Source organism: Moschus berezovskii, chromosome 18 (assembly GCF_049115385.1).
Source record: "Moschus berezovskii isolate FMDL1 chromosome 18, NW_MosBer_1.0, whole genome shotgun sequence".
Classification (NCBI taxonomy): domain Eukaryota; kingdom Metazoa; phylum Chordata; class Mammalia; order Artiodactyla; family Moschidae; genus Moschus; species Moschus berezovskii.
The window spans coordinates 29,171,290-29,243,378 of record NC_142477.1 but is presented as its reverse complement, the minus strand read 5'-3'; the positions used below and the strand labels follow the sequence as shown (position 1 = coordinate 29,243,378).

At 37.2% G+C, this 72,089-nt stretch overlaps 1 pseudogene; it reads right to left on the bottom strand.

Annotated features, from left to right (window-relative positions):
• Window positions 1–14,446: 14,446 nt before the first annotated feature.
• On the bottom strand, window positions 14,447–67,492 carry LOC129553108 (KATNB1-like protein 1; annotated as a pseudogene).
• Between the last annotated feature and the right edge of the window lie 4,597 nt (window positions 67,493–72,089).

Genomic DNA, 72,089 nt, shown 5'->3' with positions numbered 1-72,089 from the left:
GCTCTGCAACAAGAAGCTACAACAATGAGAAGCTTTTGCACCACAACTAGAGAGTAGCCCCTGATTGCTGCAACTAGAGAAAAAAAAATGCCCATGCAGCAAAGATGACACAGCACAGCCAAAAAAAAATAAAGAATGCTAACTGAATTAGGGAGAAGAAAAGATGAACATCATGAGAACTGTCCTCTTAGAATTGACTTTTCTGTTTTCCAAGGAGTTTAGATCTTTGTGTTTTATTTTTGTCTGTCTCCAGGTATTCTCTGATTTCTTATTTGATTTCTTCAGTGACCCATTGGCCAGGTAGGTAGTTTAAAATATCAAGGAGCAGCACAAATGGGCTCCTCTGGTTTGTAAATAACTTGGGCAAATGGAGTAATTGAGGCAGGTACTTTGGGGGGCCTTGTTAATGTATCCTTACCAATACTGATTCATGAAGGCTATCATTTGTCATTATACCAATGGTATAATTAGCTACATTAGCAAAGATTGGGAATTTTAGAGCCTCGAGTAAAACTGGCTTGTTATTTGGTCAAAATCACAGCTTTCTCTTTTTATCAAGCTAATATTTGTTGAGTTTACAATATTTCCTTTTCTGAGGCTAATACTAGCAAGTTTTATAAATTATCATTTGGTTTATGTACATGTTTGCCTCCTTGAGTTCAAGAACAAGTGGTGACCAGCTTTTCCACTAGCTTGTCAAGAGTATAAAATTATTGACACTCATATAAATATTGAAGATATAAAGGAACAGAAAAGAATACACAATGAAAATGATTGGAAAGATGACTTTATTACAGGAGGAATAGAAATCATAAAAGATAACCACAAGAACATAATATAAATTTAAACTTTCAACTGTGTCTGAAATCTATAAAGTTTCAATCAGATCTACTATTGGCAAGACTCAAGTACTTTGTGTGACACCAGGACAAAGGCAAAACAATCCTTCAAAATTGGAATACTAGGCCTGGCTGCTGATGTAATAGGGAACAATGATTAAACTATCAGTCAAACAGATTTTTTAAACATGTTGCATGTCATAGCCAGAGATCTCAAATCCAGGACAAAACCTGGTGTTAGTTACAGCAGAGATGAATTGGGTGGTCTCTTAGTACACAGATGATCACAGAATCAGCATAGGTGGAAACAAATTCAAGGATGCCTCTCTTCATAATAGTTCATGAAGATTCCAAATTAATAAAAGCAATGTTATAAATTCATGATCCATGTCCCTGCAAAGTGTTTTATGCTCTTTTCCAAGTTATTTACCATGTTTCAAAGCAAAATCATTTAATATGAACTCCATTCTCTAACTATGCCTAATTATCTTTATTTTTAAACAATTGAATTTGTGATCATTTTTTCCAGATGCAAGCACCTCCAAAATAAAAAAAGTAAATAAAAATTATAATAAAAATAAATTATCATATGGGGAAATATACCTTTGGATTAAGAGAGTCGGGACTGTCGTTCATTCCTTTAAGGGCAGCATTTGTTGTAGATATATCAGCAATGATTCTTATTTGCTTCAAGAGTAAAGTTGAAAATGCCCCAGCATTTTAATAATATCTATAGTGTCCGACTTTATTTTTTGGGGTTCCAAAATCACTGCGGAGGCTGATTGCAGCCATTAAATTAAAAGATGCTTACTCCTTGGAAGGAAAGTTATGACCAGCCTAGATAGTATATTAAAAAGCAGAGACATTACTTTGCCAACAAAGGTCCATCTAGTCAAGGCTATGGTTTTTCCCGTGGTCATGTATGGATGTGAGAGTTGGACTGTGAAGAAAGATGATCGCTGAAGAATTGATGCTTTTGAACTGTGGTGTTGGAGAAGACTCTTGAGTCCCTTGGACTGCAAGGAGATCCAACCAGTCCATTCTAAAGGAGATCAATCCTGGGTGTTCATTGGAAGGACTGATGCTAAAGCTAAAACTCCGATACTTTGGCCACCTCATGTGAAGAGTTGACTCACTGTAAAAGACTCTGATGCTGGGAGGGATTGGGGGCAGGAGACAACAAAGGGGACGACAAAGAATGAGATGGCTGGATGGCATCACCGACTTGATGGAGGTGAGTTTGAGTGAACTCCGGGAGTTGGTGATAGACTGGGAGGCCTGGTGTGCTGTGATTCATGCAGTTGGAAAGAGTCGGACACAACTGAGTGACTGAACTGAACTATAGTGACAGGTAGAAATACTGAATTTAATAATTTTTTAAACAAGGGCCACTTAGAAATTTGTTTCCACTAGAATCAAAGAAGCCATATTGTTTCCACAATATGGGAAAACAATGGTCTACTCCAAAAGCATGTGCATGATCAGTATAAACAGAATCAGTTTTGTCTTTGTCTAAAGTACACATTCACATAAGAGTACCTAATTTAACCTGTTGGGCTAAAGTAGCTATGTGTAGAGATGTTGTCCCAACAACAGCAAAAGAATTTCTTGTAGTGACCTCTGCACAGTATTTGTCATTGTTACTTTTCAAATAAAAACTATAAGTGAACCATGAGAAGTCAGTGTTGCCAGTGGAATTTCATGCATATCATTATAAACAGTCAGGATATGGACCCTCAGGATTAAGCAGTCCTGAGGGACTTTGTTGGTAAAAGAAGGAAGAGAGATAGCAAGTAAAAATTATTATACTTAAAAGAGTTATGTAAGGGACAATTAAAAAAAAGAACACAGGAGGAGGCGTCTGGCAGAGAAATGCTGAGTGTGATGAGAATTCAGGAGAACTTCTACTGCATGAGACACAAAAATGGTTAAAGGGGATCCCACAATAATTTTCTCTTCAATCTTAACCAAAAGAGTTAAGGTTGCAATGTCCCTAAGCAAGGTGGTTATCTCCACATCACAGGGTCCAGGTGTTGGCTATAATACCCTAATGGATCAATGGTAGTCCTTGTGATTTAGCATGAGTACCCCAAGGGCATTGCCTGTCTTTTTATACACCAAAAGAAAAAAAAGAAGGAAATTTAATAACTGGAATGCCCAAGGGTAGGTAAGTTCATCAAACTCTCCTTTCAGGTCTTGAAGGCTATGTGGTCTAGCTCGCCCCATTAAACTGAATTATAGTTGCTATTGTTGGGGAACATATAAAGACATTGGGCCACAAGAGAAAAAGTTGGGATCCACTTTCAGCAACAACCCATTAGATTGAAAAAAACCTCAGAGTGAATACATAGCTTTGAATTTTGAGAAACAGGGCACCATGAAATCGAGGTGTAACTCTTTTTCTAACATCAGATGTCCTAAATATCAAAGCTGGATTTGAGCAAACTGAAAAAAATAATTTTTTTTCACCTTCTGTCCCTTTAAGGCTAAAAGCTGTAGCAGAGGGATGCTGTGTTCCTATGAGGAGTCTGGAGAAAGACAGCAAAGAAACAAATCATCCACATTTTGTGATAGAGTAAAACTCTAGGGAAACTTTATATCACCCAGATCAGCCTTTCAGGATTTGCAAGAAATAAGGTTTCTCAGTAAAACCCTGAGGCATTACTTTTAGGTGAGTAGGTTTTCTTCCCAAGTGAAAGTAAAAAGATATTCTTTCATCAACTGGACTACCAAGGAATGCACTGCATACATCAATTACAGTAAAGAATTTATTTCCAGTGGGAATGGATGCTAGAACATAAAAAGGTTAAGGATATCAAGGTGTTGAGGGATAGGGACACTGCTTATTGCTCAGAGATCCTAGATAAATTTCAACACTAGGCCTTTAGATCTTCTTACCAGTAAAATGGGAGTGTTACAGGGACTAGTACAGGGATAGTAAGGCCTTAGGATTTGTGATCTTCTATTAGAAACTTTATGCCTTGAAGGGCTTCTTTACAAAAATAAGTATTATTTTTTGAAAGAGATTTTGATGGCTCTCTATGCATTTGGTCATGATAAAGGATAGAAACAGGAAGAAAACAACAGAAGCAGAAGAGATGAAGCAAGAGGCAATAAGAACACATGGAAGAACAAAAAAGGTCTTAATGACCCAGATAACCATGATGGTGTGATCACTCACCTAGACCCTGTCATCCCGGAGTGTGAAGTCAAGTGGGCCTTAGGAAGCATTACTACTATGAACAAAGCTAGTGGAGTTGAGGACATTTCAACTGAGCTATTTAAAATCCTAAAAGATGATGCTGTGAAAGTGCTTCACTCAATATGTCGGGATAGTTGGAAAACTCAGCAGTGCCCACAGAACTGGAAAAAGTCAGTAATTCCTTATAATCCCCAAAAAAGGGCAATGCCAAAGAAAGTTCAAACTGTTGTACAATTGCTCTCATTTCACATGCTAGCAAGGTTATGCTCAAAATCCTTTAAGCCAGGCTTCAGCAGTACATGAACTGAGAGCATCCAGATATACAAGCTGGATTTTGAAGAGGCCGAAGACCCAGAAATCAAATTGCCAACATACACTAGATCTTGGAGAAAACAAGGGGGTTTTATAATTAAAAAAAAAAAAATCTACTTCTGCTTCATTGACTCATCTAAAGCCTTTGACTGTGTGAATCACAACAAACTGGAAAACTTTGAAAGAGATGGGAGTACCAGACCAACTTACCTGTCTCCTGAGAAACTTGCATATGTGTCAAGAAGCAACAGTTAGAACCAGACACGGAACAAGTGAGTGGTTCAAAATTGAGAAAGGAGTATGGCAAGGCTGCATATTATCACCCTGTTTATTTGACTTATATACAGAGTGAAAGTGAAAGTCGCTCAGTCCTGTCTGACTCTTTGCGGCTATTCAGAAGGCCTTTGCTGAAGCTGAAGCTCTGATACTTTGGCCACCTGATGCAAGGAGCCAACTCATTGGAAAAGACCCTGATGCTTGGAAATATTGATGGCAAAAGGAGAAGAGGGTGGAGGAGGATAAGGTGGTCAGAATCATTGACTCGATGAACATGAATTTGAACAAACTTCAGGAGATAGTGGAGGACAGAGGAACCTGGCACACTGCAGTCCATGGAGTCACAGAGTTAGACATGAATTAGCAAAAGAGTCATACATGACTTAGCAACTGAACAGCAGCAGCATCAACCCTCAGAGACAAGACAGATAAAAGGTGTTAAAGTGTCATTTAATTCATCTGGTCATTTACTTAGATGGCAACTATCAAATTCTAAAATTATTTTCCCCTTTTGGGAGGCAGAAATCCAGTCATGATACTCCTCTAAGTCATAGTCTAATAAATGGGAATGGACAGAGGAACTGAAGAATGTATACCTCCTAAGGGCCTAAACAAAAGGAATCATAGCTTCAGAGAAAGGAACCTTTTGAAGTTCATTCTGGATCCTCACTATTTGAACTTAGTACCCTAAGGCAGAGAACTCCCAGATGTTAAAGCTGGATTTAGAAAAGGCAGAGGAACCAGAGATCAAATTGCCAATTGTTGGATTATGAAAAAGCAAGAGAATTCCAGAAAAAAAAAAAATCTAGTTCTGCTTCAACGACCATGCTAAATGTGGTTGTGTGGATCACAACAAACTGGAAAATTCTTAAAGAGATGGGAGTACCAGAATATCTGACCTGCCTTCTGAGAAACTGGTATGCAGGTCAAGAGAACAGTTAGAACTGGGCATGAAACAATGGACTGGGAAAGGAGTATGCCAAGGCTTATTTAATTTATGTGCAGAGTACATCATGCAAAATACCAGACTGGATGAATCACAAGCTGGAATCAAGATTGCCAGGAGAGATATCAGAAACTTCAGATATGCAGATGACACCATTCTTAGGGGAGAAAGAGAAGAGGAACAAAAGAGCATAAAAAAGCTGCTCGCACTCCTGGGCATACACACCGAGGAAACCAGAATTGAAAGAGACACATGTACTCCAATGTTTATTGCAGCACTGTTTATAATAGCCAGGACATGGAAGCAACCTAGATGTCCATCTGCAGACGAATGGATAAGAAAGCTTTGGTACATATACACAATGGAGTATTATTCAGCCATTAAAAAGAATACATTTGAATCAGTTCTAATGAGGTGGATGAAACTGGAGCCTATTATACAGAGTGAAGTAAGCCAGAAAGAAGAACACCAATACAGCATACTAACGCATATATATAGAATTTAGAAAGATGCAAATGATAACCCTGTATACGAGACAGCAAAAGAGACACAGATGTATAGATCAGTCTTTGGGACTCTGTGGGAGAGGGTGAGGGTGGGATGATTTGGGAGAATGTCATTGAAACACGTATGTTGTCATATGTGAAATGAATCACTAGTTCAGGGTCAATGCATGTTATAGGATGCTCGGGGCTGGCATGCGGGGATGACCCAGAGGGAGGACAAAGGGAGGAGGGAGGTGGGAGGGGGGTTCAGGAGGGGGAACTTATGTAAACCCGGGGCGAATTCATTTCAATGTATGGCAAAACCAACCAATATAATATTGTAAAATAATTTGCCTCCAATAAAAAATAAATTAATTACAAAAAAAAATGAAAATTGGGCATCTGGTCCCAACACTTCATGGCAAATAGATGGGGAAACAATGGAAACAGTGATAGACTATTTTCTTGGGCTCCAAAACCAGTGCAGATTGTGACTGCAGCTATGAAATGAAAAGACACTTGCTCCTTGGAAGAAAATTATGACCAACCTAGACAACATATAAAAAGCAGAGACTATTTTGATGACAAAGATCCATCTCATCAATGCTATGGTTTTTCCAGTAGCCTTGTTATGAATGTGAGAGTTGGACTGTAAAGAAGGCTGAGCACTGAAGAATTGATGCTTTTGGACTGTGGTGTTGGAGAAGACTCTTCAAAGTCCCTTGACAGCAAGGAGATAAAACCAGTCAATCATAAAGGAAATCAACTCTGGATATTAACTGGAAGGACTGATGCTGAAACTAAAACTCCAATCTTTTGGCCACCAGATGTGAAGAGCTGACTCACTGGAAAAGACCCATATGCTGGGAAAAATTGAGGGCAGAAGAGGTCGACTGACCGAGATGGTTGGATGGCATCACTGACTCAATGGACATGAGTTTGAGTAAACTCCAGGAGATGGTGAAGGACGGGGAAGCCTGGTATGCTGCAACCCATGGGCCTGCAAAGAGTCAGACATGACTGAGTGACTGAACAGCAACTCTGAGGCAGGGACTTTTTATAGCAGTGGGTTTGAGCGCCAATACTGTGTCTATGGTGTCATTTAGGACTAGAAAAAAAAATCATCCCTAATCTGGAAAACTGTTTCTCCAAGTTGATTAAGAGGAAGGATTGGGAAGTGCCCCTTAGTTCCTCAGATCCCCATTACTAAGAATTGGAATGTTGGAAAGGCTGGTTTGAATGTTGAAGATTCTAAAGCACTTAAATTTATAATAGTCTCTTTTCGAATGTCCTGGCTGTTTTCATTAATAGCAGAAATTAAGAGAGTTTTGGTTTTAGGAGCATTCATTTCTTAGAGTTGGGATGATAGGGAATGAGGAATTTGGTCAGATATTAAAGGTGGTCAGATTTTGAGAGAGAGAATTCTCTCTAAACTAATTTAGTGGAATTTTTGCCCCTATTGGAGTCTATGAGAACAGACACAGAAGCCCAAGGTTGAAACTAGTTGTGAAAAGTCTCAGAAGAGCCTGACTAAAGATTGGTCAAACAGGGCAATCTCTCACCCTGACAATCATTCATGCCTAGGAGGAAAATGTCTCATTATAATAATGTTTGACATGATTTCAGGAAATTTGTTTCCTCACAGTCTTAATGCTCCAGTCAATGAACAGCCCCCAAAGACTCATTAATAGTGGCAGAAATGTCTACACATTTATCTGACATTTACTTTAGATCAAGAGCTCATTTGGATCTTTCTAAGTTAACTGAACTGAACTGAAGTGGTGTACTAACAGAGACCGTTGTCAGATTTCTTTAAGAAAATAGGTTTAGACTCATTCACAATTGTCTCCTTTTTTTTCATTATTTTTGGAAGCAAACTAAATATAATATACTTGAATTTTCAGTTCTATGGTGAAATCAATGGATTGAGGGAAGAAGTTGACTTTTTCATGAAGCAAAGCCTTCTTTTATTCTCCAGTGTGAACCTAATGAGAGAAATGCTTTCTCCGCAGTACAGTGAACTGAAGGTCATCATCAATTCTGTTTACTCCTGTTGCAAGTGACTTCATTGCTTGTAAATAATTCATGATACTATGTTATAAATAACATTTTATGTAGAAGAAAACCATGCCTGGGTTTACTAAGTGTTTCTTTAATCTGCAGAAATATATCAACTCAAATAGCTTCCACCTCTGTATACAGCCTTAGCATAGTCGTGTAAAAATTGATTTCTGAAACTTTACTTTTGAAACCCTGAGGTGTCTGATTGTTTATATACAGAAAACTTGTAGCAAAAGGTAAACTGGCATCCACCAGCTTATTATTTTTAAGAGTTCCCTAAAGAAGCAATGTAATGCATCAAATGTTTATCTGAATTAATTGAACACTCAAGGGATTATTAAATGATGTGTTATCGGTTAAATTTCATAAAGTAAAAATTAATGCAGAGGTAAATCCACCCCTACCCCTAAATCTTGGTATTTTTTTCTTTTTCAAAACAGTAAATGAAAAGATTTGGGGGAAAAAAAAGAGCCTTTTTCCTTCTATTAAAGTTTTCAAAATCTTTCTAACATCTACACAGTATAATTGTTCACTATTGAAATAATATATGCCTTTACTAGACAAATAGGGCTTCCCTGGTAGCTCAGATGGTAAAGAATCAGCCAGCAATGCGGGAGATGCAGATTCCATCCATGCATCTGGAAAAATCCCCTGAAGAAGGCAATGGCAATACCCACTCCAGTATTCTTGCCTGGAGAATTCCATGGACAGAGGAGCCTGTCCATAGGGTACAGAACATGGGGTTGCAAAGAGTCAGATAGGACTGAGCAACTAACACACACAGTAAACAAATATAACTACCTGATTTATAAATAATGACATACAATAACAAATATTTCTCTAATTTGAAAACTAATTGGAAAAATTCTTCTAAAATATTGTACAGTTTTACTTGACAGCATTCACTTCACTATTTCTTTCATTAAACCTTACTTAAAAGTGAGTAAAGTTCATGATGATTCAGTTATCTAGTAAAATAAAAATACATTTGAGCAAATAATTGCATTTAACTGTACATGAATAATACATCATGTGCTTAATTGCATTGATATTTTACAGCTTAGATGTGCAAATATATTCATATCTCACAATTTGATAAAATATTTGACATTTCAAATATATACCTGTCAAAAAACCAAGATGCATTATTTTTTACACATTTCTGTATGGTCAGGGATTTCTGAGAAAAGAAAATAGGCAACCAGAATTAAGTAATATTGAATGGGAAACAGTGCTTGAAAATCAGAGGTTGTATATTTTCCCAGAATCATTTGATCACATTCCAGGGACAATAGAGCCAGAATCATTTGTTCTCTTTCTTTTTTTTTTTTAAATTTATTTTATTGGAGGCAAATTACCTTACATTAATATATTGGTTGGTTTTGCCATACATTGACACGAATCTGCCCCGGGTGTACAAGTGTTCCCTTTCTTGAACCCCTCTCCCACCTCCCTCTTCCCCATATCCTCCCTCCAGTTCATCCCTGTGCACCAGCCCCAAGCATCCTGTATCATGCGTCGAACCTGGACTGTTGATTCATTTCACATATGATAATATACATGCTATAATGCCGTTCTCCCCAATCATCCCACATTCACCCTCTCCCACAGAGTCCCAAAGACTGTTCTATATACGTATGTCTCTTTTACAGTCTCGTATACAGGGTGAACTGAACTGATACAGGGTTCAGGTTACCATCTTTCTAAATTCCATATATATGCGTTAGTATACTGTATTGATGTTTCTCTCTCTGACTTACTTCACTCTGTATAATAGGCTCCAATTTCATCCACCTCATTAAAACTGATTCAAATGAATTCTTTTTGATGGCTGAAAAATACTCCATTGTGTATATGTACCAAAGCTTTCCTATCCATTCATCTGCAGATGGACATCTAGGTTGCTTCCATGTCCTGGCTATTATAAACAGTGCTGCTATGAACATTGGAGTACATGTGTCTCTTTCAATTCTGGTTTCCTCGGTGTGTATGCCCAGGAGTGCGATTGCTGGATCATATGGCAGTTCTATTTCCAGTATTTTGAGGAATCTCCACACTGTTCTCCATAGTGGCTGTACTAGTTTGCATTCCCACCAACAGTGTAAGTGGGTCCCCTTCTCTCCACACCCTCTCCAGCATTTATTGCATGTAGACTTTTGGATAGCAGCCATTCTGACTGGTGTGAAATGGTATCTCATTGTGGTTTTGATTTGCATTTCTCTGATGATGAGGGATGTTGAGCATTTTTTCATGTGTTTGTTAGCCATCTCTATGTCTTCTTTGGAGAAATGTCTGTTTAGTTCTTTGGCCCATTTTTTGATTGGGTCACTTATTTTTCTGGAATTGAGCTACAGGAGCTGCTTGTACATTTTGGAGATTAATCTTTTATCAGTTGCTTCATTTGCTATTATTTTCTCCCATTCTGAAGGCTGTCTTTTCACCTTACTTATAGTTTCCTTTGCTGTGCAGAAGCTTTTGATTTTAATTAGGTCCCATTTGTTTATTTTTGCTTTTATTTCCAATATTCTGGGAGGTGGGTCATGGAGGATCCTGCTGTGATTTATGTCGGAGAGTGTTTTGCCTACGTTCTCCTCTAGGAGTTTTATAGTTTCTGGTCTTACATTTAACTCTCTAATCCATTTTGAGTTTATTTTGGTGTATGGTGTTAGGAAGTGTTCTAGTTTCATTCTTTTACAAGTGGCTGACCAGTTTTCCCAGCACCACTTGTTGAAGAGACTGTCTTTTCTCCATTTTATATTCTTGCCTACTTTGTTGAAGATAAGGTGTCCATAGGTGTGTGGATTTATCTCTGGGCTTTCTATTTTGTTCCATTGATCTATATTTCTGTCTTTATGCCAGTACCATACTGTCTTGATGACTGTGGCTTTGTAGTAGAGCCTGAAGTCCGGCAGGTTAATTCCTCCAGTTCCATTCTTCCTCAAGATTGCTTTGGCTATTCGAGGTTTTTTGCATTTCCATACAAATTGTGAGATTTGTTCTAGTTCTGTGAAAAATATCGTTGGTAGCTTAATAGGGATTGCATTGAATGTATAAATTACTTTGGGTAGTATACTCATTTTCACAATATTTATTCTTCCAATTCACGAACACAGTATATTTCTCCATCTATTAGTGTCCTCTTTGATTACTTTCACTAGTGTTTTATAGTTTTTGATGTACAAGTCTTTTGTTTCCTTAGGTAGATATATTCCTAAGTATTTAATTCTTTTAGTTGCAACAGTGAATGGAATAGTTTCCTTAATTTCTCTTTCTATTTTCTCATTATTAGTGTATAGGAATGCAAGGGATTTCTGTGTGTTGATTTTATATCCTGCAACTTTACTATATTCATTGATTAGCTCCAGTAGTTTTCTGGTAGAGTCTTTAGGGTTTTCTCTTTCAAAGAGTAATGTAACCTTTCTTTTATCCCCTATAGTCAAATGCTCCCACCAAAGAGCCGTGAAGTCACTCTACTTCTTTTTCAATAGCTTCTATACAAGAGGCCCCAAGATTCATAATTTCAGGTTTCTTTAGTGGTACAGAATTTTCTTTCCGTGTTCATTTTAGTGTTGGTTGACCTTGCCCCAACTTTCCAATATGGAATATCACTCTATTTACTTATTGCATTTCATTCACTAGAATTTTGTAATTTTGTACACATTTTGCTATAGTTAAATTTTGGAAGTGCCAATGTAAATACTATTTTGTTTTAATTGGAAATATAACTTATTCATGCTGGTATAGAGGAAAGTGATTAACTGAATTTTGTATAATAACCATACATCTTACAACCTCACTATAATGCTTTATTAGTTCAAAGAAGTAAGTAAATGAAGAGATATTCCATGTACATGGATAGGGAGACTTAAAATTATCAGGATATCACTTCTTTCCAACTTGTTCTATAGATTTAGCAACCCGAACCAAAATCCTAAGTTATCTTGTGGTTAGTGATGACTGATTCTAAAATTTATGTGGAGAGGCAAAAGACCCAAAATAATCAACATAATGTTGAAGGAGGAGAACAATTGGAGGACTGACACTGCCCAACATCTAGACTTACTGTAATGCTATAGTAATTAAGACTCGGTGGCAGCATTATTTACAATTGCCAAGACATGAAATCACCCTAAGTGTCCTAGTGTCCAGCAAAAGATAAATGGATAAAAAAGATACACACACACACATGCACACACTTATACAATTGAATACTACTCAGCCATAAAGAAGAAAACTTGCCATTTGTATCAACAAAGATGGACTTGGAGGGTATTATGAAATATGCCAGAGGAAGAGAAATCATGCATGATATTATTTACATATGGAATCCAAAAACAACAACAAACTAGTGACTGGAAGCAAAAAATAAGCAGATTTATAGATATGGGGGCAACATAGGGCTAAGAGACTAAGAGGTACAAACTATTATGAATAAAATAATCTAGAAGGATATAGCCAGCATCTTGTAGTTTAGTTGCTAAGTCCTGTCCTGTGCTTTTACGATCCCAAAGACTTTAGCCCACAGGTTCCTCTGTCCATGAGATTTCCTAGGCAAGAATACAGGAGTGGGTTACCTTTTCTTTCTCCAGGGGATCTTCTTAACCCAAGGATCAAACCTATGTCTCCTGCATTGGCAGGCTGATTCTTTACCACTGAGCCATCAGGGAAGCCCAACCAACATTTTATAATAACCAGTAATGGAGTTGCTGCTACTATTCAGTTGCCAAGTTGTCCAACTATCTAAGACCTAAAGAACTATAGCACACAAGCCTTTGCTATTCTTCACTATCTCCTGGAGTTTGCTCAAACTCGTATCCATTGAGTTGGTGATGCCATCCAGGCATCTCATCCTCTGTTGCCCCCGTCTCCTCTTACCCTCCATCTTTCCCAGCACCAAGGTCTTTTTTCAATGAGTTGGCTCTTTGCATCAGGAGGTCAAATTATTGGAGCTTCAGTTTTAGCACCACTCCTTCCAGTGAGTCTTCAGGGTTGATTTCTTTTATGATTCACTGTTTTTTTTTTTCTCCCTGCAGTCCAAGGGTCTCTGAAGAGCTTTCTCTATCACCACAGTTTGAAAGCATCAATTCTTCAGTGCTCTAATTTCTTTATGGTCCAACTCTTACATCCATACATGACTACTGGAAAAACCAGGGCTTTGACTATGTGAACCTTTGTCGGCAAAGTGTTTTGTCATAGCTTTCCTTCCAAGCTGCAAGTGTCTTTTAATTTCATGGCTGCAGTCACTATCTGCAGTGATTTTGGAGCCCAAGAATATAAAGTCTGTCATTGTTTCCACTTTTTCCCCGTCTATTAGCCATGAAGTAATGGGACCAAATGCCATGATCTTTGTTTTTTGAGCGTTTCATTTTAAGCCAGCTTTTTCAATTTTCTCTTTCACCTTCATCAAGAGGCTCTTCAGTTCCTCTTTGCTTTTTGCCCTTAGATTGGTATCATCTGCATATCCGACATTGCTGATATTTCTCCCAGTAATCTTGATTCCATCTTGTGAGTCATTCAGCACAGCATTTTGCATGATGTACTCTGCATGTAAGTTAAATAACCAGGTGGACAGTACACAGCCTTGACATATTTCTTTCTCAACGTTGAACCAGTCCATTGTTCCATGTCTGGTTCTAATGGACTATAGCCAACCAGGCTTCTCTGTCCATGGAATTCTCCAAGCAAGACAGTTGGAGTGAGTAGTCGTTCCCTTCTCTGGGGGATCTTCTTGACCCAGGGGTCAAACCTGGGTCTCCTGCATCGCAGGCAGATTATTAACTGTCTGAACCACAGGGGATGCAACTGAGCACAGTGTTATTGGCAATACTGAATGCTTACCAATAATTAGGCATTTATAGCCCACAACAAATGAAGTAAACTTTTAAAATATTACTGTATGTGTATTCTTCTCAATCATTTAATTTATATTTGATGATTTTGGTGGTGTTGTAGTTCAGTTCCTAAGTTATGTCCAACTCTTTGTGACCCCATGAACTGTGGCAGGCCAGGCTCCTCTGCCTCCACTGTCACCCAGAAGCTTTTGGTGGTTTGGTTACATTACACAAAAATTAACAACTTCTTGAACTTCACCGACTCTGTGGACATGAGTTTGAGTGAACTCCGGGAGTTCGTGATGGACAGGGAGGCCTGGCGTGCTGTGATTCATGGGGTTGCGGAGAGTCAGACACGACTGAGGGACTGAACTGAACTTTTCCAGGTTGCTGTGTGCATGTGCAAATGTAAATTTTATGAAAATTTGAATAAAACTCCCAGCTTAGAAATAAACATAATAACACCATTGAAACTCTATCTATAATTGATGTGATCAGTAGCCTCTTAAAGTTCCCTGCCGCTCCCCTCCCCTGCCCCGGGAAAGAAGAGATGCCTTCATGGTCTTCTGTGTGGGTTCCCCGAGGCAGCCGTGACTGCCCCACCGACCAAGGCTTAAACCGCAGGCAGACGGGAGTCCGCGGCCTCGGTTCCTCCCTGGGCCGCCCTCTGCCGTCCGCTTGGGGGCGCCGTCTTCCCTCGGCATCTCTGTCTGTCTCCAGTTGTCCTTTTGCATCAGGACGTAGGACCTGTTGATAAGGACCTTCCCTGACAACCTCTTAGTAACTCGATTTCCTCGGTGAAGACCCGACTCCCAGTCAGGTCTCGCCCAAAGGTGCGGGGGGTCAGGACCCCCACATCTGAGTTCCAGACGAGCCCACGACAGCGTCCATTGATGTGGACAGTATCAATCAGTTACCATTGATGTGATCTTAGGGAATTGGCCTATTTCACTTCTGTGTATATGAAATGAGGATAGTCTTACAGTATGAACAGTCATACATAAACACTTAGTAACTTGCCTTCCTAAAATTAAACAATGAGTAGTATCATAATTATCACATAAATACATGCAACATTTAAAAAGAGAATTTTGCATTCACACACACTATATATATATATTACATACATGTTATCATAGACAAATATATGCATATTTGGCATTTATGCCAAATAAACATGGCATAGTATTTGTTATGCATGACAAAGATGTTATGCATAATGCTATTTTATTTTTTTAATAATTATTAATCAATATTTTCTAGATTTGAAGAGTTGTAGTTTAGCTTTTATTACATACTGTCAGATATTTAAAATTATTATCAATATTTATGGACATTTTATAGAATTGGCTTTGTGTAGTCTGACAACTTTTATTAAAACTTGAAACAGTATATATTTGCTTTCCTGCAAAATTATAGCAACATATTTTTAAGATGTAATCATGGGTATAATGATTATATTTGGAATTGTATCATAGTCCTCAATTAACTATTGGCTTTCTCTTCAAGAAAATAACAGGCTAGAACTTCTTTGCCTGTTTGGAGTATGTGTATTAAATATTTATCATTTAATATGTTTCAGGTGGAATTATATTTTCATATATTATTCATTCTGTCTTTCATTTCTCTGTAATTACTGAATTTTTGAATAGTCTTATTTTTAATCTGAGTGGAATAAAATATTTAATCACTAAGGTATTTTATTCTGCAACAGGTATCTACAAGAACTTATAATTTACCTTTTATCAATGATTTAAACCACATTATTTTCAGAAAAGTTTTCCTTTAAGTGTGTTATTATGTCTTTTATCTGATACTTATGATCATTTTTTTCTATTTTTAAGCATTACCTATTTTCCCTCAAATGTGTGTACTATTATAATGTATTATATTGTATTATAATGTATTATATTTTATCATAATGTAATTGTGAACACTTGAGAAATTGTATTTCTCTTTCTATGCTTATTTTATTTACATATTTAAAATAAAATTTAAAATATCTTTTAAGATTTTTTTCATACTACTTTGAATACTTGGACAGAATAAATTAAATTTTCATGATAATATGATAAAATGATAAATCAATACACTTTCAGGGCTTTCTTGTGGCACAGATGGTAAAGAGTCCACCTGCCATGCAGGGACTTGGGTTCCTTGGAGAAGGAAATGACAACCCAGTCCAGTATTCTTGCCTGGAGAATTACATGGACAGAGGAGCCTGGTGGGCTACAGTTCACTGGGGTGGCAAAGAGTCGGATATGACTAAGTGACTAACACAATAATTTTTATATGCTTCCAAAAGGAACCTACAAGTTTAGTCTGCTATATATAATTTGGATGAATGTTTGTTCTCTGCATAATTTCTGTAAAAATAGATTAATTCTCTTACTTCAAAATCCAATGATAAAACAAAACCCTACAAAATGTTTTCAAACACTAGTCTCCATATTGAGTTACTTTTTATACATTTGATCATTTATTGTCCTTGTTGATCTGAAACGTGATATAGTCAAATTGTTGCAAGTAATTGACTTATTATATATAACAGTTGATGCCTTCGAACTGTGGTGCTGAAGACTCCTATAAGTCTCTTGGACAGCAAGGATATCAAACCAGTCAAGCTTAAGGGAAAACAACCTTAAATACTGGTTGGAAGGACTGATGTTGAGGCTGAAGCTCCAGTAATTTGGTCATCTGATGCGAACAGCCGACTCATTGGAAAAGTCCCTGATGCTGGGAAAGATTGAGGGTAGGAGGAGAAGACGGTGTCAGAGGATGAGATGGCTGGATGGCATCACCAATGCAATAGGTATGAACTTGGGCAAACTTCAGGAGATGGTGAGGGACAGGGAGGTCTGGCATGCTGCAGTTCATGGGGGTCACAAAGAGTCAGATACAACTGGGTGACTGAACAACAAACAGTGTAACAGATACACAGTCTAAAGTTGTTAAATACACACAAATAAAAATAATCTTCATTTTAAATTAAGATTACTTTGATTTGTTTATATTTTTAATTGATATGTTAAACAGTACCATTACTTTACCATTAGTACCAGTGTTGCTGATTCCAAATGTCTATAACCTACTATCTTTAGGATTTTCTGTTACAAAGCAGAATATATAGTATTCATTGAAAGACCACACCTGGTAATGAAAAGAAATACTTAGAAGCATAGACTCATTACAGGGCTGTTCCCTCAAAAGCAATGAGAAATAGTAGGTAAGATAAAAGGTATACACAAAGCTTAATTTTTTTTCCTTGTTTTAGTGCATTAATGCTGATCCTCAAATAATTTTTCAGATCTCATTACAGAGTATTAGTGAAGGTTCCTAGAAAAATAGTGTAATTGGAAAAACATTTGAGTGAACTTCTGACATTTAAAAATATTCTAATTTACTATAGGATGTCGAAAAACCTTGGATCTAGTCATATTTTGCCCTAATTATCTCTTAGAAGAGAAGTTCAGCTGTGAGTTTTTCCTCTGACATATTCTATTCTGTTTCTTAATTGTAGGCTGGCCCACACTAGGATAAAAGTGATTAACAAAGCTAGTATATGTCATAGGAACTAGAGAATGGAGATACTTTGGTTGTAGAATTGTGGGATATAGGAACAGAATCAAAGAAAAGAAGATTTTCCTAAGTTAAGCATGGGCAGCACAAGACACTCACTGATGTTTTATTCAGACAAAATTGCTTTTTAGTTTCTCAAGAATTCAGGTTCACAGCTGCTTACATCTCCCTGTGGTGAAAATCCATGGAGGTTACATTATCTGTCCATTGCAAAATCAAACTCTTCTGTCCCTTTTCTTTTAAAATAATAAACTGGAGAATTTTTGGTGAAGAGATGATTCAGAAATTAAAAAAAAAAACAACCTGTAATCTGCCTTCTTGCTTTTATTTCATAATTGGTTGCAAAAAGTCACATCAAAATAAAAGTTCTTAAAACACTGCAGCTTCCCCAATGAAAAAAATCACCCTGCTTAATTAACTATTGGTAAGAAATTATATGGAATCCCTACACTGATGAATTATAATGGTAGGCAAGGGCTGTCAAGTTCTGACTGTTTAAATTTAAAAAGTCACCACACACTTTGGTTGGAAAATCTTTGACAAATTTAATGATATAATTTTATACATGCTCATTTAAGTTAGCATCTATATTATCTATATACAATTGTAAATTCTACTCAACTAACATTTATGAGGATAAATGATAATATCATCCTTATGCTACAATTTAAAATCTGATATACTGTAACAAGTTTATAGTCTTCTATGTTAATTTTTATATATTAATTTTTAATTTCTTTTATGAAACTTTAAATTCAGATTTATTGAGCTTATATTTTGAATTATGGTTATTTCAGAAAAATATTACAATGATAGTAAGAACAGTTTTTTAAAATAATTATAATTTATTTTTACTTTACAATATTGTATTGGTTTTGCCATACATTGACTTGAATCCACCATGAATGTACATGTGTTCCCCATCCTGAACTCCCCTCCCACCTCCCTTCCCATATCATCCCTCTGGGTCATTCCAGTACACCAGCCCCGAGCACCCCGTATCATGCATCGAACCTGGACTGGCGATTCATTTCACATGATATTTTATGTATTTCAATGCCATTCTCCCAAATCATCCCACCCTCACCCTCTCCCACAGAGTCCAAAAGACTGTTCTATACATCTGTGTCTCTTTTGCAGTCTCGTATACAGGGTCAATGTTACCTTCTTTCTAAATTCCATATATATGTATTAGTATACTCTATTGGTGTTTTTCTTTCTGGCTCACTTCACTCTGTGTAATAGGCTCCAGTTTCATCCACCTCATTAGCACTGATTCAAATGTATTCTTTTTAATTGCTGAGTAATAGTCCATTATGTATATGTACCAAAGCTTTCTTATCCATTCATCTGCTGATGAACAACTAGGTTGCTTCCATGTCCTGGCTATTATAAACAGTGATGCTATGAACCCTGGGGTACATATGTCTCTTTCAATTCTGGTTTCCTCGGTGTGTATACCCAGCAGTGGGATTGCTCAGTCTTATGGCAGTTCTCTTTCCAGTTTTTTAAGGAATCTCCACACTGTTCTCCATAGTGGCTGTACTAGTTTACATTCCCACCAACAGTGTAAGAAAGTTCCCTTTTCTCCTCACCCTCTCCAGCATTTATTGCTTGTAGACTTTTGGATAGCAGCCATTCTGACTGGTGTGAAGTGGTACTTCATTATGGTTTTGATTTGCCTTTCTCTGATAATGAGTGATGTTGAGCATCTTTTCATGTGTTTGTTAGCCATCTGTATGTCTTCTTTGGAGAAATGTCTGTTTAGTTTTTTGGCCCATTTTTTGATTGGGTCATTTATTTTTCTGGAATTGAGCTGCAGGTGTTGCTTGTATATTTTTGAGATTAATTCTTTGTCAGTTGCTTTGTTTGCTATTACTTTCTCCCATTCTGAAGGCTGTCTTTTCACCTTGTTTATAGTTTCCTTTGTTGTGCAGAAACTTTTAATTTTAATTAGGTCCCATTTTTTTTATTTTTTATTTTATTTCCATTATTCTGGGAGGTGGGTCATAGAGTATCCTGATGTGGTTTATGTCGGAGAGTGTTTTGCCTATGTTTTCCTTTAGGAGTTTAATAGTTTCTGGTCTTACATTTAGATCTTTAATCCATTTTGAGTTTACTTTTGTGTATGGTGTTAGGAAGTGTTCTAGTTTCATTCTTTTACAAGTGGTTGACCAGTTTTCCCAACACCACTTGTTAAAGAGATTGTCTTTTCTCCATTGTATATTCTTGCCTCCTTTGTCAAAGATAAGGTGTCCATAGGTGCGTGGATTTATCTCTGGGCTTTCTATTTTACAATGATAGCAAGAACTTTTTAAATTTAAAAGATTGCTTAAAAAGATATTGCCAACTTACAGGTAATTTTTTTATTCCAAATTTTGTATCAAATACATATAGGCTAAACTAAAGAACTGATAAGGTAGAAAATCATGCCCCACAAAATTTCTGAAGAGATTATATTTTTCATATTATGCTTGCATTACTGAAAAACTACCTTTATTACTGATTTAGCTCTTTGTTCTAACTATAACAAATATATATATTTTAGCACAAGTATATTTTGGTTGAAATGTGATTCAATTTACTGACTCAGTTATAGTTGGATATTATGGGAAACACTATAAGAAAGTATTTGCAAATTAATAAAAAAATATCTTTGGTCACAGGTACTGTATTTGTTATATTTTAATAATTTTTAAAAATTTATTCAAAACTGTGTTCTAATATAATTTAAATAAGTATTAGAGTTATTTAATAGTGATTTAAATTTAGTTTTTCCTATGTATCTAAATTTTGTTTTAATTACTTTAATTTTTTTAATTTTATAAATAAATTTCAGGTGGGTCATATCAATTCTGTTTCACAAACTATAAAATGCATTCTTCAGCTGAAAAGAAGAATTATATTTCCACTTAGTTCTGTTTTCCATTTGTCTATTTTTATAGTCAATAATGTGGTCGAATTTTGGTTATCATGGATGCTGTTTCATTTGTTCTACAGGAACTATACTCTTTGTACCATATGAATACTTCTTTATGTTAGACATAATTGTAACTTGACAACATTTTATCCACTACAAAGTATAACATATATTTTTAAATATGCTCCTCTTCATACCAGAAGGTAATCTTGTGAGATGAAGATAGCCAATATTGATATCTCTATTCTACAGGTGAGGAAATTGTTTCAGAAATGCAAAATTGTTTCAATTATTCATGTGCTGAGAAAAGTAGTGATCAATCCAAGTTTTATGTTCAAGGCTCTTTTTCCAAGTAGAGAATCATACAAAACAGAAAGGACTCAGAGTTTTATTTAATGATACATTTTTATAACTAGCAATTTTTATGTCCCTAAGTTTCCCAATAAACGGTCATGATTTCACATCATTGAACATAAAACGAAGGGGTGGTGTAGAGGAAGGAAAGACAAAAACAACATGAAATAATCTAACTTAATGCCAGATTCTCATCCTTCAAAAGTCATTAAACGTATGAAAAGACAGTGTTATAATCATTCCAAATAAACACACTGCTTTTGCTTTTCACTTTATTTTTCTTATTTACTTTCATGATTCACTTTGTCTTCTGAAATACTTCTAAAATATACACAAAGGAGAGTTTTAATAGTTATCAATTCTTGAAGAGAGTTGACATCAGTACCTTTTTCCATCTAATCATCCAATATTATAGGAGGGTTAGGCAGATATAATTTTGTTATTTGGTTGCTCAGTCATGTCTGACTTTTGCGACCCCAGGGACTGCAGCACTCAAGGCTTCCCTGTCCACAATATCCCAGAGCTTATTCAAACTCACGTCCATTGAGTCAGTGATACGATCCAACCATCTCATCCTCTGTCATCCTCTTCTTCTCTTGCCTTCAATCTTTCCCAGCATCAGGGTCTTTTCTAATGAGTTGACTCTTTGCATCAAAAGAGCCAAAGTATTGGAGTATCAGCTTCAGCATCAGCCCTTCCAATGAATATTCAGGACTGATTTCCTTTATGATTTACTGGTTTGATCTCCTTGCTGTCCAAAGGACTCTCCAGCATCTTCTCCAACACCACAGTTCGAAAACAATTCTTCAGCACTCAGCCTTCTTCATGGTCCAACTTTCACACCCATATCTGACTACTGAAAAATCCATACCTTTGACTGTGGACCTTTGTTTGCAAAGTATTGTCTCTGCTTTATCACACACTATCTAGGCTGGTCACAGCTTTTCTTCCAAGGAGCAAATATCTTTTAATTTCATGGCTGCAGTCACCATCTGCAGTCATTTTGGAGCACCCAAAAATAAATCTGTCACTGTTTCCATTGTTTTCATGTCTATTTGCCATGAAGTGATGGGCCCAGATGTCATGATCTTATTTTTACCATGAATCATAAAGAAGGATAGGGGCTAATTTTTTTTATCATATTTTAAATAATTATTTAATATAATCAAAAATTCAGTAAGTATGCTAATTTCCAATTTACATCACAGAAATTGCAATATGTTTGAATCATCATCCAAAAACAACCCTTTCACTTTCTTTGCTTGAAAGGTGTCTGTAGTTTTAGTGTATATGTCCTTTTATTTTTTTGGCTTCTTTCTATCTTTTTCCCTCTTTTAACTTCCCTATATGTATTTTGCTAGAGAAAACTTTGGAGATTTACAGCTGTGTTGAGTGAATCCTCCTGGCATAGCTGTAGTTATAAATTAAAGATCATATCAAAACTCTTGAACAAATTCAAGTTGTATTTCTTTCTTGAGGGAAGTGTCAAGAAAGCACCATATATAACTTCTATTATAATATGTAATATCAGGTCTTTTTGTGTTTAGAGCATTTGAATATAATAGTTGATAGGTTTCATTTGCTTTCTGGGTATGTGTGTGTTGAGAGCTATTATCAGTCATAAGGATGCTATTGTATTCTATATTCTTTGTGTATGTAGAATAACTGTAATTTCATGCTTTTTTTCACTCATGTATAACTTGACATTACTTCTCTTAAAATTTATCAAGGAGGGAGAAGTCAACAGAGCTTTTCTAGCATCTCATTGGTAAAATCTCCTTTTTCTTTTAATTTAAGAATTGTTTTAAATATGATTTCTTTCTTCCTAAAATCTGCTTTCTCTGCACCTATGTTCTTGCCTGGAGAATCCCAGGGATGGGGGAGCCTGGTGGGCTTCCGTCTATGGGGTCAAACAGAGTCGGACACGACTGAAGTGACTTAGCAGCAGCAGCAGCATGCTGCTCCCATATTTTTATCCTGACACTTTCTTTTTACCTTTCTTCTCACAAAGAGAGTGGAAAAGAGTGAAATATACATGTATAGAGATTAAATTAATGTTTAATTAATGTTAATGTATAAATGAGTGAAAAAATCTAAATTACAGTTATTCTACATACAAAAAGAATATAGAACACAATAATATGCTCATGACTAATAATAGCCCTAGAAAATATGAAAAAGGAAATTAAGAAATGTAGGCTAGAGGGAGAAGTCAAATCCATACTTCTAGTTGGAGTCATCAAGAATGAGATAACAGGGGAAATCATGATAACAAGTGTTTAATAAATTTGTCCAGAATTAAGCAGAGACGCCTTTTACAAAATAAGTATACTATTTTGACAGGTAGAAGAAAGGAAGGGAAGGAGGAAGGGAGGGGAAGATGGTAAATAAAGAAAAAAGTTGAGAAAAAATTTGGGAGTGCAAACTTCATACCTTTTCAAAGTATAGGAATGTAGAGTTGATCAGAGGAAGAAACCAAACCAAAGGTAAGCCTATACCCCGAAGGTAAGGCCTTCCCTGGTGACTCAGTGGCTAAGAATCTGCCTGCCAATGCAGGAGACTTGCATTCAGTCCCTCAGTTGGGAAAATCCCCTGGAAAAAGAAATGGCAACCCACTCCAGTATTCTTACCTGGGAAATCCTATAGGCAGAGGAGCCTGGCGGGCTACAGTCCATGGGGTCCCAAAAGAGTAGGACATGACTTAGCAACTAAACAACAAGCCAGCAGGTAGTTTGGAGACTGTCAGACTGCTACTATATAAGGAGAAATGAGCAAGTACTGGTTATGAGCTGTTAAGGGAAGAGAATGACTTTGGACAAGGTTGATCTTTGAAACTGAGCCAGAATCTGAATAAGCTGACACGCAGTTGGAGGCAATCTGCTGATCATACCCCCACATTGATATGGACAGCTAAATCCTTCGTTAAAGGAAATGTGGAAAGTTCATATCCTGATCTACTGTACTGCTTCATTAGACTTGCTATCTGGAGATCAAGTATTCAGTGGTATCAATGCTCTTATTGCACTATTGAAATGCCTGTAAAGATCTCTGCTTTTTAACTGAATTCAGATACAGCATAAAACAAGACACAAACTGAGAAAAGAGCAATATCTATTTTTAATAAACTGTACTAAAGGATTTTTATATATCAAAAAGAAAAAGATTAATAGTCTGGGAGGGGGGAGGAAAGTAACAAAGGACTTGGTTTCCAAAAAACATGTATAAAGGTCTAAATCCTGTTGAAATATGACCAGTTACACTTAAAAGAAGAGAAATACATATTTTCCTTCAATGGGAAGGCAGTCATTGGCAATCAGTTTTGTGAAGTACAAAATATCTATAATATTCACAGTGTGGACAAGTATGTGAACAGTTCTCTTGCACATTACTGAATTATATGGAAAATTGGGTAAAACATTCTTCCAGGACATTCAGGAATATCCATCAAAATGAAAAATGAACTATATGTTTTCCCCAGCTTTTTTATGTATTTATGTTAGAAATATACTTGATTTTGGGGAAAAAATATCCGTTATGGACAATTGAAAACCAGTGTCTACCAATATAGACTTTGTTTATGACACTTTCAAATAGTTAAATAAGGTACAAATATTAGAAGAAAGATGGGTATATGTACTAAAAGGAAATTTATTAACAGGACTAACATCCTTTCCAAAACAGTCCATCTCATTAAAAAGAGCAAGGTATATAAGTGCATATTCATAGGCTCAGTTCAGTTCAGTTCAGTCATGCAGTCATGTCCGACTTTTTGCGACCCCATGAATCACAGCACGCCAGGCCTCCCTGTCCATCACCAACTCCCAGAGTTCACTCAAACTCATGTCCATCGAGTAGGTGATGCCATCCAGCCATCTCATCCTCTGTCGTGCCCTTCTCCTCCTGCCCCCAGTCCCTCCCAGCATTAGAGCCTTTTCCAGTGAGTCAACTCGTCGCATTAGGTGGCCAAAGTATTGGGGTTTCAGCTTTAGCATTAGTCCTTCCAATGAACACCCAGGACTGATCTCCTTTAGAATGGACTAGTTTGATCTCCTTGCAGTCCAAGGGACCCTCAAGAGTCTTCTCCAGCACCACAGTTCAAAAGCATCAATTCTTCAGTGCTCAGCTTTCTTCACAGTCCACCTCTCACATCCATACAAGACTACTGGAAAAACCATAACCTTGACTAGACGGACCTTTGGCAAAGTAATGTCTCTGCTTTTTAATATGCTATCTAGGTTGGTCATAACTTTCCTTCCAAGGAGTAAGCGTCTTTTAATTTCATGGCTGCGATCAGCATCCGCAGTGATTTTGGAGCCCCGAAAATAAAGTCTGACACTGTTTCCACTGTTTGTCCATCTATTTCCCATGAAGTGATGGGACCAGATGCCATGATCTTTGTTTTCTGAATGTTGAGCTTAAGCCAACTTTTCACTCTCCTCTTTCACGTTCATCAAGAGGCTCTTTAGTTCCTCTCCACTTTCTGCCGTAAGTGTGGTATTGACTTCCCTGGTGGTTCAGCCTGTAAAACGTCTGCCTATATTGTGGGAGACCTGGGTTCAAACCCTAGGTCGGGAAGATCTCCTGGAGAAGGAAATGGCAACCCACTCCAGTATTCTTGCTTCCCCCCCAGAAAAAAGTGGCTCAAAGAATTTCATAGGCTAGTTGTGTTAAATGTATGCATATCTTCACAAACAAGCCTAAATTAGAAACCAACAGTCACACACTATGTGAAAATTTGAATTACTTCTATTGTTAATATATAAAGCTATTTCTTAAAACAAGTCCCCTTTCTGTTAATGGCCTAAAACTTCATCATAGTAGAAGAGCACAATTGCTCCTTTTAAAAAACATAGTATTTTTGCTGTTATTTATTTTATATCATCTTTATATGTGTGCATTGTTGTTTAGTCGCTAAATCATGTCTGACTCTTGTGATCCCAAGGACTATAGCCCGCCAGGCTTCTTTGTCCAAGGGATTTCCCAAGAAAGAATACCGGAATGGGTTGCCATTTCCTTCTGCAGGAAAATTTCCCGACCCCAGGGGATTGATTCAATACCTCTGCATCTTCTAGTTGTCAGGTGGATTCTTTACCACTGAGCCACCTGGGAATCCCCTTTATATGTGTACCTTAACATATTTTGCCAAATTCTCAACTTCCTTGTGGTTGTCAGTTTCAGCCATGACTCACAATGCTCCCCAGCTCCTGGTATTCATACTCTGATGACTCTGCTTCCCATGTGCGACTGGGCCTATTGACTTGCTTATGACAAAAAATATTTGGCAAAAGTGATGAAGATTATTTCCAAGATTAGTTTTTAAAAGTGTGTGCATTTCATTTTGTTTGGATTTTCTATCTATTTCTCTGTTCCACCTGGCAAGAAACTTGGAAACTTTCAGGTGACAGCCCACAAGAAGCTGAATTCTGTCAATGGCCTTTCGAGTGGTTAGTGAGGGTATATAGGAAGTGTCCTCTCCTCCTCCCCAGCAAGTAAATCAAGTCAGTCAAACCTAAAGGAAATCAACTCTGAATATTCATTGGAAGGAATGATGCTGAAGCTGAAGCCCCAATACTTTGGCTACCTGATGTGAAGATCCAACTCAATGAAAAAGACCCTGATGCTGGGAAAGATTGAAGGCAGGAGAAGGGGCTGACAGAGGTCAAGATGGTTGGATGGCATCACCAAATCAATGGACATGAGTTTGAGCAAGCTCCAGGAAATAGAGAAAGACAAGGAAGTATTGCAGTCCCTGAGGTCACAAAGAGTTGGACACGACTTAGCCACTGAACAATGAGCAACCTTCCCTAGTTGAGTTTTCATGTAAGATTAAATAATCTAGAAGGACAATTGAAAAGTTTTGAGAGACATTGTAGTTGAGGACCTAACTAAGCTGTAGCCAGATTTCTGAATCATTGACACTGCAATGTAATAAATATGTATTGTTTCAGATCATTAAATTTTGGTGAATATGTTATGTAGCAATAGATAATAAGGACACATGTCAAAAGTCAATATTTGGCCAAAGACAAATATCATTGTGATAAAATATACTCCTGGACAATATGAATAAATTTAAACATTGAATAGAATATAAAAAATAATATTTTACATAGTATTTTATACAGATTCTATAATATTATATAGAATCCTGTATAATTTTAATAGGATACATTAGATAAATGGTTTTCAAAGGGTGAATGGTAGATCAGTGACATCAGAATTGAGGAAAATTTAGAAATGCACATCTCAGGCTCGATGTCAGACCTAACAAACTGGAAATTCTTGTTGTAGAGACCAGTAATCTATTTTACCAAGTGTTCTACATAATTCTGATATAAAACTCACCAAAGTTTAAGTGGATTAAAAAAGCAAAAGTTCAATTATTGAATGGTTAGAAAGGGGTGAGGGGCTAAGAAGGGGGCCTGTAAGATGAGCTTGTTCTTAAAAACTAGGTTGATAACAGAGTCACCATTTTCTGATGGCCAGATATCAACATGCATTTTCAAGGTTTATTTAGGTTATAGGTTATTTCACCACAAACCATTACCGAACTTAGTGGCTTTAAAAAATTCAAGACTTTACTCTATCTCATAAGCTTTTCAGTTGACTAGGTAGTTTTTCCAATGGTCTTGCCTTGGTTCACTCATGCTTCTACATCTAGTTAGTAACTACTGTGTTGCAAAGTCCAAGATGATCTCAAATGCATGGTGCAAGAACAACTAGAGGACTGAATCTAACTCTGTCTGCCCATGATCTCTCTACATCATATAGTCTGGTTTGACTATCTTTAGATGGACTCTGGCTTAAAAGACAGCAATAAGCACCCAGGGGCCTTCCAGACTTGGCCTGAAACTGTCATAGGTTCACTTTCATTACATTTTATTAGGATAGGAACCAAAAATGCCACCCAAATTCTAGGGAAAAAGAAAATATAGAGTTCCTTTCCAGATGAGAGGAAAAGCATGCACATACAAGGAGGAGAGAAATTGTTGGTTGACCATCTTAAAAGAAAAACTTTCCCAGAATTTATTGTAACCAGAGAATAAATGTCTCAAGTCATCATTTAAATGTTTCAGGCCAGAAATTATACATAACCCTTCTCTAATATTCTTTTTTAGAATTATTCAAATGGTACCACATAATTTCAAATAATAGAGTGCATTTGTGTACCCTGCAGAATGATTAAATTGGTGAATGCTAACAATGTCTACTCCAAAAAAGATTCACTTTCATATGAATTTCAGTATTGGTGATGTTAATAATATAACCATAAAGCCATTTTGTGTTCCTTTCTATGTTTCCTATGTTGTAAATAACCACGACAATGACTAATGTATTCTTTACCTTTTAAATCTGAAGATTCAGTTGCAGGAAATGATTCCTGTGATTGCTGAGAGAAGGGTGGCCCACTGCTTTTAAATGTATTTCCTAAAATTTTTCAGAGGCATATTTAAAATTATTACTTTTACTTTTCTAACACTTTTTGCATATAATTTCTAATTTTTAAAATTCCTTGAATGAAATATGTCCTAAAACATTAGTTCTTAAAACAGAATTGCAGAAAATAAAATCATCTCTCATTTTTGTCTTCATTTTACTTTGATTTTATGTTTACCAAAAATGATATCTCTGATGAATTTAAAAGGTAGGTAAATCATGGAGTTCAGTTCAGTTCAGTCACTCAGTCATATCCGACTCTTTGTGACCCGATAGACTGCAGCATGCCAGGCCTCCTTGTCCATCACTGAACTCCCAGAGTTTACTCAAACACATGTCCATTGAGTTGGTGATGCCATTCAACCATCTCATCTTCTGTCATCCACTTCTCCTCTCAAATGAGTCAGTTCTTCGCATTAGGTGGCCAAAGTATTGGAGTTTCAGCTTCAGCATCAATCCTTCCAATGAATATTCAGAACTGATTTCCTTTAGGATTAACTGGTTGGATCTTCTTGCTGTCCAAGGGAGTCTCAAGAGTCTTTTCCAGAACTACAGTTCAAAAGCATTAGTTCTTCAGTACTCAGCTTTCTTTACTGTCCAACACTCACATCCATAATGACTACTGGAAAAAACATAATTTGACTAGATAGATCTTTGTTGGCAAAGTAATGTCTCTGCTTTTTAATAAACAGTCTAGTTTGGTCATAACTTTTCTTCCAAGGAGTGTCTTTTAATTTCATCATTAGGAAAGCTATTGTGAAATAGATTCTTCCATTAGATACTTACACTCTCAAAGCATCATTTTGGTTGCTTCTTGCTCAGATTTCAGCAAATAAAATACTTTCTTTGAAACCTACTATTAGAATATTCTTCCAAGTTATCATAATTTAACAAGACTTATTTAATTATTAATAGATTTTTAACATGTATTAGCTACTATATCATCCTGTTTGAAATTTTGAATAAATCTCTGACAAAAAATCAGAAATTTTTAGATATCTTGTGTTTTATCTTTGAGACACAAGTCTTTATCTTTGAAGACTAATAAAAATGCCATTATAATTTTTCTGCTTCTAGTGATTAATACTTAAATATTACACTGTATTTTAAATTTTGTCAGAAAGCCAACTAAGGAAAAGCCACTGTAAAACTGTAACTCTTAAATCATTCATAAATTCACTGTGTTTGTCTAGTGTCAATGACAACTACATGTCACTTCCCACTTGATGATTTTTTCACTCCATAAATAGCTCTTGAATTAAATTAAACATTTTCTATGCACAACCCAGAAACTCCTCAGCAAGTAATTAAGCAGAAACCGATATGAATTTAACATGAATTGTTAGTTCAGTTCAGTCGCTCAGTCATGTCCAACTCTTTGCAATCCCATGGACTACAGCATTCCAGACTTCCCTGTCCATCATTAATTGTTAAACTAAATGTAAAAAAAGTCTTGAAATAGAAAGTCTAGAAATAGATCCACATCAATATATTCACTTGATTTTTGACAAAGCAGCCAAGGCAATAAAATGGAGAAAAAACAACTTTCTCAACAAAAGTGCTTAAACATTGGAGATACACATGTGAATAAATACAGTATTTAAGCAAAGATCATTCTCTCCACAGAAATAATAGTAATTCAAAAAGATTTATGCTAGCACACCCTGTGGCTATCAGGACTGCCTTATTCAGTGCCCCTGACCCCACGGCAGGACACTGTTGATCCCCACCCCCACCAGAGATCCTTGGACACCCATAGGCAAGTCTGGCTCAGTCTCTTGTGGGGTCACTGCTTCTTTCTCCTGCGTCCTGATGTGCACAATGTTTTGTTGGCACCCTCCAAGAGTTTGTTTACCCAGTCTTCTGCAATTTTTGTAATCAAATCCCACTAGGCATACATTGGAGAAGGAAATGGCAACCCACTCCAATTTTTGCCTGGAGAATCACAGGGACAGAGGAGCCTGGTGGGCTGCCATCTATGGGGTCGCACAGAGTTGGGCATGACTGACTGTAGCGACTTAGCAGCAGCAGCCTTCAAAATCAAAGTCCCTGGGAGTTCTCAGTTCCTTTGCCAGATCCCCAGGTTGGGGAATACATTGTGGGCCCCAAAACTTTTACAACAGTGTGATAACTTTTTTTATATAATTGTTCTTCAGTTTGTTGGTCATCTGCTTGGTGACTCTATGGTGGGGTTAATGGTGACCTCCTTCAAGATGATTTATGCTACATGCAGCACTCCCAGGTCTGTTGCCACCAGAGCCCCAGTCCCTGTGGCAGGCCACTGCTGATCCATGCCTCCACAGGAGACACTCAAACACTCAGAGGTAGGTCTGGTTCAGTTTCTGCGTGGTCTCTGGGAACTGGTACGTACAAGGTTTTGCTTGAGCCCTCTGAGCATCTCTGGCAGTTATGGGGGTTAAAATGCAATTTTGCCCCTCCTACCATCTTGTTGGGTCTTCTGGTTTGCTCTTGGATGTGAGGTATCTTTTTTTGGTGGGATCCAACTTTCTCTTATCAATGTTTGTTCAGCAGTAAGTTGCAATTTTGGAGTTCTCACAGGAGAGGATGAACACACATCCTTCTTCTCCGCCATCTTTTGTCAGGGTCATTGGTTGTAACCAATATATCACTCTTGTTAGAAATACCAAAAATGAGGAGGATATATGTGTGTGGGTGTGGAAGGTATGTGGAGATCTCCCTACATTAAGGTCAATATATGCCTAACTCTAAAACAACTTCAAAAAATAAATTCCATTAAAATAAGAGTACTGTTTGTTTATGAATGTTCAACTGATGTACATATAGAAGTAACATTTTTTGATAGTAGTTTTTGTGCATGGGAGAATACATTTAAAAAATAATATTTCCATAATGAATATTATGAAAGAAACTTGTATCTAGAAAACATAGCTTGCACAATTTTCAAAAATCTTTATAAACATCAACTATTAAACTGATTCAATCTATAGAAGTCATTTCAAGAACCCTTTTCACCTAAATTTTGGTTTTCATTGACTACAATTGGGAAAGATTAAAAGAAAAAGGAGAGGAAAGGGGCAGAGAATGAAATGGTTAGACAGCATCACTGACTCAAAAAAAGGCATGAATTTGAGCAAACTCCTGGAGTAGTGGAGGACAGAGGAGCTTGGTATGCTGCAGTCCATGGGGTTGCAAAGAATTTGACATGACTCAGTCATTGAACAACAACAACTAGACTAAACTAAATAACAAGACTAATGTTAAAGGATATCACCTTTTTAAAGTCTTTAGAAGTCTATTATTTTCAAGTTTGACTAATAGCATTTATTTATAATATATATCCAAGAAATAAATCATAGAGGAGCATGCATACACATGAATACGAGGGTGTATATTGTGCAGAACATAATTTCCCTTGTCACTATATTTGTCAGTATGGCAAAAACTAAATAGAGATGATACTTAGAATGAATGAAGTCATCTTACTATCTACATATTTACATAAGACTAATGTAAAACAGTTGCACTTGCTTTACCCCTATCTTTGTACAATCTTGACTATTTAGGTAAACACACAAAGATAAATAAAAGCATAAACATTTTTTGAAAAAGTTCAACAATGATAAAATAGAAGAAATAATGTATTTTGTCTGAAGATAAAGTTCAAATGTGTAAGTTAAAATTCTTTTTAAAATTTAAACAAGTTATTTGGAAACAATTAGTAAATTGCAATTATCCTCAAAAATATATGGGGCAATTATTTAAAAAGCACACTAAAGTATATATGCATGAAAATGTATTATTTCCATTTTTGTGGATACATGGGTTTCTGGGAATGTAAGGATTACTAAGATTTTGTGTCACTTTTTCTTTTCCTCTGATAAAAATAAACTTTCTCTGAAAATATCTTGTTCAGTGCTCATTTTGCCTTCACTCTCTATTATATCAAAATTCTTTTTTTTTCCTTATTTGTAGTTCCTTCAAAAACAAACATAGTTATATGCTTTTAGAAGAAGGGGGGCTTCTTAAGATAGACATATGTTGTAAAGCACATTAAGTTTACCCATTAGTTTACTTCTGGAAGAAATACACTGAAAGAAGATTAAATAAAAGCCCTGAGGAACTGGAAATGGAAGTCAAAAATAGAACCTGCAACTAGAAATTTAAAGTTTTAGAGAAGTTTAATCATAAAGCAGCACTGTAAAGATGTTTGTGCAGATTACAGTAAAGAAAACCACAAAAAAGAAACTTAAGGGCTTTTTTTTTTTTTTTTTAACCTCTTGTTCTAGAGTCATTACTCAAAGTATGCAAACAAGTGCAATCAATTGAACTACTAATAGAAGAGTCAGATATTTTTGGAAGCAATACTGGTAGATGTTGGAGAGCAAAAATGATCTATGAAAATATTTTTTTAACACAACAGCAAAACATGTTGATGGACAGATGGGTTAAAAGTTTGGTTATGAACTAATTTTTGGTCTTAATATGTCTGCATGCATAATTAAAATTAATGAAAACTGTCTATAAGTGTCTTAAACATAACTATATGTAAAATGGAGAATTTGGATTTTCATATTTCTGAGTCCTTAATTTTGTAAAGAATAGACGAAATATTCTACAATTATACTTTCATAAATTAACCTACTTATTATCATGCTTTCTAGGTGATAAATACCAATAATATATTTTAAGTAATACATTTGTATTAAACTGTTTAAACATCATATGTGTAAGATTTCAAGAGACAATGATATAATTAAATAAGTTGCTTCAGTCATGTCTGACTCCTTACAAATCTATGGATTGTAGCCTGTAATCCATTTAACAGACAGCTAACATCCAAGGCAAGTTACTATAGCATTACACAGAAACATACTACTCAAACTACATGCAGAAAAAAAAAATGATAGCTAGATTGATAACCATGAAAACTATATTACCTTGAGGGCTCATTAATTTACAACAATCTCTTTAATTTATAATAAAGGGATTAGCTCTTTAAATTGACAACAGCAATGGATCACAGAAAAAACAAGAGAAATACAGAAAAATATCTATTTCTGCTTCACAGACTATGCTAAAACCTCTGACTGTGTGGATCACAACAACTGAAAAATTCTTCAACAGTTGGGAATACCAGACCACTGTACCTGTCTGGTGAGAAGCCTGTAAGCAGGTTAAGAAGCAGCAGTTAGAACCAGACATGGAACACTGACTGATTCAAAATTTGGGAAGGAATACATCAAGACTGTATATTGTCATCCTGCTTATTTAACTTATATGCAAAGTACATGATGCGAAACGCTGGACTGGATGAATCCTAAGAGAAACTAAAGAGCCTCTTAATGAAGGTGAAAGAGGAGAGTGAAAAATCAGCTTAAAACTCACTATTCAAAAACCTAAGATTATGGCATCCAGTCCCATCACTTCATGGCAAATAGATGGGTAAAAGATGGAAACAGTGAGAGCCTTTATTTTCTTGGGCTCCAAAATCACTGCAAATGGTGACTGCAGGCATGAAATTAAAGGACACTTGCTTCTTGGATGAAAAGTTGTGAGAAACCTAGATAGCATATTAAAAAGCAGAGACATCAGTTTGGCGACAAAGGTCCATATTGTCAGAGCTATGGTTTTTCCAATAGTCTTGTATAGAGGTGAGAGTTGGACAATTAAGAATGCTGAGAGCCAAAGTATTGATGTTCTCGAGCTGGAGAAGACTCTTGAGAGACACTTGCACAGCAAGGAGATCAAACCAGTGAATCCTAAAGGAAATCAACCCTGAATATTCATTGGAAATACTGGTGCTAAAGTTGAAGCTCCTGGGCTTCCCTGGTGGCTCAGAGGTTAAAGCTTCTGCCCCCAATGCGGGAGACCCGGGTTCGATCCCTGGGTCGGGAAGATCCCCTGGAGAAGGAAATGGTAACCCACTCCAGTATTCTTACCTGGAGAATCCCATGGATGGAGAAGCCTGGTAGGCTACAGTCCACAGGGTCGCATAGAGTCGGACACGACTGAGCGATGGAATGGATGGAATGGAATGGAAAGTTGAAGCTCCAGTACTTTGGCCAACTGATGAGAAGAGTTGACTCATTGGAAAAGACCCTGATGCTGGGAAAGATTGAGGATTGGAGGAGAAAGGGGCAAAAGTGGATGAGTTGGTTGGATGTCATCATCTACTCGAATCACATGAGTCTGAGCAAATTCTGGGAGATAGTGAAGGACAGGGAAGCCTAGTGCTGCAGTCCAGGTGGTCAGAAAGAAGCGGACGTGACTTAGCAACTGAACAACAAACAAATTAGCTTTATTCTGAGAAATTAGATCTTTAATTTATAATAAAATGTTCTTTGCTTCCAATGTCCAGATGAGTAGCTTGAAATATAAAATACCTACTGAGGTACATATATATTAATATATATATTATATAAATTCATATACATATATATACACATATGTATGTACACAATACATACATATATATATATATGTATATATATAAGAATTATATTCTTGTGTCTGGTACATGATAAGAAGAAAAATGTAACGTGTACAGATATTCTGCTATATGCATGCTAAAATTCCATTCAATTTCAATCTGTTTCTCTCTGTAGCTATGTATTATAATCCAACTGAGATAATCAATCTGTTTCTCTCTTTTGCTTATAGTACAATCCAACTGAGCAAGATATCACTGTGTGATCTTTATTACTTTAATATTTCCTCTATACATTTATAATTCATGGATCAATTTTTACAAAGGAAAATTGATTTTAATGTTGCTATTAGATTTTTCCTTTTACTATGTAATGGCTTTTTCTATATACCCCAACTCCCTCCACCACTTTGTTAATGGATAATTGATCTATCAGACTATCAGATTAATAGATGATGTGATGTGAAATAAAAGACCAAAAGGAAATAATTACAATAAGAACTACAATTTTAAATTACTTATCGCTTTATAGTTCTGCCCAATTTTTTATTTTTAATTTTGTTTATAAACCATTGTCAGTTCAATTCAGTTCAATCACTCAGTTGGGTCTGATTCTTTGCAACTCCATGGACTGCAGCACATCAGGCTTTCCTGTTCATCACCATCTCCCAGGGCTTACTCAAACTCATGTCCATAGAGTATTGATGCCATCCAACCACCTCATCCCCTGTTGTCCCCTCCTCCTGCCTTCAACCTTTCCTAGCATCAGGATCCTTCCCAATGAGTCAGTTATTCACATCAGGTGTCCAAAGTATTGGAGTTTCAGCTTCAGCATCAGTCCTTCCAATGAATATTCAGGACTGATTTCCTTTAGGATTGACTGGTTGAATCTTCTTGCTGTATTAGGGACTCTCAACAGTCTTCTCCAACACCACAGTTCAAAAGCATCAATTCTTCAGCACTCATCTTTCTTTACAGTCCAACTCACACATCCATAGATGACTACTGGAAAAACCATAGCTTTGACAATGTGGACCTTTGTTGGCAAAGTAATGCTCTGCTTTATAATATGCTGTCTAGGTTGGTCACAGCTTTTCTTCCAAAGAACAAGCATCTTTTAATTTCATGGCTGCAATCACCATCTGCAGTGATTTGGGAGCCCCCCAAAATAAAGTCTGTCACTGTTTCCATTGTTTCCCCATCTATTTGCCACGAAGTGATGGGACTGGATGCCATGATCTTAGTTATCTGAATGTTGAGTTATAAGTCAACTTTTTCACTCTCCTCTTTCACTTTCATGAAGAGACTCTTCAGTTCTTCACTTTCTGCCATAAGGGTGGTGTCATCTGTGTATCTGAGGTTATTGATATTTCTCCTGGAAATCTTGATTCCATGTTGCATTTCATCCAGCCTAGCATTTCACATGATATATCCTGCATATAAGTTTAATAAGCAGGGTAACAATATACAGCTTTGATGTACTCCTTTATCAATTTGGAACCAGTGGGTTGTTCCATGTCCAGAGAGGTGACTGCATGGCACTGGAGTGGTGACTGCGCAGCACTGAACGACTTTGAGTAGATTCATTATAGGACAAATCAGTCACTTGCTGTTTGGAGGCAGGACTGAGGTTGAAAGATGGCAGAGTAGAAATACATGTGCTCATCTTCTCCTGCAAGAACTCCAAATTTACAACCCACTGCTGAACAACCGTCAATAAGAGAATGTTGGATTGTACCACAAAAAGATATCCTACCTCCAAGGTCAAAGGAGAAGTCCCAGCAAGACGGTTGGAAGGGCAAAATCACATTGAGAATCAAACTCCATACCCACAAGAGATGATTGGAGGGCTCAAACAAAACCTTGTGCACACCAAGAGACCCCACACAGACTGAGCCAGACCTGCCTTTGAGTGCTTGAGTGTCTCCTGTGAAGGTATGGGTCAGCAGTGGCCTGCCACAGGGACAGGGACCCTGGGTGCAGCACACCTGGGTATGGCATAAGCCCTCTTGGAGGAGGTCACCATTAACCCCACCATAGAGCTGTCAGAACTTACCCAGGACTGGTGAAACAGACTCTTGGAGTGCACAAACAAAACCTTGTGGACACCAGGACCCAAGTGAAAGGAACAGTGATCCCAAAAGAGACTGACCCAGACTTGCCATGAGTGTCGAGGAGTCTCTGGTGGAAGCATGGGTTAGTGGTGGCCTGTTGCAGGGTCAGGGGCACTAGGATATTTGGTGGATAGGTTAGTCTAAACTAAAAAGTAAATAGACCTAAATGTGGGCACACAATTGTTCACTGTTCATATAAATAATGTAAATCCTAATGCTTCTGCTGCTAAGTCCCTTCAGTCGTGTCTGACTCTATATGACCCTATAGACTGCAGCCCACCAGGCTCCTCTGTCCCTGGGATTCTCCGGGCAAGAATACTAGAGTGGCTTGCCATGTTCCTCTCCAAAGCATGAAAATGAAAAGTGAAAGTGGGGTCTAGCCCACCAGGCTCCTCCATCCATGGGATTTTCCAGGCAAGAGCACTGGAGTGGGGTGCCATTGCCTTCTCCAGGTAAAGAGAAGACTACTACTCCTCTTAGTAGTGTATTATTTTAGGGTTTCTTTGGCAGCTCAGATGGTAAAGAATCTGCCTACAATGCAGGAGACCTGGGTTCCAACCCTGGGTTGGGAAGATCCCCTGGAGGAGGACATGGGAATCCACTCCAGTGTCCTTGCCTGGAGAATCTCCATGGACAGAGGACCCTGGTGGGCTACAGTCAATGGGGTAATAAAAAGTTGGACACAACTGAGTGACTAAGCACACAGCACATATGTTTGTATATGTAAATTCGTACATATGTAAAATTGTTGTTTTATTTAAATATGCCTCAAAATCTGAGAACAATAATAAGGGCACTGTTGTACTCCTTGGCAATTCTTCAGTTAATAACTGCTGACTGAACTAGCTTTAGTTATATAAATATAAATTCTAATTCCTGTACACCATTAAAAAATAACCAACTTATAAATAAACTATAGTTGATCGGTACCTATAAGAAAACAATATCAAATATATATATATACTATTTAAAAATCTTCAATATTGAAGATTTTACTTTCTGACTCAAACTTTTTTTCTTAGACAAGATTATTTAAGGATGGAATTTACAAATGTTGTGCTAAGAAAATGCCTTATATATTGTATGTGCTGAATGAATAAAGCTGAAGTACATTGATTCTAAATTTCTGTGGGATATCCATCCCATAATTAAAAAAGAAATATCTTTCAAGCTTAACGTATTTTCTATTCTGATGGAAATCTATTTCCTTTTATTTTTTTTCATTTTAAACTTTCTTCAGAATAAAAATGTTGCCTTTAGTACATAAAACAATGTTGAAGAAATATTTTATTTTAATTTAAAATTTTTTTATATAATTACTTAGAATATTCCTTAAAGTCATGTTTCTTCATTGTAAACTAACACCCCTAAGTTTTATATCATCGTTGTCCTATAGAAAAATCAGATTGCCTATTTCATTATTATTTTTTATCAAAATCTCAAATGGACAAAGTCAAATTATGTTTTTATGTCTTACAAAAATTTTGACAGTATCCCTTCCATCAGTGTAGGATGTCCATGATATAATTATGCAATCCTTATTTTAGTCATACAAGACCATGTGCTGTGCTGAGCTTAGCTGCTCAGTCATGTCAGACTCTTTGTGACCCCAGGGACTGTAACCTGCAAGGTTCTTCTATCTATGGGGATTCTCCAGGCAAGAATATCGGAATGGGTTGCCATGCTCTCCTCCAGGGGATCTTTCCAACCCAGGTCTCCCACGTTGCAGTCGGATTCTTTAACATCCAGCCACCAGGGAAGCCCAAGAATACTGGAGTGCGTAGCTTATCCCTTCTCTGGGGAACTTCCCAACCCAGGAATGGAACCAGAGTCTTCTGCATTGAAGACAGAGTCTTAACCAGCTGAGCTACCAGGGAAGCCCACATAAGACCGTAATACTAGAATTCTCTGAACTGCTTTACACAGGACCTTAGTCCTTGCAATCAAACACTCTGGAGAAAATACAAGTATGACAAATCATAGAAGATACAGACACTAAATATAAGTGAGACAATGATCAGAAAATATTTTGTTGCCAATATAGCATCGCCCATTCAATGGACATGAAGATGAGCAAAATCCAGGAGACAGTGAAGGATGTAGAAGTCTGGAGTGCTGCAGTCCATGGGGTCACAAAGAGTCAGATACGACTAAGCGACTGAACAACAATAACAGATATTACTTAGCTTTCCCAGGTGGCTCAGTGGTAAAGAATCCACCTGCCAATGCAGGAGCTGCTGTAGACACAGGTTTGATCCCTGGGTCAGGAACATCCGCTAGAGGAGAAAAAGGCAACCCTGGATATTATTCTTGCATGGGAAATCCCACGGATAGAGCGGTCTGGTGGGCTAGAGTCCATGGGATCTCAATGAGCTGGATGCAACTTAGCGACTGAACAAGCACAAATATTACTTACCATCTAATTTCTAATCTAACATCCAATATCTATTATTTCCATGGTGTTGCCCTTTCAGAAAAGTAGGATAGTAGTGTAATGCTTCTTAAAATCCACATGTTTTCAAGCATATTAATAAATCTAACTCAATTATTGACTATTGCAACAAAACTCAGAGTGATATCTATCTATCTATCTATCTTCATGGGTGGCTCAGATAGTAAAGAATCTTCTACAATGCAGAAGACTCAGGTTCAGTCCCTGGGCTTGGAAGATCCCCTGGAGAATACATGTAGAGTAAAATATATGTTCTTGAGTCTGATTCTTTGCGACCCCATGCACTGTAGCCCACCAGGCTCCCCTGTCTGTGGAATTCTCCTGCCAAGAATACTGGCGTGCATTACCAATCCCTTCTCCAGGGGATCTTCCCTGCCCAGGGATCGAACCCAGGTGCATTGCAGGCAGATTGTTTACCATCTGAGCCACCAGAGAAGCGCATGTATATATATATATATATAGAGAGAGAGAGAGAGATTTTGTAATCTCAATATTCTGATACTGCAACTATACAGCAAAGCTCTGTGAAATGTGTTTGTACAGAAGGAGATTTAATATCTTATTACAAGTCTGTATATCTTTGAAAAACTTCATAGAAAATATGCAAATGTATTACCATAATTTTCTCTACTTGAAGGCTATGCTCTAGTAACCAATAAGAATGGCTATGCCTGCAGTAAAAGAGAAAGGGACAGGATATAGTGGATTTATTGAACTGGGCTTCCCTGGTGGCTCAGAGGGTAAAGCGTCTACCTGCAATGCAGGAGACCTGGGTTCAATCCCTGGGTCAGGAAGATCCCCTGGAGAAGGAAATCACAACCCACTCCAGTACTCTTGCCTGGAAATCCCATGGACAGAGAAGCCCGGTAGATTTATTGAATTAGTGTCATATAAAAGTATAGGTCCACATTTAATTTAGACATTGATTTCCAAGAGGTTTCACTTGGACAGTCCCAATCCAGAGTAGCTAGTCCTTCTGCAGATTTCAATTATATCCTATAAATGCCTGTCATACCACTTATTACACTACTTTTGATAACCAATTTTAATGTTTTGATTCACCTAGATGACAAGCACTAGAACAAAAGGTATTATTTCAATTTGTTAATCATTACATTCTGAATAGTTAGAAAGAATGATTCAGGGTACAAAATTAATAAACATTTATGAGTATATCAAACTATTCTGACTATATTTATTTAACAATATAAGCTATGTAATAAAATAAATATGTTATTTGTTATGACAATTAAAATATTCTGAAAGGCAGAACGTTTTAAACTAAATGGCAAAAGTAAAGTAGCCATGATTTTTGTTAGCTTTAGACTTTGGGTATGACACTTTACATTTCCTTTTCCTTCATGTGTAAAACAAAATGAGTCAACTAGGTATCTTATACGGAGAAGGCAATGGCAAGCCACTCCAGTACTCTTGCCTAGAAAATCCCATAGATGGAGGAGCCTGGTAGGTTGCAGTCCGTGGGGTCGCTAAGGGTCGGACACGACTGAGCGACTTCACTTTCACTTTTCACTTTCACACATTGGAGAAGGAAATGGCAGCCCACTCCAGTGTTCTTGCCTGGAGAATCCCAGGGACGGGGGAGCCTAATGGGCTTCCGTCTATGGGGTCACACAGAGTTGGACACGACTGAAGTGACTTAGCAGCAGCAGCAGGTATCTTATATGTTCCCTTCTAACATGAAATAAGTTTACATTTATTTAATGAAAATGACTTTTCCCCTAATATTTAATTTACATGATTTTAATGTCTTGTTTAAGATCATTATACTGCCAGCTCACTTTTACTAAAACTAATATCTACATATATATACAGAAAATATATTTACTTAAAGCTAGATCAGAATAAGCCTACATAAGATTTTGCTGTTCTACAATTTGTTTATTCTTCTGTCATAGGTATTTGAGTAACTCAGGAAAACTGCATTTTTTAAAAATCTGGATTCTTGCTGAAAATCGTATTCTCTTTTTAAATTTCCCGTTGAATAACTTTGTTTTTTCAATATAAAATGTTTTAATGGGACTATCACTCTTATAGCCATCCTTTTTAATACACATGTTTTAAATTATATCTCTGCATGCATTACAGAATGTCTATTACATCCTGTCACTGAAATAACATTTCTCAAATTAGTGTGCATGTCACAGCTTTAAAATTTCTTTTAGAATTTTTTTTAACTAAGCAGGATGGGAAAATGCCCTTTACGCTGTCTCTAGACTAAAACTTGAGGACCATAAATCATGAATAGGATTCAGGGAGTCTATGAATCATTTGAAATCATAGTTACAGTCTTGAGTGGATGTGACTTGTATACTCGTATATTTGTACCAGCAGTAGCTGTCATCATATTATCAAAGGATTCCAGAACACTCACAAAATTAAGAACTAACTCACCGTGTAGATCCATAGAAGTGTTTTTAAACATAATGTGTGTGTGTGTGCGCTATTGCCACTCAGTAGTGTCCGACTCTTTGCGACCCCATGGACTAAACCCTCCAGGCTCCTCAGTCCATGGAATTCTCCAGGCAAGAATACTGGAGTGGGTTGCAATTTCCTAATCCAGGAGATCTTCCCAACCCAGGGATGGAACCCGGGTCTCCCACATTGCAGGCTGATTCATTACTATCTAAGCCACCAGGGAAGCCCTATAAATATAACACTTCAACATATTCTTGATATCTCTTATATAACTAGGGTGAATAGGAATGACTAGCCTATAATCCTTCTGAGAACAATTCTCTCATGAGCAATGGACACAAATGTTTAAATCCCTTTAAATTAACCCAGTCATAATCTCCTTCGATTTGTTTCCTTGATGTTTTCTGTGTATGTATTAGTGTGTGTGTGTGCAAACATATATGTTAAGCTTCTCACTTATTTTTGTTACCTTCTAGTTCATATTTAATGGCACCTATAGCTATATGACAAAGTTTGGTTACATTTGCTACCTGAGAAATTCACTTTGTGATACAAATTTTTAAACTTATGCTATGAATTGTTTTAAATTTAAAGGTATATATATTTTTTATTTATTTTAATTGGAGGCTAATTACTTTACATTATTGTATTGGTTTTGCCATACATTGACATGAATCTGCCCCGGGTGTACATATGTTCCCCATCTTGAACCCCCCTCCCTCCTCCCTCTCCATCCCATCCCTCTGGTTCATCCCAGTACACCAGCCCCGAGCATCCTGTATCATGCATCGAACTTGGGCTGGCGATTCATTTCACATATGATAATGTAAATTTTGAAAGGAACTATCTTGAAAACGTGTGTAATTATGCTAAGCATGTCCAAATGAAAAGTGTTTTATCTCTATTTTGGAGAGCTTAGGATTTTATTTATGTCTAAATTGGCAAATACTGATATCAGAATTTAATTCAAATTTTCTGAGAATACTTTGAGGACCGCTATTATGAGTTGTGTTACAGAAAAAGAGTCAAAAATGTTTGGAAAATGCATGACTGCTCTGTTCAGTCACTCATGTTATATACTCCACTCACATCTGCGGTTTTATGTAAGTTGTAACCCAGGGTAGCAATGTATGCTGAACTTGGTTAAATTGTATATAAGTCTTTCTTTACCTTATATGAAGCTTTAATTTCATTAGTAATTGGTTTAATTTTTTATATTTGACCATGCAACCTTTTCCCCTTTATAACTCATCTCTTGCTTTGGATGAGGTTAGTTTTCTGAAGAACATCAGGAAATAAGTATAATTATATTAAACCAGCTATATTTTTCTTGAGGTACAGAATGAACTACATCTTAATCATTTTAATGTATTGGGCAATTTCACTAGAACCACTATTCTATGTTTTTCATCAAGTCTCGGTAAAATGACACATTTGATATACTAGTCACTATCCTGCTTTGCATCAAATGTCTCCATTAATTACTAATAACATAAAGTTATGTGATAGGCATTATATCTTCATTTTATTTATGAGAAAAGCAATATGTGTAATGCAATACAGGTGATTTGCCGAGATTTGGCCTAACTAGCCCATGGTAGAGTCAGAATATAAACTGGAATGATTTTACTATGACAGATGGGATTTAACTCATTTTCCCTACTCTGAATTTTTGAGTTCTTATGATGGCAAAACAATACTTCTTTTACAACAGGTCATAGATGACCAGGAAGGACAAGAAGCATGTTTTTGAAATCCCATTTGTTCTGCATAAGAAATCTCTCACTTATTAAAAAAAGAAAGCTTTGATTGAAACAAACCTTCTTATATCCCTACTGACCTGAATGTTCTTGCTTTTACCTTTTTCACTGTGCATTTTTAGTTTCATTACTTTAAAAAATATTTAAATAAGCTTCCATTTTTTGGATAGTTGTAGATTTAAAGAGAGTACCAAAGATAGTACATAGAAATTTCTCTACTCTTGATATACAATATTCCCTATCCTTAACATTCTACACTGCTGTGGTACATTTGTCAGTTAATGGGACAGTGGTGATACAGTATTACTAACTGAAGTTCATAAATGCTTTTCATGTTTCCTCAGTTTTAGCCAATATCCTTTTTCTCTTTTAGGATCTCATGCAGAACACCACATGACATTTATGGTCTTGTTTCAGACATTTTTTGGCTGAAAATTTCTTAGTGTTTCCTTGTTTTTTATGACACTTACAATTTTGAGGAGTATTGGTCAGGTATGTTTTATTTTTATTTTATTTTTTTATATATTTTCTTTTTATTTATTTTTTATTGGAGGCTAATTATTTTACAATATTATATTGGTCGGTTTTGCCATACATTGACATGAATCCACCCCAGGTGTACATGAGTTCCCCCTCCTGAACCCCCCTCCCACCACCCTCCTCCCTTTATCCTCCCTCTGGGTCATCCCCGCACGCCAGCCCCGAGCATCCTGTAACATGCGTCGACCCTGAACTGGTGATTCGTTTCACATATGACAACATACATGTTTCAATGCCATTCTCCCAAATCATCCCACCCTCACCCTCTCCACCAGAGTCCCAAAGACTGTTCTATACATCTGTGTCTCTTTTGCTGTCTCGTATACAGGGTTATCATTAGCATCTTTCTAAATTCCATATATATGCGTTAGTATACTATATTGGTGTTTTTCTTTCTGGCTTACTTCACTCTGTATAATAGGCTCCAGTTTCATCCACCTCATTAGAACTGATTCAAATGCATTGTTTTTAATGGCTGAGTAATACTCCATTGTGTATATTTACCAAAGCTTTCTTATCCATTCGTCTGCAGATGGACATCTAGGTTGCTTCCATGTCCTGGCTATTATAAACAGTGCTGCAATGAACATTGGAGTACATGTGTCTCTTTCAATTCTGGTTTCCTCAGTGTGTATGCCCAGGAGTGCGATTGCTGGATCATATGGCAGTTCTATTTCCAGTTTTTTGAGGAATCTCCACACTATTCTCCATAGTGGCTGTACTAGTTTGCAGTCCCACCAACAGTGTAAGAGGGTTCCCTTCTCTCCACACCCTCTCCAGCATTTATTGCATGTAGACTTTTGGATAGCATCCATTCTGACTGGTGTGAAATGGTATCTCATTGTGGTTTTGATTTGCATTTCTCTGATGATGAGGGATGTTTAGCATTTTTTCATGTGTTTGTTAGCCATCTGTATGTCTTCTTTGGAGAAATGTCTGTTTAGTTCTTTGGCCCATTTTTTGATTGGGTCATTTGTTTTTCTGGAATTGAGCTACAGGAGCTGCTTGTATATTTTGGAGATTAATCCTTTATCAGTTGCTTCATTTGCTATTATTTTCTCCCATTCTGAAGGCTGTCTTTTCACCTTACTTATAGTTTCCTTTGCTGTGCAGAAGCTTTTGATTTTAATTAGGTCCCATTTGTTTATTTTTGCTTTTATTTCCAATATTCTGGGAGGTGGGTCTTGGAGGATCCTTCTGTGATCTATGTTGGAGAGTGTTTCTAAAACTGAACCAGGAAGAAATAGAAAATCTGAACAGACCCATCACAAGCACGGAACTAGAGGCTGTAATCAGGAATCTTCCAGCAAACAAAAGCCCAGGTCCTTACGGCTTCACAGCCGAATTCTACCAAAAATTTAAAGAAGAGCTAACACCTATTCTACTCAAACTCTTCCAGAAAATTGCTGAGGAAAGGAAACTTCCAAACTCATTCTATGAGGCCACCATCACCCTAATCCCAAAACCTGGTAAAGACCCCACAAAACAAGAAAACTACAGGCCAATATCAGTGATGAACATAGATGCAAAAATCCTTAACAAAATTCTAGCAATAAGAATCCAACAACACATTAAGAAGATCATACATCATGACCAAGTGGGCTTTATCCCAGGAATGCAAGGATTCTTCAATATCCGCAAATCAATCAACGTAATACATCAATTAAAAAACTGAAAAATAGAAATCATATGATTATCTCAATAGATGCCGAGAAAGCCTTCGACAAAATTCAACATCCATTTATGATAAAAACCCTCCAGAAAGTGGGAATAGAAGGGACATATCTCAACATAATAAAAGCTAAATATGACAAACCCACAGCAAACATTATCCTCAATGGTGAAAAAATGAAAGCATTTCCCCTAAAGTCAGGAACAAGACAAGGGTGCCCACTCTCACCACTACTATTCAACATAGTTCTGAAAGTTTTGGCTACAGCATTCAGAGCAGAAAAATACATAAGGAATACAAATTGGAAAAGAAGAAGTAAAACTTTCACTGTTCACTGATAACAAGTTCCGCTACACAGAAAACCCTGAAGACTCTACCAGAAAACTACTAGAGCTAATCAATGATTACAGTAAAGTGCAGGATATAAAATCAACACACAGAAATCCCTTGCATTCCTATACACTAATAATGAGAAAATAGAAAGAGAAATTAGGAAACTATTCCATTCACTGTTGCAATGAAAAGAAGATGATGCTGTGAAAGTGCTGCACTCAATATGCCAGCAAATTTGGAAAAATCAGCAGTGGCCACAGGACTGGAAAAGGTCAGTCTTCATTCCAATCCCAAAGAAAGGCAATGCCAAAGAAAGTTCAAACTAACGCACAATTGCACTCATCTCACACGCTAGTAAAGACATGTTCAAAATTCTCCAAACTAGGCTTCAGCACTATGTGAATCATGAACTTCCAGATGTTCAAGCAGGTTTTAGAAAAGGCAGAGGCACCAGAGATCAAATTGCCAACGTCCGCTGGATTATGGAGAAAGCAAGAGAGTTCCAGAAGAACATCTATTTCTGCTTCATTGACTATGTCAAGGCCTTTGACTGTGTGGATCACAATAAACTGTGGAACATTCTGAAAGAGATGGGAATACCAGACCACCTGACCTGCCTTTGAGAAACCTGTATGCAGGTCAGGAATCAACAGTTAGAACTGGACATGGAACAATAGACTGGTTCCAAATAGGAAAAGGAGTACGTCAAGGTTGTATATTGTCACCCTGCTTATTTAACTTATATGCAGAGCACATCATGAGGAACGCTGGGCTGGAAGAAGCACAAGCTGGAATCAAGATTGCTGGGAGAAATATCAAAAACCTCATATATGCAGATGACACCACCCTTATGGCAGAAAGTGAAGAGGAACTCAAAGGCCTCTTGATGAAAGTGAAAGAGGAGAGTGAAAAGGTTGACTTGAAGCTCAACTTTCAGAAAACTAAGGTCATGGCATCTGGTCCCATCACTTCATTGCAAATAGATGGGGAAACAGTGGAAACAGTGTCAGACTTTATTTTCTTGGGCTCCAAAATCACTGCAGATGCTGATTGCAGCCATGAAATTAAAAGATGCTTACTCCTTGGAATGAAAGTTATGACCAGCCTAGATAGCATATTAAAAAACAGAGACATTACTTTACCAACCAAGGTCCGTCTAGTCAAGGCTACGGTTTTTCCAGTGGTCATGTATGGATGTGAGAGTTGGACTGTGAAGAAAGCTGATCGCCGAAGAATTGATGCTTTTGAACTGTGGTGCTGGAGAAAACTCTTGAGTCCCTTGGACTGCAAGGAGATCCAACCAGTCCATTCTAGAGGAGATCAATCCTGGGTTTTCATTGGAAGGACTTATGCTAAAGCTGAAACTCCAATACTTTGGCCACCTCATGTGATGGGTTGACTCACTGGAAAAGAGTCTGATGCTTGGAGCGACTGGGGGTAGGAGGAGACGGGGACGACAGAGAATGAGGTGGCTGGATGGCATCACCGACTCGATAGACATGAATTTGAGTGTACTCCGGGAGTTGGTGATGGACAGGGAGGCCTGGCGTGCTGTGGTTCATGGGGTCGCTAAGAGTCAGACACGACTGAGTGACTGAACTGAACTAAACTGAACTGAAGGAAACAAAAGACTTGTATATAGAAAACTATAAAATACAAGTGAAAGTAACCAAAGAGGACACTAATAGATGGAGAAATATATCGTGTTCATGGATTGGAAGAATAAATATTGTAAAAATGAGTATACTACCCAAAGTAATTTATACATTCAATGCAATCCCTATCAAGCTCCAACGATATTTTTCACAGAACTAGAACAATAATCTCACAATTTGTATGGAAATACAAAAATCCTCGAATAGCCAAAGCAATCTTGAGGAAGAAGAATGGAACTGGGAGAATTAACCTGCTGGATTTCAGGCTCTACTACAAAGCCACAGTCTTCAAGACAGTATGGTACTGGCATAAAGACAGAAATATAGATCAATGGAACAAAATAGAAAGCCCAGAGGTAAATCCATGCACCTATGGACACCTTATCTTTGACAAAGGAGGCAAGAATATAAAATGGAGAAAAGACGGTCTCTTTAACAAGTGGTGCTGGGAAAACTGGTCAGCCACTTGTAAAAGAATGAAACTAGAACACTTCCTAACACCATACACCAAAATAAACTCAAAATGGATTAGAGAGCTAAATGTAAGACCAGAAACTATAAAACTCCTAGAGGAGAAGGTAGGCAAAACTCTTTCCGACATAAATCAAGTATGTTTTAGAATATTCCTCAGTTGTGTCTTTCTGTTGCTTTCCTTGGGGATATGGGATCTGGGAGAAAGATCACAGGGATTAAATATAATAGATTCCTTGATAATAGGGTATTTATTCATTTCTATTTGACATTCATTGGTCATGGCAAATGAATGCAATGCAAATATCTGTAAGGAACTTGACTTAGATTCAGATATATCATAATTACCACTGAAAAACAACATTATTTCTATGTGTATAATTATTTTAAAGTAAGAGGAAATCTCATGTAGATACACATTTATAAGCATATATATCCTAATACATATTTGTTAGGCTAAATGATTTCTCCCCATTGTAATTTTATTTCAGTATTTATTGAATGAGAGCATTTGATTTTTCACCAACATTCTAGTCTAATTGCCTAATTCTTTCATTTTTAGAAGCATTTAGTTGGTTAACTCGAGTTGAATTGATCAATGGGCATGTAATGTGGTTAATGAGGATAACATTTTTAAGGCACAGTATGTTCAGGTTTAAAGAAGGCTGTAGAGATCGAAATATTTGATTTTATGTGATAAAATCATCTGTCAGGACATAAATCTTTGTAGATTAGTTCAAACTTGAATGAATATTTGTGAGGTTGAAGTAAAGAGATACTATTATGGAGAACAATGGTGGAAAGATACTTACTGAAAAATTTTCAAGAGTAGAAAAATAGTTAATATTAAATCAGAATACTACAAAACTATGGTGACAGCAGCCATAAAATTTAAAGACGCTTGCTCCTTGAAAGAAAAGCTATGACAAACTTAGACAGCATATTAAAATGCAGAGACATTACTCTGCCGACGAAGGCCTATCTAGTCAAAGCTATGTTTTTTCCAGTTGTCATGTATGGATGTGAGAGTTGGACCATAAAGAAAGCTAAGAGCTGAAGAACTAATGCTTTTGAACTGTGGTGTTGGAGAAGACTTTTGAGAGTCCCTTGGACTACAACGAGATCAAACCAGTCAATCCTAAAGGAAATCTGTCCTGAATATTCATTGTTAGGAGTGATGCTGAAGTTGAAGCTCTAATACTTGGCCACCTGATGTGAAGAATTGATTCATTAGAAAAGACCTGATTTTGGGAAAGATTGAAGGCAGGAGGAGAAGGAGACAGCAGAGGATGAGATGGTTAGATGGCATCACCAACTCAATGGAGATGAGTTTGAGTAAGCTCTGGGAATTGGTGATGGACAGGGAGGCCTGGTGTGCTGCAGTCCACAAGGGTCGCAAGGAGTAGGACTCGACTGAGAGACTTAAATGAACTGAACGGAAAAGCAATGTTCTGCCTCTTCTCTTTTTTCCTTCAGTCCTACTGTCATAGACATGCTCTTTTAATTCTTTTGTTTTAATTCTTCTTGTGAATTTCTGCATAATTCTAATTTTATTTTTGATACTGATTTGCTAAAATTAGACACTATATTTACTGGCACCTGATATTTTATAAGCTTTTAAAGCTCTTAGAAGTCTTGACCTTGCCTTCACTTATAAATTTAAATTATATATTTAAAGTCTTTTTGTTGTTGCTGGTAAATTGAATCTTTCACAGATCCAGGAATTCTTCACATTAAAAGATATATTTGTCTTATGTACTATTTTAGTTTTCTCATCCTACCTCCATATCCTCACTTATAGCAAAGGACACATATATTTAAATTGTTACTGTCTTTAACATTCATTTGTATCAGAATCCATTTTGAAGTTTTTCAGTACTTTGGTCATAAAGCTTAGAACACTATTTATATTGAAACTACTATATAAATATAGCTTACATTGAAACAAATGTGAGTTATGATTACATTAATTTCCTGGATCTAATGCTCTATCCTTTAAGCAAAGAAATAAGAACAAAGTTTAATATATATCTCTATCATTTGCTAAAATCCTGCCAGCCACAATTCATCTGCTTCACACTAGGAAAAGTTATTTAATATTAGAGGCTTTTGGTGGGGCTGATTTGTTCTTACTTTTTCCTAGAGATTTTTGGTTTGTTTTCTTTTTGCTTTTTTACTCTTATTTTGACGTTGAATTGCTTTATTTCATAACAATCTCGAAATTTTGAATGCTATTAGTTAAAATATCTTCCTTGTTGACTGGGGATTTTCATTTTTCTTTTCCCCTAGAGACTTCTATTCTGGAACACTCTAGCCTGTCCCCACTGGGACCAGTTTCCTAATATTTTCCTACCCAACTGTCTGTGTTGATCCTTTTTCTGTTGTTTCACTGATTTTTGTTGTTGTTGTTTCACTGATTTTAAAGTACTGTTATCTGGATATCACAATCTCTTATAATAATCCCATGTTCCTTTGAATTAAATTTTTAAGTAAGTTCTTGAAAATTTGTTCATGTGAGATAATTTTGATCTATGCTTACTTGTCTAAAAACGTCTTTTGCAATGTAGGTTTATTATTTGAATATATACACTTTACTTTTAAAATTGTTGTTGCTATTCAGTCGCTATATCCTGTCTGACTCTGCAATCCCATGGACTATATCCTGTCAACCTCCTCTGTCTGTGGGATTTCCCAGAGAAGAACACTGGAGTGGACTGTCATTTCCTTCTCCAGGGGACCTTCCTGACCCTAGGGATCAATCCTGTGTCTCCTGCATTGGCAGCCAGATTCTTTATCACTCTTTAAAAGAAATATATCATTATTTTCTACAATTTGTAATTGATAAGGCAAAACATGATGCCATTCTGGCTTCTTTGTGTTGTGCATTATTTTTTGTCCTTTTTAATGTTTTCCTTGTCTTCAGAATTGTAAGATAAAATTGGTAATTTGTCTAAACTTGAGTCATTTTAGAAACTATCTTAGCATTTTTCAGTTTGAAGTCTCATGATATTATTCTCTTTGATTATTTCCCCTCCTGTTTTTGGTTCATATGTAGCCAATTATTCCTTTTCACATTTCCCTTGTGATATTGAATCTCTTAAATTTCCTCATATAACTCTCTTACATTCTCATATTCTCTGTTTTACTTTTTTTTAAATTTATTTAACCATTCAGTGAAGATTGCTCTATATTCTAGTTCTTAATTCAATATTTTGGGGTAGAAATATTAGATCTTAGTTTTATATTATATTTTTATGTTACATAATCTATGCATACAATAATTTCTTAACATTCTCTGAGTGCCTTCATTCAAGATTTTATAATTTTTTAATCTTTAAGTTTTAAACTATTTTTCAATTGCCTACTCAACGGTCAATTTACTGTCATTTTTTTCATTTTGGCTTTTCTCTTTCATGCTTGGTTTTTCTTGATTGCCTGATTTTATTAAAATCTCAAGGAATTAAAAGTATTGAAATTTTACTTTGCTGCTAAATATTCAAACTCAGAATTTTAAATTTTCTATATTTTTGTTCAATTTACTACAAACAAATTTCTCACTGTGGCTTAGACTACAAACCTGGATAGGAGAAATCATTTCCTAAGTGCTACAGCTGTATATTTTCAGGTCATCAATTAATCTAGTTTTTGTGGTTCTTGGCCTCATCATCCACTTTTCTCCACCTGGGTATTGTGAACTGAACATAACTGCTTTACCATCATACAGATTAATTATTATCCTTTGTAATTGTTATGGACAAATCAAGTCTACAATATTTTTACCTCCAAAACCCCAAAACACAATCCTATAAATACTCTGTGGTTTATAGAAATTTCTGTAAACTCTAAATAGTTGGAGACTTCTAAGACAGCTTCCAAGAATAGGATACTAATTTCTATTTTTTAGACATGCTCAACATGTAAAAGAAGGCCTTTAAATACCTACAAATTTTGAAGTGAAATAAGAAGCGGTGTACATATGTGTGTGTTTATGCATTTAGTATTTCTCACAGTTCAATAATTGCAATGAACAATTGTAACATTTCACCTAATTCTAGTTCAGTTTAGTTCAGTTCAGTTCAGTCACTCAGTCATGTCCGACTCTTTGTGACCCTATGAATCACAGCACCCCAGGCCTCCCTGTCCATTACCAATTCACAGAGATAACTCAAACTCATGTCCATCGAGTCGGTGATGCCATCCAGCCATCTCAGTCTCTGTAGACCCCTTCTCCTCCTGCCCTCAATCTCTCCCAGTATCAGAGTCTTTTCCACTGAGTCAAATCTTCACATGAGGTGGCCAAAGTATTGGAGTTTCAGCTTCAACATCAGTCCATTCAATGAACACCTAGGATTGATCTCCTTTAGGATGGACTGGTTGGATCTCCTTGCAATCCAAAGGACTCTCAAGAGTCTTCTCCAACACCACATTTCAAAAGCATCAATTCTTTGGTGATCAGCTTTCTTCACAGTCTAACTCTCACATCCATACATGACCACTGGAAAAACCATAGCCTTGATTAGACAGACCTTTGTTGGCAAAGTAATGTATTTACTTTTAATATGCTATCTAGGTTGGTCATAACTTTCCTTCCAAGGAGTAAGCGTCTTTTAATTTCATGGCTGCAATCAGCATCCACAGTGATTTTGGAGCCCCAAAAAATAAAGTCTGACACTGTTTCCACTGTTTCTCCATCCGTTTGCCATGAAGTGATGGGACCAGATGCCATGATCTTAGTTTTCTGAAAGTTGAGCTTCAAGCCAGCCTTTTCACTCTCCTCTTTCACTTTCATCAAAAGGCTTTTTAGCTCCTCTTCACTTTCTGCCATAAGGGTGGTGTCATCTGCATATCTGAGGTTATTGATATTTCTCCTGGCAATCTTGATTCCAGCCTGTGCTTCTTCAAACCCAGTGTTCCTCATGATGTACTCTGCATATAAGTTAAATAAGCAGGGTGACAATATACAGCCTTGACTTATTTCAATCCTGAAAGATGATGCTGTGAAAGTGCTGCACTCAATATGCCAGCAAATTTGGAAAACTCAGCAGTGACCACAGGACTGGAAAAGGTCAGTCTTCATTCCAATCCCAAAGAAAGGCAATGCCAAAGAATGCTCAAACTACCTCATAACTGCACTCATCTCACACGCTAGTCAAGTCATGCTCAAAATTCTCCAAGCCAAGCTTCAGCAATATGTGAACCATGAACTTCCAGATGTTCAAGCTGGTTTTAGAAAAGGCAGAGGAACCAGAGGTCAAATTGCCAACATCCACTGGATCATGGAGAAAGCAAGAGAGTTCCAGAAAAACATCTATTTCTGCTTCATTGACTATTCCAAAGCCTTTGACTGTGTGGATCACAATAAACTGTGGAAAATTCTGAAAGAGATGGGAATCCCAGACTACCTGACCTGCCTCTTGAGAAACCGTATGCAGGTCAGGAAGCAACAGTTAGAAATGGACATGGAACAACAGACTGCTTCCAAATAAGAATGAAGTGGTAGTTGGTTGGAAATTCACAACAAAGTTCAACTCTTTGCCTTTCCACTTGCTCTCAAAGAAGAAAGAATGATGTGATGCATTTAAATGTCAGCAAACTTAAAATCATTCTTGGACTTAAGATATTTCAATTTATTTGCTTGTATCACAATGAAGTTCAAAATAATGTATTCTCCTGAATAATAAAATATTTAAAACTATGATTCTGAATCTCCTACGTGGATTTTAAGCAGTGATGTGCTGGTAAATACTCAAAAAACAGGCTCTTCCTATAGAGGTGGAAAGAAGCCTTGATTTGTAGTGCTTGTCAGCTTTCATGATGAAAATACTCCATGGCTGATTTTAACCTCCCTAGCAGTCCTATGGTGGAGAAGGAAATGGCAGCCCGCTCCAGTGTTCTTGCCTGGAGAATCCCAGGGACGGGGGAGCCTGGTGGGCTTCCGTCTATGGGGTCGCACAGAGTCGGACACGACTGAAGTGACTTAGCAGCAGCAGTCCTATGGAATGCAAATGTAGAAGAGATGCTATAAGAGGCTCTGTGAGCAATCTTAAGCAGAATCCTGCAGACCATTACCCTAAGGCAATTGTGGTGAAATGGAAAATTGTTAAAGGTTTAGATCATCTAGTCTGCATATAAATGATTTTGTTGTGTTACAGATCAATATGTAATGATTTTTAAAATAGGATTGATACTGCTTAATCATTACTTGGTTGGGCAGCTTCCTTTATAATCACAAGAGATTAAAATGTAAGGTCTATATCACACTTATGCATGGGTAAAACATTCCTCAATGTTTATACCAATATGTGAATGTGACTAGGAGTCAACTCTATATTCTGCTGTGATTCATGGGGTCGCAAAGAGTCGGACACGACTGAGTGACTGAACTGAACTGAATTTCCCATAATTAATGATTTGTATTTTATCTTTAGAGAATATGTGCAAAGACTTATTTAACTGAAGTATACTGAGAGGTTTTCCCTCTCAATAATTTGTCATGTTTCCAAAAGTTCCAATTTACTTATGACCAACACAATAATATATGTTCTTTATCATTATAGATGTTTTTGCTATGAAATATATTTAGGAAGTAAAATGAAAATAACCATCTTTGAGTGTGGAAAAGGAGAGGAGAGATAAAGTTTCTTCTTAATTTTTAATCTCATATGTTTGGAATACAAGTGTTTTTTGTTTGTGTGTGTGTGTGTGTGTGTGTGTGTGTATGTGTGTGCACACACATGATGTGCTCAAGTTTATAAAATTTTATTTAAGAGCTGTGTGGAGAATTCTAGTAATTTATCAAATCTATGGTTTGAAGCCCAATCTCTCTGTCTCTTTGTCTCTCTCTATCCATTGCTGATCAGATATGTTAAAATATTGGATATTGTCATGACAATTGTGAATAGCATGCACAGTAATAAGTTTCAAAGAGAAAAGTATTCTGAATAAAGAAGTTGCATTTATATTTTAAAAAAGTTTGAGCTGTTATGAGTCATTAAGTATTAGTCTAAATCTGATGATATTCTGTTACTCCAAACATCAAGAACCTAAAACCTCATAATTTCATTGAGAGATAGAAAGAAGATAACCCACAAATAAGCAGGAAACATTAGCAACAAATATTTTGTGTACACCAAATCTCTTGGTGTTTGCTATGACAAGTGTGTTCTCTTGGCCAAACTCTATTAGCCTTTGCCCTGCTTCATTCCGTGCTCCAAGGCCAAATTTACCTGTTACTCCAGGTGTTTCTTGACTTCCTACTTTTGCATTCCAGTCTCCTATAATGAAAAGGACATCATTTTTGGGCACTAGTTCTAAAAGGTCTTGCAGGTCTTCATAGAACAGTTCAACTTCGGCTTCTTCAGCATTACTGGTTGGGACATAGGCTTGGATTACTGTAATATTGAATGATTTGCCTTGGAAACGAACAGAAATCATTCTGTCGTTTTTAAGATTGCATCCAAGTACTGCATTTTGGACTCTTGTTGACCATGATGGCTACTCCATTTCTTCTAAGAGATTCCTGCCGACAGTAGTAGATATAAAGGTCATCTGAGTTAAATTCACCCATTCCAGTCCATTTTAGTTCACTGATTCCTAGAATGTTGACGTTCACTCTTGTCATCTCCTGTTTGACCACTTCCAATTTGCCTTGATTCATGGACCTAACATTCCAGGTTCCTATGCAATATTGCTCTTTATAGCATCGGACCTTGCTTCTATCACCATTCCCAAACACAACTGGGTATTTGTTTTGCTTTGGCTCCATCCCTTCATTCTTTCTGAAGTTATTTCTCCACTGATGTCCAGTATAGGAAAAGGAATACATCAAGGTTGTATATTGTCAACCTGCTTATTTAACTTATATGCGGAGTACATCATGAGGAACGCTGGGCTGGAAGAAGCACAAGCTGGAATCAAGATTGCCAGGAGAAATATCAATAATCCCAGATATGCAGATGACACCTCCCTTTTGGCAGAAAGTGAAGAGGAGCTAAAAAGCCTTTTGATGAAAGTGAAAGAGGAGAGTGAAAAGGTTGGCTTGAAGCTCAACATTCAGAAGACAAAGATCATGGCATCTGGTCCCATTACTTCATGGGAAATAGATGGGGAAGCAGTGGAAACAGTGTCAGACTTTATTTTTTGGGCACCAAAGTCACTGCAGATGCTGATTGCAGCCATGAAATTAAAAGACGCTTACTCCTTGGAAGGAAAGTTATGACCAACCTAGATAGCATATTAAAAAGCAGAGACATTACACTGCCAACTAAGGTCCGTCTAGTCAAGGCTATGGTTTTTCCCGTGGTCATGTATGGATGTGAGAGTTGGACTGTGAAGAAAGCTGATCACCAAAATGTTGATGCTTTTGAACTGTGGTGCTGGAGAAGACTCTTGAGAGCCCCTTGGACTGCAAGGAGATCAATCCTGGGTGTTCATTGGAAGGACTGATGCTAAAGCTGAAACTCCAATACTTTGGCCACCTCATGCGACGAGTTGACTCACTGGAAAAGACTCTGATGCTGGGAGGGATTGGGGGTGGGAGGAGAAGGGGAAGACAGAGAACGAGATGGCTGGATGGCATCACCGACTCGATGGACATGAGTTTGAGTGAACTGCGGGAGTTGGTGATGGACAGGGAGGCCTGGCGTGCTGTGATTCATGGGGTCGCAAAGAGTCAGACACGACTGAGTGACTGAACTGAACTGAAATCTCTTGGTACTAGAAGGAAATACCTTTAAAAAGATAGGGGATAATTAGAGTCAATGATAATCCAGTTCTTATGCTTTTTTAGCATAGATTCTGAACTAATAATATTTCTGTCTTCCCTTTCAATATCTCTTAGATTTTCCCCGTGGAGTAGATGTGAAATACTAGGTACTTGTGATACACAGTAGTCACTGACTACATGTGAATCATTCTTCTCTAAGTTTACAGGTCTTACTGCCTTCATAAAAACAGAAGACCACTATTCTTGCTTCTATGTGTAAGTAGGTTAGGTTTATGTCTGGGGAAAAGGCAGCTTTTGCAATACAAGCAGAAGCTGTTCCTATCTCCAACAACATGACTGAATGAGTTTGAGTCAGTAAGTTAATAATATATCTGCTCCATAGAGTTAGTCACTTTCTCTTGCACACCTCCAGTAAGAATTGCGAGTAAATTTAAGTGGTTTGATCTGTTCAAAAACCCAAGCTGTGACCTTGTATCGCTTTGGAGTCAATATTTCATTATTCATCAATCTTTTAAATCTGGGTTAATATTTAGGAAGGATTTACCATGCAAGAATACTGGAGTGGGTTGCCATTTCCTTCTTCATGGGATCTTGCTGACCCAGGGATTGAACCCAAGTATCTCACACTGCAGGCAGACTTTTTACCATCTGAGACACCAGGGAGGTCCAATACTTAGGAAGGAAAGGGAGCATTACTCACTGCTCTCTTCAGAATTCAGCAATGATTTTGACCACATATCTTACATTCAGTTACACTGCAGATTTTCACAAGCTCAAGAATAATGGTTCAAGCTAGAATGCATACATAGTATCCACTATTCTCTAACACACTTATCTGGTTCAGGTGCAGTTTTTCCAAATATAGGTCACTTAAAATATCCTTCTTCCAAGACCCTAGACTCTTGAGAGTCCCTTGTACTGCAAGGAGATCCAACCAGTCCATTCTAAAGGAGATCAGTCCTGGGCGTTCATTGGAGGGACTGATGCTAAAGCTGAAACTGCAATACTTTGGCCACCTCATGCGATGGGTTGACTCAATGGAAAAGACTCTGGTGCTGGGAAGGGTTGGGGGCGGGAGGAGAAGGGGACGACCGAGAATGAGATGGCTGGATGGCATCACTGACTCTGTGGACATGAGTTTGAGTGAACTCCGGGAGTTGGTGATGGACATGGAGGCCTGGCATGGTGTGATTCATGGGGTCGCAGAGAGTTGGACACGACTGAGCGACTGAACTGAACTGAACTGAATATCACATAACACTTCATCATTCATTCAGCAGACAAGATCAGCCCAGTAGATCACCCTGATGGTCAAACAAAAGGAAATATCATAGGTTATCAAAGTTAGATTATAGATGCATGGAAAAAAAATCCATGCACACATTCCAACAACCACCTTTATAATAATGTAAAAGATCTATAGAAATACAAAATAAAACTATATCTTAAATAGTAAGTTGGTACATTAATATAAAAATATAAATCCCTAGCCTTTTTGGTTAGTTTATCACTTCTGCTATCAAATAATTATAGCAATTTCAAAGATTTCAACCTATAAATCTTTGAAATTTTGATCTCTTAACTTTATCCTTGCAAAAGTAACATTCCAACTTTGTGCATAGGTGACACTGCTACCAATTAAAAGAGAAAAATCCACAGCACAGTAATTAAGAACAATCAGAAGTAATAAATATATATTGGTTGATAAATACATCTGTGAAGTAACACACAAAAGCGAGGCCAAGTAGCATATAAAGCCTTTAGGATAATTATGAACATACTTATGTTTCTAACTGTCATATCTCATTGAAAAACATTTTTTAAAAGGAAACATTTTGTTCCATCACATAAACTGTAAATGAAATGCAAACTGAGTGCTGTCATGGAATATTTTGAGTACACAGTATTTTATGTCATTTTAAAAATAAATAACATACAGAAGACTTCTCATAAAAATATTGAATAAGAGTCCCTACTTTTTTCCTTCTAAAAAAATGGAGTACAGTTGATTTACTATATTGTGTTAATTCATGTGTACAAAAAAGTGATTCAGCCATACATATATATACAAACACACACATATATGTTTTATACTCTCTCTGTGTATATATATATATATATATATATATATATAGAGAGAGAGAGAGAGAGAGAGAGTAGTGTGCATCTGTAACCCCATACTCTTAATTTAATCCTCCATCCCAGCTTTTCCTCTTTGGTAACCATAAGGTTGTTCTCTGTGTCTATGAGTGTTTCTGTTTTTTATATACCTTCATTTTCATTGTTTTTTAGATTCCATATATGTGATATTGTATATATAATGCTTGTCTTTGACTTACTTGACTTAGTAAGATATTCTCTAGGTCCATGCATAGCTACAAATGGCAATATTTCATACCTTCTTATGGCTTCAGATTACCATCTTTGCTTGTACACTGTAGTGCTTCAGCTAACCTAGACATCTATATGGAATAGCATAGCCAGTGACATTCTCGGGAATCTGATCATCCTTGGCATATTTGATCCATACTTGACTACATATTATTCCCTCAAAATATTGACAACAATATGCAGTGATTAAATGGCTATCTGCATGATTTCATTTCAGTCACTCAGTTGTGTCCGACTCTTGGCGACCCCGTGTATCGCAACATGCCAGGCTTCCCTGTCAATCACCAATTCCTGGAGCTTGCTCAAATTCACGTCCATTGAGTTGGTAATGCCATTCAATCATCTTATCCTCTGTTGTCCCCTTTTGCTCCTGTCTTCAATCTTTCCCAGCGTCAGGGTCCTTTCCAATGAGTCAGTTCTTTGCATCAGGTGGCCAAATGTTTGAGCTTCAACTTCAGCATCAGTCCTTCCAATGAATATTCAGGACGGATTTCCTTAACATTGATTAGTTGGATCTCCTTGCAGTCCAAGGGACTCTCGAGAGTCTTCTCCAACACCACAGTTCAAAAGCATCAGTTCTTTGGTGCTCACCTTTCTTTGTGGTCCAGCTCTCACATCCATACATGACTACTGGAAAAACCATAGCTTTGACTATATGGACCTTTGTTGACAAAGTAATGTCTCTGCTTTTGAATACTGTGTCTAGGTTTGTCATAGCTTTTCTTCCAAAGAGCAAGTGCCTTTTAATTTCATGGCTGTAGTCATCATCAACAGTGATTTTGGAGCCCAAGAAAATAAAGTCTCTCACTGTTTCCATTGTTTCCCTATCTATTTGCCATGAAGAGATGGGACCAGATGACATATTCTTAGTTTTCGAATATTGGATTTTAAACCAACATTTTCACTCTCCTGTTTCACTTTCAACAAGAGACTGTTTAGCTCTTCTTCGTTTTCTGCCACAGGGATGGTGTCATCTGTGTATCTGAGGTTATTGATATTTCTCCCGACAATATTGCTCACAGCTTGTGCTTCATCCAGTCCAGCATTTCCCATTATGTACTCTGCATTAAATAAGCAGGGTGACAATATACAGCCTTTCCCAATTTGGAACCAGTCCATTGTTCCATGTCCTGTTCCAACTGTTTCTTCTTGACCAGGGTACCGATTTCTCAGGAGGCAGGTCAGGTGGTCTGGTATTTCCCATCTCTTTCAGAATTGTCCACAGTTCGCTGTGATCCACACAGTCAAAGACTTTGGTGTAGTCAATAAAGCAGATGTTTATCTGGAATTCTCTTTTTTGATGATGCAATGATATTGGCAATTTGATCTCTGGTTCCTCTGCATTTTCTACATCCAGCTTGAACATCTGGAAGGTTTCAGTTCACATACTGTTGAAGCCTTAGCTTGGAGAATTTTCAGAATCACTTTGCTATCATGTGAGATGAGTGCAACTGTGTGAGAGTCAGAACATTCTTTGGCCTTGCCTTTCTTTGGGATTAGAATGAAAATAGACTTTTTCCAGTCCTGTGGCCACTGCTGAGTTTTCCAAATTTGCTGGCATATTGAGTGCAGCACTTTCACAGGTTCATCTTTTAGGATTTGAAATAGTTCAGCTGGAATTCCATCACCTTCACTAGCTTTATTCATAGTAATGTTTCTTAAGGACCACTTGAATGGACACTCCAAGATATCTCTGAGTGATCACACCATCATGGTTTCTTGATCATGAAGATCTTTTTTGTACAGTTCTTCTGTGTATTCTTGTTACTTCTTCTTAATATCTTCTGCTTCTGTTAGGTCCATACCAATTCTGTCCTTTATTGTGCCCATCTTTTCTTTTCTTTTTTTTTTAGGTAATTAATTTATTTTTTATTGGAGGCAAATTATTTTACAATATTATATTGGTTGGTTTTGCCATACATTGATATGAATTCGCCCCAGGTTTACATAAGTTCCCCCTCCTGAACCCCCCTCCCACCTCCCTTCTCCCTTTATCCTCCCTCTGGGTCATCCCCGCATGCCAGCCCCGAGCATCCTATAACATGCATTGACCCTGAACTAGTGATTCGTTTCACATATGACAACATACGTGTTTCAATGCCATTCTCCCAAATCATCCCACCCTCACCCTCTCCCATAGAGTCCCAAAGACTGTTCTATACATCTGTGTCTCTTTTGCTGTCTCGTATACAGGGTTATCATTTGCATCTTTCTAAATTCCATATATATGTGTTAGTATTCTGTATTGGTGTTTTTCTTTCTGGCTTACTTCACTCTGTATAATAGGCTCCAGTTTCATCCACCTCATTAGAACTGATTCAAATGTATTCTTTTTAATGGCTGAATAATACTCCATTGTGTATATGTACCAAAGCTTTCTTATCCATTCGTCTGCAGATGGACATCTAGGTTGCTTCCATGTCCTGGCTATTATAAACAATGCTGCGATGAACATTGGAGTACACGTGTCTCTTTCAATTCTGGTTTCCTCGGTGTGAATGCCCAGGAGTGTGATTGCTGGATCATATGGCAGTTCTATTTCCAATTTTTTGAGGAATCTCCACACTGTTCTCCATAGTGGCTGTACTAGTTTGCATTCCCACCAACAGTGTAAGAGGGTTCCTTTCTCTCCACATCCTCTCCAGCATTTATTGCATGTAGACTTTTGGATAGCAGCCATTCTGACTGGTGTGAAATGGTATCTCATTGTGGTTTTGATTTGCAACTCTCTGATTATGAGGGATGTTGAACATTTTTTCATGTGTTTGTTAGCCATCTTTATGTCTTCTTTGGAGAAATGTCTGTTTAGTTCTTTGGCCCATTTTTTGATTGGGTCATTTATTTTTCTGGAATTGAGCTGCAGGAGCTGCTTGTATAATTTGGAGATTAATCTTTTATCAGTTGCTTCATTTGCTACTATTTTCTCCCATTCTGAAGGCTGTCTTTTCACCCTACTTATAGTTTCCTTTGCTGTGCAGAAGCTTTTGATTTTAATTAGGTCCCATTTGTTTATTTTTGCTTTTATTTCCAATATTCTGGGAGGTGGGTCATGGAGGATCCTGCTGTGATTTATGTCGGAGAGTGTTTTGCCTACGTTCTCCTCTAGGAGTTTTATAGTTTCTGGTCTTACATTTAGCTCTTTAATCCATTTTGAGTTTATTTTTGTGTATGGTGTTAGGAAGTGTTCTAGTTTCATTCTTTTACAAGTGGCTGACCAGTTTTCCCAGCACCACTTGTTAAAGAGACTGTCTTTTCTCCATTTTATATTCTTGCCTCCTTTGTCAAAGATGAGGTGTCCATAGATGCGTGAATTTATATCTGGGATTTCTATTTTGTTCCATTGATCTATATTTCTGTCTTTATGCCAGTACCATATTGTCTTGATGACTGTGGCTTTGTAGTAGAGCCTGAAGTCTGGCAGGTTAATTCCCCCAGTTCCATTCTTCTTCCTCAAGATTGCTTTGGCTATTCGAGGTTTTTTGCATTTCCATACAAATTGTGAGATAATTTGTTCTAGTTCTGTGAAAAATATCGTTGGTAGCTTGATAGGGATTGCATTGAATATATAAATTACTTTGGGTAGTATACTCATTTTTACAATATTCATTCTTCCAATCCATGAACATGGTATATTTCTCCATCTATTAGTGTCCTCTTTGATTGCTTTCAGTAGTGTTTTATAGTTTTCTATGTACAAGTCTTTTGTTTCTTTAGGTAGATATATTCCTAAGTATTTAATTCTTTTCGTTGCAACAGTGAATGGAATAGTTTCCTTAATTTCTCTTTCTATTTTCTCATTATTAGTGTATAGGAATGCAAGGGATTTCTGTGTGTTGATTTTATATCCTGCAACGTTACTGTAATCATTGATTAGCTCTAGTAGTTTTCTGGTAGAGTCTCTAGGGTTTTCTGTGTAGAGGATCATGTCATCAGCAAACAGTGAAAGTTTTACTTCTTCTTTTCCAATTTGTATTCCTTTTATGTCTTTTTCTGCTCTGATTGCTGTACCCTTGGTATCTAGAATTTTCCTGAAGAGATCTCTAATCTTTCTCATTCTATTATTTTCCTCTATTTCTTTGCACTGGTCACTGAGGAAGGCTTTCTAATCTCTCCTTGCCATTTTTTGGAACTCTGAATACAGATGGAGATATCTTTTCTTTTCTTCTTTGCTTTTTGCTTCTTTTCCTTTCTCAGCTATTTGTAAGGCCTCCTCAACCATTTCACCTTTTTGCATTTCTTTTGCTTGGGAATGACCTTGATCACTGCCTCCTGTATAAAGCCATGAACCTCTGTCCATAATTGTTTGGGAACTCTATCAAATCTAATCCCTTGAATTTATTTGTCACTTTCACTGTATAATCATATGGGATATAAGTTAGGTCATACCTGAATGGTCAAATGTTTCTTTACCTACTTTCTCCAACTTAATTCTGAATTTTACAGCAAGGAATTTATGATCTGAGCCACAATCAGCTCCCAGTCTTGTTTTTACTGACTGTATAGAGCTTCTCCATCTTTGGCTGCAAAGAATATAATCAATTTGATTTCTTTTTTTTTTTTAAGAAATATTTAGTGAATTTACTAAAATGAAGAAAACTTAAATGATACAGAACTGAAAATATCAGAAATCTATATACAATAAAAAGTGAATATAAATTAGTCAATTCCATAGGCATTTCCAGTTAAGCATTCATACACATAGAGATTCGCCTTTTTCTTATACATAGGAGTAACACATACATGACACGATTCTGGCAAAAAAAATAAAAAATCAGAGATACTAAAAATATTCTCAAGTTTTAAGAATGGTGTGAAATAAGTTTTAACAACATTCTATGCGAATGGAAACCCCTGATTTAATTCCATGATTTTATCATGCCAGAAGCATGGTTGCTTTTAATTTTCTTAAACATATATTGGTATCATACACATTGGCTTATTAATAATTAAGGCATTTTGAATACACAGTATCTCAGTGTGAACAAAAAACTTTTAGTACTGATTATTTGCTCTAATGATTTAAACTTTCAAAGTCTTTTCAACATAAGAAAATAGTAGCTGCACACATTGAAGTGTTTTCTTATAAAACACAATCTAGAACAAATAATCTCACAATTTGTACGGAAACACAAAAAACCTCGAATAGCCAAAGCAATCTTGAGGAAGAAAAATGGAACTGGGGGAATTAACCTGCCGGACTTCAGGCTCTACTACAAAGCCACAGTCATCAAGACAGTATGGTACTGGCATAAAGACAGAAATATAGATCAATGGAACAAAATAGAAAGCCCAGAGATAAATCCACACACCTATGGACACCTTACCTTTGACAAAGGAGGCAAGAATATAAAATGGAGAAAAGACAGTCTCTTCAACAAGTGGTGCTGGGAAAACTGGTCAGCCACTTGTAAAAGAATGAAATTAGAACACTTCCTAACACCATACACAAAAATAAACTCAAAATGGATTAAAGAGCTAAATGTAAGACCAGAAACTATAAAACTAAAGACAGCCTTCAGAATGGGAGAAAATAATAGCAAATAAAGCAACTGATAAAGGATTAATCTCCAAAATATATAAGCAGCTCCTGTAGCTCAATTCCAGAAAAATAAATGACCCAATCAAAAAATGGGCCAAAGAACTAAACAGACATTTCTCCAAAGAAGACATGAAGATGGTTAACAAACACATGAAAAAATGCTCAACATCCCTCATCATCAGAGAAATGCAAATCAAAACCACAATGAGATACCATTTTACACCAGTCAGAATGGATGCTATCCAAAAGTCCACATGCAATAAATGCTGGAGAGGATGTGGAGAGAAAGGAACCCTCTTACACTGTTGGTGGGAATGCAAACTAGTACAGCCACTATGGAGAACAGTGTGGAGATTCCTCAAAAAACTGGAAATAGAACTGCCATATGATCCAGCAATCGCACTCCTTGGCATACACACCGAGGAAACCAGAATTGAATGACACATGTACTCCAGTGTTCATTGCAGCACTGTTTATAATAGCCAGGACATGGAAGCAACCTAGATGTCCATCTGCAGACGAATGGATAGGAAAGCTTTGGTACATATACACAATGGAGTATTTCTCAGCCATTAAAAAGAATACATTTGAATCAGTACTAATGAGGTGGATGAAACTGGAGCCTATTATACAGAGTGAAGTAAGCCAGAAAGAAAAACACCAATACAGCATACTAACGCATATATATGGAATTTAGAAAGATGCAAATGATAACCCTGTATACGAGACAGCAAAAGAGACACAGATGTATAGAACAGTCTCTGGGACTCTGGTGGAGAGGGTGAGGGTGGGATGATTTGGGAGAATGGCATTGAAACACGTATATTGTCATATGTGAAACAAATCACTAGTTCAGGGTCGATGCATGTTATAGGATGCTCGGGGCTGGCGTGCGGGGATGACCCAGAGGGAGGATAAAAGGAGGAGGGAGGTGGGAGGGGGGTTCAGGAGGGGGAACTTATGTAACCCCAGGGCAAATTCATGTCAATATATGGCAAAACCAACCAATATAATATTGTAAAATAATTTGCCTCCAATAAAAAATAAATTACTTAAAAAAAAAAAAAGTAATGATGATTGGTCTCTGTGATTCCTAGTAGTAAGTCCTTTCTTATTTTTCACATAGTATAAATTATATTCTTATGCAGGATTGCATTAAGACCCAGTAGTTCTTAAACAATGTTACCAAATAACCATATAAATCCCAAACGCAGCAAAGGTGAACAATCTTTTTAGTGCACTTTCACCTCATTGAAGCTGAAACTGCTCCATTTGGATCTTTTTCCACTTCAGTGTGAAGTAGATCGGTAGCATTTCATTAGTGGTTTCTTCATATATTTCTTTAAAGGAAAAAATAGTTTTGATTTCTTCCATAGTTCACAGTTCTCAGATGAGATATTTTGGGGAAATCATATAGTCCAAGGATGTTTTGAATAGCCAAATGCTATAGATGAAGTCTTTCAATGCAACTGTAATAAATAAGCATCTATCGCCGAAGAATTGATGCTTTTGAACTGTGGTATTGGAGAAGACTCTTCAGAGTCCCTTGTACTGCAAGGAGATCCAACCAGTCCATTCTAAAGGAGATCAATCCTGGGTGTTCATTGGAAGGGCTGATGCTAAAGCTGAAACTTCGGCCACTTCATGCAACGAGTTGACTCGCTGGAAAAGAATCTGATGCGGGGAAAGGTTGGGGGTGGGAGGAGAAGACGATGACACAGAATGAGATGGCTGGATGGCATCTCCGACTCTATGGACATGAGTTTGAGTGAACTCCGGGAGTTGGTGATGGACAGGGAGGCCTGGCGTGCTGTGATTCATGGTGTCGCGGAGAGTCGGATACGACTGAGTGACTGAACTGAACTGAACATCCTTGGCTATATTACCAGTATATTCTGGAACCAAATTAAGATGGTTTTCCTGTTCCCATAATCCACTTAATTGCTATTTTAAAATCTGAATATTTCCATCGTTCACAATTTCTGTTTTGGATGATAGTTCTGACCACCACCTTTTTATGACTGCTTGAAGCCAATTTAAACCAACTATGATATATTCTTCAAATCTCCTTTTAAGTAGTGACTTTACTAGAGGCAACAAATCTACACAGCAGCCAAGTGAGATGTACTGCTTTTCTTCCTGTAAACTATTGGTGAGCACGGGAAGACAATCCACCACAACTCCAAGTCCGCTATCCTTACCAAATATGCTACAAGTTCACTAATACTTCTCTTTCTCCTGAAAGTTAAAGCTGCATTTAATCTCAAATTCCTGCTGAACAAAACCTGTGCCATTGTTTCATGGTCCTGAGAAACCTCAGGTAAAAAGCCACTATATTTTGATGATGGGCTTTCTATCTGTGAAGAACCAGAATCACAGGAGTTAATCAAATATGTTCGACTATCATGCTATAATTTTTCAGGGAGGTGGACTGCAGAAGCCAGTTCATTTTCTTTATTTGCCATGACACAGCCCCCACTTTTAGGGGACTGCTTTTTTCTGTAACAAAGATTTTGAATAGGATGATGAACTTTCTTTCTTCTGTAGATCACCTTAGGTGGTTTATCTGGGCTTTTCACATCTTGTCCAACTGTTCTAGTTATGTAAGCAGCCAACTCTTTTGGAGATTTCTTAACCTCCTTCATGTTCTTATTAGTGAAATTAGAGATCATTTTTCTAGGAAGATCAATGGAATGATCAGCAGTATTATTACAAAAGTTGCGTTTTTTAACATTGTGGGTTTCAGATTCCATAATCTCTTAAATACTGGCGCCTCATGATACCGCGGCGCCTCCGCCCAGCCCAGGCGCTGACCGACTGCTCCCTGCAGCCCAGACTATCCCTCGGCTCCCCGTCCGAGATCCAGGAATGGCCATTCAAATGCTGCCATGTGCGCGGCCTGCCGGGATCAATTTGATTTCAGTATTGACCATCTGGTGATGTCCATGTGTAGAGTCATCACTTATGTTGCTGGAAGAGGGTGTTTGCTATGACCAGTGCATTCTGTTGACAAACCTCTGTTAGGCTTTACCCCACTTCATTGTGTACTCCAAGGCCAAATGTGCCTGGTACTCCAGGTATCTGTTGACTCTACTTTTGTCTTCCAGTTCCCTATGATGAAAAAGCCATCTTTTTGGTGTGTTAGTTCTGGAAGGTCTTGTAGGTCTTCACAGAACCATTCAACTTCATCTTCTTTGGCATAGTGGTTGGGGAATAGACTTGGATTGACTTGATATTGAATGGTTTGCCTTGGAAATGAACGGAAATAATGCTGTTGTTTTTGAGATTGCACCCAAGAGCTGGATTTCAGACTCTTTTGTTGACTATGAGGGCTATTCATTTCTTCTAAGGGATTCTTGCCCACAGTAGTACATATAATGGTCATTTCAATTAAATTCGCCTGTTGCAGTTCATTTTAGTTCACTGATTCCTAAAATGTCAATGTTCACTCTTGCCATTTCCTGTTTAGCCACTTCCAATTTACTTATATCCATGTACTGACATTCCATTTCCTGTGCAATATTGCTCTTTACAGCATTGGACTTTACTTCCATCACCAATCACATTCACAAATTGTCGTTTTCCCTTTCCTGTCTCTCTTCACTCTTTCTGGGGTTATTTCTTCATTCTTCTCCAGTAGCATATTGGGCACCTAGTGACCTGGGGAATTCATCTTTCAGTGCCATATCTTTTTTTTTTTTTTCCTTTTCATAGTGTTCATGGGTTCTCAAGGCAAGTATACAGAAGTGGTTTGCTATTCTCTTCTCCAGTGGACCACATTTTGTCAGAAATCTCCACCATGACCCGTCTATATTAGTTGGCCCTTCATGACATGGCTGATAGTTTTATTGAGTTAGATATGGCTATGATCCATGTGATCAGTGTGATTAGCTTTCTGTGACTGTGGTTTCCATTCTGCCTGCTCTCTGATAGTTAAGGATAAGAGGCTTATGGAATCTTCCTGATGGGAGAGATTGACTGTGGGGAAAACTGGTTCTTGTTCTGAAGGGTCATGCTCAGTAAATCTTTAATAAAATTTTCTGTTGATGGGAGGGGCTGTGTTCCCTCTCTGTTATTTGCATGTTATAGGATGCTTGGGGCTGGCATGCGGGGATGACCCAGAGGGAGGATAAAGGGAGGAGGGAGGTGGGAGGGAGGTTCAGGAGGGGGAACTTATGTAAACCCGGGGTGAATTCATGTCAATGTATGGCAAAACCAACCAATATAATATTGTAAAATAAAAAATAAATAAATAAATAAATAAATAAAAATAAAAATTCAACTCAAAAAAAAAAAAAAAAAAAGACCATACTATGGGACACTCCAGTGTTCTTGCCTGGAGAATCCCAGGGACAGGGGAGCCTGGTAGGCTGCCGTCTGTGGGGTCGCACAGAGTCGGACACGACTGAAGTGACTTAGCAGCAGCAGCAGCAGCAGCAGCAGCATACTATGGGAAGTGTAATGAAGAATATGGCGATGTCTTTCAAAAGGTCTTGTGCGTGCATTCTTGTATTCAGTTCCCCTGACCCTGCAGCAGGCCATTGTCGACCCTTGCCTCTGCTGGAGACTCCTGGACACTTACAGGCAAGTCTGGGTCAGTCTTGTGGGATTATTGCTCCTTTCACCTGGGTCCTGATATGTACACGGTCTTGCTTGTGCCTTCCAAAAGTTTGTTTCCCCAGTCCTAAGTAAGTTCTGTAATCAAATCCCACTGGCCTCCAAAATCAAGTTCTTTGGAGGTTCTCAGTCCCTTTGTCAGATCCCCATGTTGGGAAATCTGTTGTGGGTACCAGAACTTTCTTAACAGTGTGAGAATTCATTTGTTATCATTGCTCTGCAGCTTGTGGGTCATCATCTTGGTGGTTCTATGGTGGGGTTAATGGGACCTCCTCCAAGAGGGCTTTTGCCACATGCTGGGTGACCCAGGTCTGCTGCAACCAGAGCCCCTGCCCCTTCGGCTGGCCACTGCAGACCTGTGCCTCTGCAGGAAACACTCAGACATTCAAAGGCAGATCTGGCTCAGTCTCTGTGTGGTCTCTGGTTCCTGTTGCGCACAAGGGTTGCTTGAGCCATCTTAACATGTCTGGCCTATAGGGGGTTTGATTCTCAATGCAATTTCCCCCCTCCCACCATCTTGCTGGGGCTTCTCTTTTACGCTTCAACATGGGAAATCTTTTTCTGGTGGGATCCAACATTCTCCTGTCAAGGGTTGTTCGGTGGCAAGCTGCAGTTTTGGAGTTCTCACAGGAGAAATGAGCACACATCCTTCTACTCTGCCATCTTGCATCTGTATGGTTTACTGACCATTAATAATGCATCTAAAGAAGGTCAGCCCTGGCAGAAATGCAAAGATTCAGGCAATCAGACTGGGGTCTTGTCTGCACACAAGACGTGAAAAACAAAGGGGATAAAAGAGCCACTGTACTCCAACTTAAGTGATATACAGTGTTTTTAGGGTGGGGATCATATATGTTTACTAAGTGTGGACAGAGAGTAGCTTGGGGGAAAAAATGAATTATTGACAACAGCCTAATCAGTGTCACTAAAAAAAATTTAAATTGCTCTTTTTGTCATATTTTCTGTAGGATAATTTATCCTGTTCAGTCAGTGGCATTTTGACCCACTCAGTCTCAGCAAAAGCACTTGACTTTGTCATTGGCAGTTGATTGCAGCCTCTAATTTCTATCACTCCCAGATAACCTTCAGTTTCATCACATTCCATCAGATATAACTAGCAAAAACCGGTCAGGAACCATAGGTAGGGTTGAAGCCTACCTCTATCCTCGACTCCTCTGAGCTCACAATCTTCTTATGAACTCCTTCATTTCTTTGTTCTGTTTTCTTCACTTTTGTGGCACCAGGCCAAGAGTAGCAACTACTTCTTGGATTCTTCAATTTGGGTGCTGTCAGTGTTAAACTTTTGATAGTACAACCCTTCAACACCTATATAACTAACCTTTATGTAGACTCTTTATTTTGGAGAGACACAGTTTATTATGGATACATGTATAAATTTCGGTTAACATACAAACTTCACACCTTCAGAAGGACATCAGTATACCCTTTACCATCACTTTAGTAGACTAAATAATCTACTAAGAATGTTTTCCTTTTAAGTTTCTGGTTTAAACTATTTTAAATCTATGAGTAAATCTTCCAACAGCTAAGATTTATTCAAATTTCTTGTCATTTCATTGCAACTTTCTTGAGCACATGTATTTTATCAATGCCAAAATTCATTATTTTATATTTTATATTAAAAATTAAAATATCCAATGACTACACACCCATTTTAATTTCCTCCAAAATATATAGCTTACCCTACTAAAATTTCCAAGGACTGAGTGTTACAATAATGTTAATTTGTCTGCATGATTTTTATTTTTAGGGATCATATTTTTTAACATTTTGATCAAACATATGGAATAATTTTAATTCACATGACTAAGTGATTGTTACAAGTTCTATAAATGGGAAAAAAGAAGCTTATTTCAAATGCCAGTGATACCAGCTCGTTATTTTTAAACATCTGATTAAAAAAGAAGACATAAAATAAAGTGCTATTAGACAATATTACACTTATCTTTGATATTAGAATTCTGAGACAGCCTAAACATACATAGGTTGGAAGCTTTTTGCTTATTTTTAAATAGAATTAACAGGGTAAGTTTTCCTATGTCATGCTTGAAAGTTATGTACAAAATTGTCTCAGCTTTCATTTTCATCTGGGGTCCATGAGTTAGAAGAAATGGCACTTGAATTATTCATGGCAAAGAGCTAAGCTAAAAACCAAAATATGGTGTCATTCTTGGTCTTAAAGATAACCTCAAAGAAATGTCTATTGACATTTCTAAAAATCCTTTAAAATTTGTTAAAACTCTTCTTCAAAAATTATTTTTAAATAAAACTCTATCATCTCAGATATTAAAAAAATAAATTTGACATTTAAGTTTAAACAGCATCTATAGCAAATGAAAATAAAATATTAAAGCCTTGATTAATTTAAACATAAAAAAATAACTAACATTTTATGAGTTCTTTTTTTAAATTTTTATTGGAGGCTAATTATTTTACAATATTATATTGGTTGATTTTGCCATACATTTTATGAATTCTTACAATGATCCCTGGGCTTCCCAGGTCACTCAGTGATCAAGAATCTGCCTGCCAATGCAGGAGATGCAGGGGATGTGGGTTAGATCCCTGGGTAAGGGAAGATCCACTGGAGAAGGAAATGGCAACCCACTTCAGTATTCTTGCCTGAGAAATCCCATGGACAGAGGAGCCTGATGGGCCTATGGGATCACAAAGAATCAGACAGTACTGAGCGATTGAGCATGCAAGCATAAT